Source organism: Canis lupus, chromosome 17, assembly GCF_011100685.1.
Source record: "Canis lupus familiaris isolate Mischka breed German Shepherd chromosome 17, alternate assembly UU_Cfam_GSD_1.0, whole genome shotgun sequence".
Lineage (NCBI taxonomy): Eukaryota > Metazoa > Chordata > Mammalia > Carnivora > Canidae > Canis > Canis lupus.
In genome coordinates this window covers 15,203,319-15,273,550 of record NC_049238.1, presented here as the reverse complement: position 1 = coordinate 15,273,550, position 70,232 = coordinate 15,203,319, and the positions used below count along the sequence as shown (strand labels likewise).

General features: G+C 52.8%; 1 protein-coding gene and 1 long non-coding RNA gene across 5 annotated transcripts in view; both read left to right on the top strand.

Annotated features, from left to right (window-relative positions):
* Positions 1 to 7,973, top strand: part of SDC1 (syndecan 1) — a 22,308-nt gene extending 14,335 nt beyond the window's left edge. For all 3 annotated transcript variants that reach the window (XM_038560853.1, XM_038560852.1, XM_038560854.1), the window contains exons 2-5: positions 4,183 to 4,264; positions 5,168 to 5,646; positions 6,290 to 6,425; positions 6,550 to 7,973. In XM_038560853.1, the coding sequence (XP_038416781.1) occupies positions 4,183 to 4,264; positions 5,168 to 5,646; positions 6,290 to 6,425; positions 6,550 to 6,719 (867 nt within the window). In that variant the 3' untranslated portion in view covers positions 6,720 to 7,973. The remainder of the gene's footprint in view (positions 1 to 4,182; positions 4,265 to 5,167; positions 5,647 to 6,289; positions 6,426 to 6,549) is intronic.
* Positions 7,974 to 19,142: 11,169 nt separating this feature from the next.
* On the top strand, positions 19,143 to 38,507 carry LOC119869770. Of its 2 annotated transcripts, none has more exons than XR_005371829.1 (3): positions 19,143 to 19,208; positions 36,442 to 36,522; positions 38,372 to 38,507. It is a non-coding gene; the product is annotated as an uncharacterized LOC119869770 (long non-coding RNA). The 2 variants fall into 2 exon arrangements; XR_005371830.1 differs by lacking the exon at positions 19,143 to 19,208 and adding an exon at positions 36,036 to 36,181.
* The last annotated feature ends 31,725 nt before the right edge of the window (positions 38,508 to 70,232 follow it).

The following is a 70,232-nucleotide window of genomic DNA, read 5'->3' as shown; positions in this document are numbered from 1 at the left end:
AGCCCCAGGGTCTCTAGAGGGTGACCCTCTGTGCCCCAGTCTCCCTTTGGGAAGCCCAAGGTGGGGCTCCTGGCTGTGTGCCCTGGGAGCTTGCCAGGACTGGGACCAGACCAAGTCTTTTCTCTCCAAAGCCCCTGGATGGTGATCCTTTTGATGTTAAGGACCCAGTTTAACACCCTCCCGTAACCTCCTTATGCGATACTGTACTTTGAGCAGCGTGTGGTTGAAAGAGCAGCACCATCCAGTGAACTCAGTAATGCTTCCCGGAGGACTCGTGCTTCATCCATCACATAGGTCAGGCAGCAGGGGACACATGGTTAGTGATTCAGGGTGTGGGGTGGAGACCACAGGTCTTTGGATGTGTTGGCTGCCGTTGATGGGGTGGCGGGAGTCCAGGGAGCAGGTGGACAGGCGGCCTCTTCCGTTCGTCCAGAGTTAGAAGCCCCGGGTCCACCGTCTGCACTTAAACCCCTCCGAGATGTCCACTCGTGGACAAAGGGTGGGACCTGTGACCCAGCCATGGAGCCCTTGTCCTCTAGGTGTCTCGGAGGGATGCTTCCACACGGCTCCAGGCTCCTGGGGTGGCCAGGGCAAGGGGGCTGCTCAGATGGATGTTGCCAAGGACAGCGGCCCTCTCTCTGGCCAGGGAGGGCTGGGCTTGAGGCTCCGCCTTCTTGAAGCTCCTCTGCCCACAGACTCCTGATCCGTTCCTGGGAATGGCTGGTGGCAGCTCGATGTAGACTTCCAGCCCCTGGTGGCTCAGAAACGATGTAGGCTGGCACCCTGATCCCCTTGGCTGCTGGGGCAGGGCTCAGGGATTCTTACCTGTGATACTGTCATCCCGTAGCCCCTCTCATCCCTTGCGGCTGGGCTGACCAGACTGGCCTCTTGGGATCTGTGCTATGGAAGCGAGCACAGACAGGCCTCTTAAAGTAGATGGGTCAGCCACGGGGTCTTCTGGGGCCAGAGAGGGGGAGAGCCGGGCAGGTGAGGAGAGCACGTGCAGCCACAGCTCGGTGGCCTTGGGCAAGTCCCTCATCTTGTCTGTTTTCAGTTCCTCATCTGTGGGAGCTGCTAATCTCGGGCCTGCCTGCCCCAAAGGGTAAAGGTGGAAAGGTCTAGAAAGTGTTTCCAGGGCCCGAGAAAGCCTCAGTTTCTCATACGCTCTTTCCTGCTCCCCTGGAGCCCTGACCCGGGTCCCCTCTCCAGCCCTTCCACGCAGTTCGGGTGTGGCCACAGACCAGGGTGGCAGAGATGGAGATGGGCCAAGTTCCTCTCATACTCCGGGTCCCCCAGCCTCCCTGTGTCTGCCCCATGACCCCTGCCCTCCACTGGAGCCAGACCTGGCCAGTGGGCTTTTAAGGGTCTGTGCTGTGGGTGGGGAGGGAGCAGATTGACCCTTAATTACTTTGAGCAAACAGAACGTGCTTAGATCTTACTACAAGGGTTTCGGTTTGTTCAATGAGAAGTAGATCTTTCTAGGACTCGCACAGGCTAAGGAGCCCCATTAAAGGTGTGAGCTGGCCTGCCTTTACCTTCCCAGGCTGCTTGAGGTGGGTTCCAAGCTGGGCCAACCTGTCCCTAAGCAGCCCCAGGGGCTGTGGCCACATGGTGTTGCAGGGACCCCCGGCGGAGGCAGCGCTGCAGGAGGTCTTGGGCAGCTGGCCACAGGCCCTTAGCATAGCTGCCTAAGTGAAACTGGAAGTCTCACCCAAAATGCCAGAGTCAGCGGGCACCGAGTGATCCAAGTTCAGACCGAGCAGTTTCTGCTGATTCCTCCCCAGGGAGCTGAGGTCCTCAACCAGGGTTCAAGCTGGAGGGGAGCAGGAGGTCACTGCAGCCCTTCCCCTGGTAGAGACCCAGCCCCGAGAGGGGAGGGGCTGCCCTGAGGCCAGGGAGCTGGTTTCAGCAGAGAAAGCGTTTGCTCAAGAGCTTGTTGTGTAAACAAGATCGCACAGGGATAAGCTGAGCCCAGTTGACGGAACAAATTGTTTTTAGGGACTGGGCAGATCCACAGTCTTACCTGGTGGCGAAAGAGGCCCCGTTCTTGGGAAACTGCTAACCTGTTGGGGCTTCTCCGTGTAGGTGAGAGGCTGGGCCTCCCTGGCGTCTGCCTCCAAGGTTGACAGGGTCCCGCTGCACTGGGTTCTCCGCAGGCCTCCTCCCCTCACCTGTGGGGTACGGCCTGGACCCCAGACTCCGGCTTCTGCTGGGGGATTTGGCTCTCGTTGCTCCGCGGCTGAGGCTGCTCTGGCTTGATCATGCTCCTCGTTAAGCATCCTCTCTGGGACGCCGTCAGTGCACTGGGAGAGCTGCTCTGCTCATCCTCTGGGGCCTCCTTGGGAGTCGTGATGGCAGGTGGAAGCACTGGAGGGGTGGGGGTCCCCTGAACGCTTGCTCCCCCTGCCCCCAGGCAAGCTGCCTGGTGGGAATCCGTCTGCTGGGGCCTGGCATGCATGTTGGGGTGGGGTACCCACTCTCTGCCTGGTGAGCAGTATTCTTTGCTACTGAAGGGTACGGGCTTAGGGGAGGTGAGCGCAGCTTCGAAGACAGGTGTGGAGACGGGACAGGGGGACAGGTGTCGGCAGCACCACCTGGGGCCAGCGCATGCAGGATGTGGCCTGAGGTGCAGGTGGAGGGCCCAGACTACGGGAGTTTGTTCAGATGGGCCACGAGAGCTCAGACAGGCCTTTCTGGGGCCAGAACCGTTTTCTTGGGGGTGAGGGGAGAGGTATTTGGGTTTTGTACTTTCAGAGGAAGCTCAGTGGTATTTCTAGCCTGGTGGTTTCTACACGTGTGTGAAGCCTCCCTCTGACCTGAGCCCCTGGCCGCCAAGCCTGCACCTGGTCCAGTGCTGCCCCAGGCAGCCTCAGGAGGCCAAAGGTCCTGCTTGTGCCTCCCTGCTCTGCTCCATTCAAGAGTGAAGCTCTGTGGCCTGTGGCCAGGACCCGGCGAGGCCTCTCGGCCGGAGGAGGCCTGCTGCCTGGGCCAGAGCCCGCCTCTGACAAGTCTATGCAGAGCCTCCTGTCACCTGGCCCCGTCCTGCCGCTCTTCCGAAACCCTACCACCTCCATCCCATCTCTTCCCAGCAGGCACCAGAATCCTCTTATCCATGCTGAGCGGCTCTCGCTCCCCAGGTTAGAGCAGTGGCTGCGGTAGGTCGGGGGCCTTCTGCAGGCCAAGGCTCTGTTAGGTTCTTCATGTGCGTGACCTCATTGAATTTCTGCAACTTTCCTGGAATGTAGGTATTACTACCGCCCCCATTTTACAGATGGAGAGACTGTAAAATGAGGCTATAAGAGATTTACCTCAGGCTAGTGTGGCTGAGGTTAGGGGGTCTCTAAACCCGTGTGCTCTGAATTGTGCTGCTCTGCCTCTTTATTCAGTTTTTGTTCTGGCTGAGACAGCTGTTTGCACACAGGTCCCTACCAGGCCAGCAGCCCATTTATCGGTGCCTCCTGAGTGCAGGACCCCTTCTAGATCAGTGTCATCTGTCCCCAGCCTAAAGGGCATCCTGTCCTTCCTTCCCCAAGGGGGTCTGGACCCAGTCCTTCCCATGGATGAGAAAACAGGCCAGGTGCAGGAAGACACAGTGTGGCCAGGCCTGGGGCTGTCTTCTGCGGGCAGCCCTGCCTCTCAGCACAGCTCCTCCTGTGACCATCCCTGACCTCTCTCCCGGGAGGCTCTCGATGTCCATACCCTGATGCCCAGCATGCTTGGACAGTGCCGCTCTGGAGTCAGGTTACTGGGGGGTTATTTCTGGAGCTCTAAAAAACCCCAGTATTGGACCCTGATGGCCCCAAGACCTGATTTCAGTGTCGGGTGAGCTCACAGGTCCCACTGGGGCTGTGGCCTCTGTTCCCAGTAATGGCATCTTCTGCTGTTCTTCTAGGAGGTCTGGGGCTCCCTTACCAGACTGCGCTTCTTGGGACAAGAACCCTGCCCCTTCTCATGTGTTTTTGCACCCCCAGCACAGAGCTGTGTCGTCGTATCATTCAGGGGTTTGTGGGGGATTGGAGGGCTGCCCTGAGCTGAGGGTCCTAGAGCCAAACACACAGGTGTCTTTCCTGTGCTGTGTCTGTGTGGAGGGGGGCAGCTCACCCAGCTGTCTAGGACAGGGACCCCAGAGTAGCAGGGCCTCAGCCAAGCCTCCACTCATACCCTTTTCTGATCCTTTTCTAGCAAATTGTGGCCACAAATGTGCCCCCCGAAGACCAAGATGGCTCTGGGGATGACTCTGACAACTTTTCTGGCTCCGGTGCAGGTGAGTGGATGTGACGGCAGGCAGGCAGCCCCCTGGCTGGGCCTGGAGGGTGATGCTAGGGAAGAGAGTGGGGTCCACGCTGCAAGGAGAAGGCATGTATAGGCTGGAGGAGTGAATGCTGGGGTTCCAGGAGGCCCTGGGGGCCTTGTTGGGGAGACTTGGGCTCTTATTCTCCTAACTCCCTGGGCAATCTTTGAAAAGGTGGACTTCTCTGGGCTTCTATTTCTTCATCTGTAAAATGGGAGTGTATCTTGACTTCGTAAGACTTTTGGAAGATATTAAAGTAACACAGAGCCTAGTGGGGTGTAGATCTTCTGTGATGCTCCCTCATCTCGCCCTCTTCTTTCCCTGGGGGAGTGAAGTCCTTGAGCCAGGGGTGATCAGGGAGGCCTCCCAGGGATGGGGCTCTTCAGCAGGATTTTGGAAGAGGGCTGAGGCCATCCGTGGGCAAAGTGGCCAAGGTAGGGGCCTGGGAGCTGGAAGGTGGGGCACAGGCCTCTGTTCTTGGGGGGCTGGGCCTTTCTGGGGAGAGGGCAGGTGGATAGGGAGGAGGCCAGAGAGGTGTGTGTACCATGGACTGGGCATTCAGGCTCCCCACCCAGGGAGTGGGCTCCAGCAGCCACAGGAAAGGTTCCTTCCCTGATGGCCTAGATGTGTCCTGGCACCAGGGACCATGCTGTCCCCAGGCACATGCTGGAGAAAGAGCAGCTTTCCTCCTCTAATTTCCAAAGCTGACTTTAGCCTCACCTGGTTCTACCCTGGGGAACCAGCTGCTCACGAGAGGGTTTGTTCTGCTGGTGGGAGTGCGGGCCCGTGTCCCTGCCATCCTGCCCGGGTGAGCTCTGCTGCCCCAGATGTTCTGGGCCTTCCCCGCTCCAACGAGCTCTGCTTCTGGGCCTCCAGGTGCTCTGCAGGACATCACCTTGTCACAGCAGACCCCGTCCACCTGGAAGGACATGGCACTTCTGACGGCCATGCCCACGGCTCAGGAGCCCACCGGCGCGGATGACATCGACAGCTCCACGTCCATCCTGCTGACCAGAGAGGGCCCCGAGGGGGGAGAGGCCGTGCTCGTGGCAGAGGCGGAGCCCGGCTTCACTGACCGGGAGAAGGAGACCGCCCACCCCCCCAGCGAGACCACGCCGCACCCCACCACTCACAGGGCTTCGACCGCCAGAGCCACCACGGCCCAGGGCCCTGCCACCCTCCATCCCCACAGGGACGCGCAGCCTGACCACCATCAGATCTCGGTTCTTGCAGAACCCAGCCAGCTCGACCCTCACACCCCGAGAGTGGAGGACGGAGGTCCCTCTGCCACCGAGAGGGCCGCCGAGGACGGAGTCTCCACTCAGCTCCCGGCGGGAGAGGGCTCCGGGGAGCAGGTGAGTGCCCGCTGGGGTCCCCCGTGTCTCCTGGGCCGGGGGTGGCTGCTGCTACCTGGTGGAGCACAGTGCAGGGGGCTGAGGGGCGCTGGCTGGCTCATCTGGCACACCCAACACCCTGTGTCCCATAAGCATGTCCTGTTCCCCACCGTGAGGAAGGATCACAAGGTCCCACCTTCCCCTGCGTCTAGGGCCAAGCCCCGGGGCGGGGGGTGGGGTGGGGGGGACAGGCTAGACCTGAGACCAGAGCAGAGCAGTCCTCCCCAAACTGAAGCGAGCGACTGTAAAGGCTCTACTGGGTCTTTCTGTCTTTTTTTTTTTTTTTTTTTTTGTCTTTCTGTCTTCTAATCGTGGTGATTTTACACTTAACATGAACACGAGCCTATTTATTTTCATATAAATACCTGTTGCTTTGTATCACTTGGTGTGACGTCACTGCCACAGTCCAGCCAGGGTCTGGGGTGATACGATGAGAGGTGCCTGACTTTGGGGTCCGGGAAGTCTGGGCTCGGTGTGTCTGAGCCGGTGGCTGCAGTGACCAGGGAGGCCCGAGCTGCTTCTGGGTTCGGAAATAAAACTGGATGTGGATGCCGCCGCCGGCAGTGGCCCACCCCGGCCTGAGACTGTCCCTTGCCTCCCGTAGGACTTCACCTTTGACGTATCTGGGGAAAACACGGCCGGGACAGCTGTGGAGCCTGACCAGCGGAATCAACCCCCAGTGGACCGTGGGGCCACGGGGGCCTCACAGGGCCTCCTGGACAGGAAGGAAGTGCTGGGAGGTGAGTTTCTCTCAGGTGGGGGGGGTGGTCTGACCGCGGCCACCTGGAGGGCTGCCTGGTGTTGGGGGGCTGGCTGTTTACTGGGAGGAGCACCGAGCGGAGCTGGCCTCCCTGCCTCCCACAGGGGTCATCGCTGGAGGCCTCGTGGGGCTCATCTTCGCCGTGTGCCTGGTGGGCTTCATGCTGTACCGGATGAAGAAGAAGGACGAGGGCAGCTACTCCTTGGAGGAGCCCAAACAAGCCAACGGCGGAGCCTACCAGAAGCCCAGCAAGCAGGAGGAGTTCTACGCCTGACGGGGACCGGGCTCCTCCTCCCCCTGCCACTCGCTAGGCCCCCACTTGCCTCTTCCATGAAGAACTGCAGGCCCTGCCACCATGCCGCCTCCCCAGCTCCCTGCCCACGGACTTCCGGGGCGCGCTGGGGGCTCTCGACTCTGCTTCTCTGACTTCTGCCTGGAGACTTGGGCGCAGGGGCTTTCTCGCGCGTGACCTTTCCACCACAGCCAGCACCTGGCATCTCCTCATTCTGACTCAGTTTCTCCTACCTGGAGCAGCCCCTCCCCTGACCCAACTCTGGAGAGAAAGGGGACCCCGCCGCTTCACCCCTGGATGGGCCTGCTGGCTGAGGGCTGGCACATCTGTAGCACTTGCTGGTGGAGACCAAGGGTCTGGGGGCATTTCTACCCCCCGACCCCCGTCCCCCTCCCCCCCGAGTGGCGGGGAGAGGAGTGCAGAGCTCCACCAGATTCACATTGTTTTGTGGGGAGGTCTCATTTAGATATCAACTTGTTTTTGCACATGTTTCCTCTAGTTTCTTTGTTCATAGCCCAGTAGACTTTGTTACTTCTGCGGTAAGTTAAGTAAGTTGATTCGATTACTCCCATCTTGCTTCCCTAATCTACGGCGAGGAGACAAGCATCCAGGGTTAAGACTTTTTTTTTTTTTTTTTTTTTTTTTTAAACTAGGAGAACCAAATCTGGAAGCCAACATATAGGCCTATGTTGTGTGTTGTCTCTGATTTTGTCACTCACGTGTGCAACAGGGTATGGAATGTGTGTCTGTGGCCCCGGCGGTGGGCTGGCTGGTCCTGGCTGCCGTGGGCAGTTGCCTCTGGAGCGGTCAGGCCTATGCCCATGGACTCGGGGCCGCTGTCATATGGGGGAGCTGCGTGAGAATGGAATCCTGGCACCTCTGGCTGGGGACCGAGGAGAGAGAGGACCGTCGGGTGGGCGAAGTGGCAGTGGGCCCAGAGAACCTCCTACGGACCCAGCCCTCCCTTTGGTCCCCCAGAGAAAAAGTCTCTGGGGGACATTTTTCCTCCAGAAGGTGACGAGAGGGGTCTGGGCACACCTGGCACGGAGCTGATCCACAGAGGACCAGGTTCACCTTTGATTAGCTCCTGTGGCCCTGCCCTGGGCTGGAATCAGGAATGTTCCAAAGAGTGATAGTCTTTTGCTTTTGGCAAAACTCTACTTAATCCAATGGGTTTTTCCCTGTACAGTAGATTTTCCAAATGTAATAAACTTTAATATAAAGTAGTCATGTGAACTCTGCTGCCTTTGCTTCTTCTCTCTGTGCTGGTCGTGTGGACGTGACCAGCCTGCTCTCTAAACACAAACGATATTGGGAAACTTGGCTAAAAACTCTGTGCCTTTATCTTTCCCGTGGGGAGGGATTCTGGGGCCAGAGTCCCTCTGGTTTGTTTGCTCTTTGTTTTTTGTCTTTGCTGAAATTCTTCTGGAGGTCAGTAGGTCCAACCAAGGTTATATAAGGCCTGATAGAGATTTCCGTGTTGCCAAGCTTGAAGCACCGTCTCCGAAATGGCTTGAGAAGCTGTGATGGCTCCGGCCCAGCTTCACCGGAGGCCGCCAGCCCCACGAGGCCCGGAGCCAAGGCCTGCCTCTCAGACACCTCGGACGGACCTCCTCTCACACCTTTGCGAGGACCCGAGGCCCCCAGCCCGGTCCTCCTGGGACCTCTTGTACTTGCCTATTTAATTTGACAACGTTCCAGCTGCTCTGTTGGCTGCTCCAAGAGTGGGGCCGTCTGTGACTCAGAGAGATGCACCGCCAAGCAAAGGGAACCTGTGCTCTGTGTTCAATACTAGGACTTTCTGCCCAGAGTGTGTGACTGGACACGACTTGGAGGTGGGGTGGGGGTGGGGGGGTGGGGAGGGGGTCCGTGACTGCTCATCTCTGCTCATCCCTGGGGTGGCGCCGAGCCTGTGGCTGGGCCCATTCGTGTAACTGTAATAAACAGTACTTGTCATTTGGGCTGTGGTGGTGGTGGAGTCTCTTCTTCGCCTGGCCGTGCCCTTCCTTGTCCTCTTGGAGGGAGCCTGGCCCTGGGGTGGTGCTCCCGCTCTGCCCTCTGTCTGGCCTTTGTCATCTCTCCTCCTCTCAGGGCTCCCTCTTACCGTCTCCTCCCCAGCCTGTCCTTGCTCCCCTTCTAGGTCATTTCCTACCTTGACACAAGGGCTCCCTATAGACGCAGAGTTAGCTGACCGCTCTCTGCACTCCTTGTCCTGCAATTCTGGAAAGCTCACCAGTGAACGGTCTCAAATGCTCAAAGCCTAAAATGTCTACACGTTAAGGAAAAACTAGAGTGAAAATCTTGGAGGTTGAGAAAGTGCAATGTGCTGTGGGAGCCCCAGGGTTCTAAGGGCGTCTGGCTGCTCTCCCCTTGCTCAGAGTCCCAACCAGGCTGGGGGTGGCCACCAAGTCCCTCAGCTGCCCCTCCCCGGCGGGTCTCCCTGCCTGAGGCTCTTGGCATCAGACCCTCTGGGGCTGGGTTGGACCCCAGGTGTGTCCTGGGAGCACAGGTGGGAGGGACCATTCCTTCTAGGGCCCTGCACTCATGGGTGGTGGAGGTGGGGGCAGGGAGAGCATGCTCCGGGCTGCTTTGCAGGGTGAACTGTGCTTTCCCCAACACACTGCCTGACGCCTTCGGAGGCTGAGACAGTCCTTAGTTTGTTCATTTATATGACACTGAAAAGCCCAAATGCCTATTCTCTGCGAGGGCACGGTTGTGGGCAACTTCATACTTTGCACCTCCACTGAGCCCACTGCGGGCCAGATGCTGCTCGGCACCACACCTGGATGGTTTAGTCCACTACCAACCTCTCAACCCGTCTCGGAGCCCGAGCTGCTGTGAACTAGGCCCACTTGGCAGACACAAACGGGCACAGGGGAAAAGTGGCTTGCCCGTAGTCCCAGGCCAATGAGCAGTGGAGCTGGGGCTTGGAAGCAGGTAGTCTGGATGCCAAGCCCACCGTGGGCCATGCACACATTGAAGGTGGCTCTAGGACCAAGGAGGGTTGATGTCCCTTCCCCCTGGGACCTGCCAGGTTCCAAGACCCAGTGTCCTGGGCCACTGACTCTCTTGCTCTGCTAACTGCCTTTGCTATTCTAAGCCCCCAGCGGGGTCACCCCACCAGAGGGCATGACCCGTGCAGGAGAGTGCCATAAAATGGGCTTTACTGAGTGAGCCTAACGGGGGAAAAGCTAACGTGAAGGGCTAACACATTGTCTTCAAGTTCCTCGGGCACCCCAGCCTCAAGGAATTAATTTCTCCGTCCCTCTCTTCTCAGGCCTCAGCTAGATGCCCTACTCCCCGCGGCCTTGACCTGCTTACCCCCTCTTTCCTGCTTCCCCAAGCTTCTCCCTCCCCACCCCTGGGAATGGAGCAATTGGGTCCTGTTTCCCCTTCTCCCCATCTTGCCATCGTGCCCATGGTGCGCCTGGCGATGCGTCCATGCTTTGTATGGGGATGGGGGGCTCCTGGAATTTGCCGCCAAGAGTTCTTTCGAGTTATTTTCTAAACCATTCTCTTAGATTGATGGGTGTTGCCTTTTTTTTTTTTTTTAAGATTTTATTGATTTGTTCATGAGAGATTCACAGAGAGAGGCAGAGACATAGGAAGAAGGAGAAGCGGGCTCCCTGCGGGGAGCCTGATGTGGGACTCAATCCCAGAACCCTGGGATCATGACCCGAGCTGAAGGCAGACGCTCAACCACTGAGCCACCCAGGTGCCCCAATGCTGTTGTCTTCTTAATTTAAGCCACTTTCTGCTTTACGTGGCACTTTCTGCCTTGTTTGCTTCTCAGGCTTTTTCTGGATCATGGGATTACCCTGTGCTTTCACACCCAGAACAAAGATGTGCGGTGTGGCTCCCAGGGATGTTGCGGTCCAGCGTGGGTGTGGGCTGCCTGGGGGAAGGGGGTACACAATCCAGCCTGGCGTCGGGGTCAGGGGAGGTGCCCAGAGGTGGCACTTAGACCCGGTCTTTGAGGACAGAGGCCTCTCAAAGGGGGTGGGAGAGGCATTCCAGGCAGAAGGCACAGCTTCGGCAAGAGTAGGGACTCCAGAGACTTCATGCTGCTGCCCAGTGAAAGCAGGTGTGGGAAGAGGTGATGCTGGGATGTGGCGAGAATTCACCTGCAATGTCTCTGAGGGTCTCTGAGGAGCAGATCAGGGAATGGGGGGATGTGGGCCCCAGGCCCAGGACACTAGAGATGGGGAGGAGGGGCTGGCTTTGAGAACTCCTTCAGAGGTAGAACTGGCCCAACCTGTGAGGCCTGTCCGCACTTCACTGGGCCGCTCCTCGCCCTCCCCCAGGTGCACTTCCCAAGTGGAGCCGAGGCTGTCCTCTGAGCTGCTGGGTCACAGGGTGGGGGCAGGGTAACGGGAAGCAGAAGGGACAGGAGTCCCAGTGCTGGGCCTCAAGGGGGGATTCATGCCCCCTTCCACGTTAGGCATTATCGGTAGGAGGACCCCAAGCAGCATCTGGGGGAAAAGGCTTCTTTTAAATGGGTCTGCAGGGCACTCCCATGCAGAGAGGAGTGTGGGGCCGTGCTCCCACCTCCAAGGCACCCTGTCATCCTCCCTCCCCCAGTCCTCCCCCATCCCCCGTCTGTCCAGCCTGGAGAGCAAGGCAGAGGAATAAGGTGGGCGGGCTGCTTGGAAGAGGTGGAGGAGAGAGCCCTGAGCCAGGGGACCCTCGAGGGCCATGGGATCCTGCTATTTCTGCCCGGCTGTGGCACAGCCCTCACCTGGCTTTCTCCCTTCCTCCCACTCCCCAACATCATTGCACCCTGTCACCCAGTGCCATCTTTGAGCCTTGCCAGCTCTACACCCATTCGCACAGTGGGGGTATGAGCGTGAATGCACCTCCAAATCAGGTGCTTGGCAGTGCTATCCCACACCTGCTCCACTTAGAGGCTGGAGAGACCCCGTGTCATCTGTGCCCCTGAATTTCTGGGTCCCTCCTTGGCACCTCTCATCCTATCACCCAGTCTTTGCTTCCACAGTGGCTTCCTGCCACCCTGGGTGCCTCTTGAGGGCAGACGCTTTATTATGCATGAGGCCTGGGCTCACTGCCCTTTGGGGTGCTATTGTAGACACCTGGTGCTTCAGGCTTGCTCTGAAAGTCAAGTTGTCTTTAGAAGGTGATTAACAGGGATGCCCGGGTGGCCCAGTGGTTGGGCATCTGCCTTCAACTCAAGGCATGATTCTGGGGTCCTGGGATCAAGTCCCACCTTGAGCTCCCTGCATGGAGCCTGCTTCTCCCTCTGCCTATGTCTCTGCCTCTCTCTCTCTGTGTCTCTCATGAAGAAATAAATAAAATCTTAAAAAAGAAAAAAAAAAAAAACAGACACAAAAGAGCCCCTACTGCATGATTCCATTTGTATAAAGCTCAGGAACAGGCGAAGCTAATTGATGTCAATAGAAGTCAGTGGTGCCTCTGCTGGGGATGTGGGATTGGCAAGGCAGGGACATGAAGGAACCTTCTCTGGAAGTTTCTCTGGCTTCATGTAGGTGGTGATCACAAGGGTGTATGCATATGTAAAGAAATCATCAAGCTATATATCTCAGATGAGTATACTCTGCATATTCTGGGTAAGAAAGTTAAAACAGCAGGGGGTGGGGGGGTGGGGGGTGGGGAGGGTGCTCTTTTAAAAGGGCTTCTGAGATTCTAATTAGAATCTGTAAACCCCACTGTAGCTTTTTCAGCAAAAATGAGGGAGGCCCACATGGCCTAGGTTTTCTTCAGGATCCCAGAGGATTCTAATTTATGGGCAGAGAGGCCCAGGGCAGAAGCCTTTCCCGGCCGTGAGCTGAACAGAACAAGCAGGCTGCTATTGGGTGGGTGGGTGTGGGGGGGCGACGGGCTGGTGGGGTGGCGGCTCCCCAGCCCCCTAGGAGGGTGGGCACCGTGCAGAGGGCCGCCCCGGGACTGGCCTCCTGGAGCTGCAGTCAGGCCTCGCTCCTCCTCCGGTTCCTGGAGCCGCCGACCCAGCGGCCTTCCCAGCACTTGGGGCTGCGAGCTAAGCTGCTCCTCCACTCCAGGAAAATATTTGTTCAGGGACTTGGCACCCGCCGAAGAGGAAATAGAAGCCACCGTGGAGCGAGCGGGCTGCGGCGTGGGCCCCTCCAGACTGCGTCAGCGGGCCCTGGGGCCCGGGGACCCCACCCCGCACACAGGCCTGCCCAGGGAGGACGGAGCCATGGGCCTGGGTGCCAGCTGGTGTCCTCTGGCTTTGGGAGGCGTCTGTCGGGCCCAGCAGCCACCGTGTATGAAACGTCCCGTGTGCCAGGCGCGGTGCTGGGCCCCGGACGCTGCGGGTGACCCGGGCCTGGCCTTCCCTCCCGGGGCGCTGGGCGCACGCGGGCCTCACGGCCTTAGGGGCACCGGCTCGACGGGGAGGCCGGGTGCCGGGGAGCAGCCAGGCAGGGCCAGGTGCCGGCTGAAGAGGAGGAGGGCGAAATCCAGAGGCAATCGGAGGGGCCGAGGGAGGGATCGGGGAGGGTGGCACAGCAGGGCCCAAGGCCCAGATGCGAGAGAGCAAGGGGCTCTGGGGGTGGAAGGCGGGGACCTTGGCCTGCGGGACCCGGAGCCCGAGGGGAAGCAGCCGCCGGCGCCAGAGGACCTCCCAGCGCGAGCCAGGAGCGGACTTTATCCCCAGGGCAGCGAAAGTTTTTGTTTGTTTTGCAACGTTTAAACACGTTGATTTTGATTCTTTTTGATATAGAGAAGTACGAAGGAGAAAACGAAATTGGCCTCAAATCCCACCACCCAGATATTTCCCGATGACATTTCAAAAATTAAAACCCTCGGCGCGGGAAACCCAAGCAGGACAGCAAAGCACACAATGAAGAGGGAAAGCCTCCTTCTCCCCACCTGTCTCGGTCGCCAAAGGCAATTTCACTTAATAGGTTTCTGGTGCGTGCTTCCAGAAACTTTTCCACGCGTGTACTTGTGAGGATAAGCCTGTGCTTTCAGGAGTGGCGACCAAAGGCACGTCTCGGAGAGCCTCCATCCACAGCCCCTTTCCCCGACCCGGTGTCGTCTCCGGCCCACCCCGTCCTTCTTACGGTCTGTGGGGCATCTCGTTGTTCGGATGGAGCATTACTGACTTGACCCCCCCCCTCGGGGTGGGCATCTTCTTTCCAGGCTTTTGCTCTGCAAACACTGCTGGGAGCAGCCTATCGTACAGTAGTAGGTGATGCAGACTCCGTGAACCCTACACGCCACGGGCCCCTTCCTAGCAGTGGGTTCGGGATGGAAGAAGGGGGTGTCCCTCCCCATGACCCTCCAAACGTTTCGCCACTTTGCCACACCTGTCACCACACCCAGACTGCATGTGAGAGACACAAGGAACCCCCCTCTACCCCCCAGGAGTCTTGGATGCTCGCAGGTCACCATATGTTACCAGCAACCAGTTGCATTTTCCTTTTCCATGGATGTGGGGGAGGCAGATGGTATCACATGGTTGTTTTGATTTTCATTTATTTAATTGTAAATGAAGTTAGGAGTCTTTTTTTTTTTCTTTAAAGATTTTATTTATTCATGAGAAACACAGAGAGGAGAGAGAGAGGCAGAGACACAGGCAGAGGGAGAGACAGGCTCCATGCAGGGAACCCAACACGGGACTCGATCCCAGGTCTCCAGGATCACACCCCGGGCTGAAGTCGGCGCTAAACCACCGAGCCACCGGGGCTGCCCCAGTTAGGAGTCTTTGTATAGATTTTTTTTTTCCCATAGGGCAACTGCTTCATATTTTTTGGCTTTTTTTTTTAGTTTTTAGAAATTGTATTTATTCATGAGAGACACACAGAGAGGCAGAGACATAGGCAGAGGGAGAAGCAGGCTCCCTTGAGGAACCTCATGCGGGGCTCCATCCCAGGACCCCAGGATTACCACCTGAGCCGAACTGAGCTGAAGGCAGCCGCTCAACCACTGAGCCACCCAGACGCCCCCTGGCCTGTTTTTCTAATGGGCCTTTTGTCTTTTCCTAATGGATCGGTGTGGGTTCTGTGTGCACCTAGTGATTCTGAGGGAGCAGCCTGTCAGGTTCTGGTTTCCAAACTATCCCATCCGGCTGCAGGGTGAGGGGAGTGGGGGACTGGTCAGCTGGTGCAGGGGTCACTGTGAGAGCTACATGGCTTGGAACAAGCAAGCGGTGGCCTTGGGGAAGGGAGGTATGAAAACACTCAGAAAGGAAGACCAACAGGATGAGCCGCAGTGGATTGATTTTTTGCCCAACAGTCCAGGGCACTTTGGGGTCAGTGAAAAAAAAATTGCCAACTGTTCTTCACAAAAATTGTGACATAGGATCCAGACTGATAAGCCACAGAATTAGGCCTGAGCCCCCTTGGGCCACCTGCCTGCTAATTTGTGTGCCCCCTTACCTGACAGTGTGGGGCATAGGAGGGGTGGGGTGACAAGGAGGCGTCAAGGATGGTTCCCATGTTCCCAGTTCAAATATTATGGTCCCATAAACCATGGAAACATCTCAGAAATTCCAGTATTTTAGCACATAGTTACCAATTGACCCACATCAGTCAGCAATAGGTTAAAGCAATCCAGAGTCCCCTAAAAGGGAAATTGGGGTGCACTGTGCTTCTGAACGCATGCTAGAAGGTATGGGAGGAGGCATGGGGCTGATGACAGAAGCTGAGGAAGAACGGGAGTGGGGACGTCCCCGCGTGAGCCCAGGCTTCTGGGTGCCACTCCCTCCTCTGTACAGAGCAGAGGGCCTGGCATGCAGGAGACACTTGGGAAATTCCTACTAAATCACATTCATTAACATTCAAATGTATATTGAGGTCCAAACGAGCAGAAAAATAGAAGAGGAAATGTCATTTTCTTTCTGTTCTTTTAAAAAATTAAGATCTAGGGGCACCTCGGTGGCTCAGTGGTTAAATGTCTGCCTTTGGCTCAGGTCATGATCCACACATCGGGCTCCCCATGGGGAGCCAGCTTCTCCCTCTGCCCATGTCTCTGCCTCTCTCTCTGTGTCTCTCATGAATAAATAAAATCTTTAAAAAAATTAAGATCTATTTGACACCCCTTTTGCAAATGCAAACAGCCTGTGACCACTGTCACAAGCACACAGTAGAACTGTCCAGCACCCTGAAAACTCCCTGGTGCCCCTCTGTAGTTGAAACCCTACTCTGCACCCAGCCCCTGGTAACCACTGATATGTTCTCTGCCCTGGTGGTTTTGCCTTTTCCAGATGTCCCATAAACGGAATCATATAGCTTCAGCCTTTTGAGTCTGGCTTCTTTCATTTAGGAGACTCCCTTTGAGCTCTGTCCAAGCTGTTGAAGGATCAGAAGCTGGTTGCTTTTTATTGCTGAGTAGTATTCCACGGTACGGACACTGTGATTTTGCTCATAACCACTCCAAACTAGAATAACCCAAATGCTCTTCAACCGTAAGGATTTCCTTACTTCTAGATTCAGAAATCAGTACTGCCTCTGTCCAGGTTCAAATCCTGATTTCACATCCAGAAAGCGGGGTCCCTGTTGCCTGAAGGAGAGCCGTCACCTGGGAGAACCATCAGAGGTCCACAGGCCCCTAGGGAGCAGAGAGACTGGGGCCAGAAGGCAAGACAGGACAAGTGCTCTGGAGCTTTCGGGCTGACCGACCCACCTCCTTTGAGGCAGGCCACCCTCAGCCCATGTAGCATCTCTGCTGAATTAAAAAAGACTCCCCATTTGGGGCCTGGCTCCATTAGCGGATTACACCTTTGTCCAGTAAGAGAAAGGACCTTTTCCTACAGGACTGTGAATCTCGAACCTCGAAATCAGGGTATCAGCCCCCTGCTTGCTCCTTGACCCAGGCAAAGCCTGCACAACTGCACAGGGCAGCCCAGGTTGGGGCCTCTCACCCTTAAAAGCTGCAAAATGCTGAACTCTCCAGGCCTGGGAGGCAAGCAAGCACGAGGTTCTGTGTGAGCCTCAGGGGAAGCCTGCTTGGTGTTCCTGGGCTGCCTTGGAGCCCCCCGGGCGGTCGGGGCCCCAGAGACCTTGGCAGGGGAGCATCTTCAGTCCTGAATCATTAGAGCCCTTCCCAGTCCCTGACCAGCCAAGACACACATGGGCTGGCACACCTGCTCCAGCAGCCCTAGGTGTAAGGGCTTCCAAGGATGGGGGGGGTCCTAGTGCTCCTGTCAACCCCCAAGGTGAAGGTGACATGGGGGGAGCAGGGCATGTGGTTGCCCCTTCAGAGCTCACGGAGAAGGCGAAATAGCATGGTGGTTGAGACAAATGCTGGAACCAGATGCCTGGGCTCAGAATCCTGGTGGTTGCATCTACCAGTGGCGTGATCTCCCTCACAGGGCGTCCTGAGGGCTCAATAAGGCATCAGGTGGACGGCATTTGTTCTGTTGCTGCCTTGTGGGAAGTAACAGGCGCTGTGGTTAAACCAGTGACGGCATCACGGGCTGGCAAGGCGTCAGGAGCTCCAGCATGGACATGACCAGCTCATGTTCTCTCCCTCCGGACCCAGTCTCCCCATCTCCTAGGACGTAGCCATAGGTGAGATCACCTCTCATACCTTCCAGAATTCTGAGGGGGCCGGGTGACCTGACCTGGCGATACCCAGGCCCAGGGGCTTTGATGATGCAGACCCGGGCCCTCACCGTCCTGGGAGGTGGTCCCTGCAACCTGAGGGTCAGGGAAGAAAGTCTACACCAGGCCCCAGGGGTCCCTAATGCAGAAGCAGCCAAGCCCCCTAGTGGGTCCAGCCTGGCTCCTCCGAAGCCACAGTGGAACCTGAGGCACGTGGGTTTGTTCAAGTTCAGCTCCTGGCTGGCTGTCCATAGTTCACAGAAGGAGGAAGAATTTTACAGATGGCTGTTCTCTATACCACGGGTTCTCAAGGCTATATGAAATATTTATATATTGTTCTCTTTTTAAAATTAGGATGTTTTACCAGATCAGATGTGCAACCACTGGAGCCTATTAGAGAGGACTTGTCTCCCGGTGTGAGAGGCACACAGTTGTCAGGCCTGAGTGCAGACACACAGCAGGGCTTCACTGTGTGCGGCAAAGCCTCATAATCGTTCTTTCCCAAGGTGGGCTTAGCTGTCCGTGGGATGTGCCCTTCAGTTGCTGCTCAGTGCAGGTTGGCAGCCCCCTCCCCAGCTGGGCTCCCACCCACAGGGCCAGGAGACTCATGCCTTACATTCTCATGACATCCCAGGACCGGGTGGTGGAGCAGGGGTTATCATCGTTCCCATTCTACAGGGGAGCACATGGCTCTGGAGAAAAGAGAGATGTGCACAAGGTCCCAGGGCTGGAGCTCCAGGCACCCCATGCTCCCCTGCCCCCCATCCCAACCCAGTTATGTGGCCCAGGGTAAGGGCAGAAGGGGATAGTGGGGGAGGTGAGGAGCTGGCCTCTCTGCACACTCTCGGTCCATGCCCAATGGTTAGCTCCTCTCGGCCCTGTCTTTCCAGCCCTCTTCCTCACCTGCACCCACAGACCCAGCAGGTTTCTCCCAGGAGCCAGAGGCTGCCCTCACCCCGCAGATGGCAGGCCCAGAGCCCGGACCTGGTGCTCAGCCAGGGTCTGCGGTAACTGGCTACGGGGCAGTGGAGAAGCCTACACCACCTCCGACCTCCGTTTTCCTCATTTGAAGACCAGGAGCACAAGTGCCTACCTTCAGGTAAAGAGATTTTTTAAAATTCCATCTCTTGATTCATGCCGGCAGCAGGATATGGGATAATTATTAATAATAGCTACTATCTACTATGTGCCTAGAATGTGCCAGGCCCCTCTCCCACCTGCCCTCTAATTTTAGGGACACAGGGTAGCATAGTGGTGGGAGCAGGAGCTTTGGGGTTATACCCCGCTTTACTTGCTCTGTGACTATGAACTGCTCAGAACTTGTTTTGTCATCTGTGAAATGGGGCTAATAGGTCTGACCTCGTAGGGCTATAGGGGGGATACATAGTGTGAGTAAAATACATTTTGCTATGGACACTTTGCAAGCACTCCATAAATGGTGGACATTACTCTTATATTCACAAAGCCCCTGAAAGGCAGGTGTAACCCCCTCCATTTTACAGATGAGCAAATCGAGGCCCTACACCATTACTTTGTACAGCTACCAAGTGGCCGAGCTGATTTGTAAACCCAGGTCTTTTGCTCTCGGAAGCCCATAGCCCTCCCCAGACCACTGCTGCTTCCTGTCTCACCCGTTCCAGTCACAAAGGACCATCTGGGTAGGACCTGGGTGGGGAGCTCTTCCAGGCTGGGGCTGCCCTAGCCACCCCTGAGGCTATTCCCAGGCATGGGAAAAGGTGGCCTCTCTGAAATGCCTGGGTGCTGGTGCCAAAGTCAATAACGATAGCCTGCCCTGCAGGAAACCATGGTCACCAGGATACAAACAAGTAGGAGGGGCAGCAGGTCACTTCAGCCCCAGCCAGCTCTGTGCCCCTCTGTGCCAGGGGGCAGGCTGGGGCTGGCACCTGGTGAATCTCAGACCTAGAAGGTAAGAGGATGCCCCTTCCCCAAATATGGATCATGTCCCCTGTCCCTTTCCTGCAGTTCTCCTAGAAAGCTGGCCAAGAAGGTGGCACCAGGCTATGCTGGGAAAGGTCCAAGGGTGTGCCTTGGGTCCCTGAGGAGCTCCTCTCACAGAACCCTGGGTCCCAAGCTTGCTACCACGCTAACAAGTTGAGGGTCTCATTCCCTCAACTCAATCTTGAGGCCTCTTCTGGGTCAGGGACTGAGACCCAGAGACCCCAGAACATAGCACTGGCCCTTGCAGAGCCCTCAGTTTTGTGTTAGGACAGATGTGCATTCCTAAGTAATATAGATGTCCGAGGGTAGTGCTCTAGGGTTGCAGAGGAAGGCTACTATTCGGGCTTCGGGAGTTAGAGAAGACAGCCTACAGGAGGAAACATCTGAATTGGGTCTTACCAAAGGAGTTGGCCGGGCTCAACAGGTGAGGGGTGTTCGACAAGTGCTGGGTGCACTCAGGAACCCACAGGTGCCATCCCATGTGCAGTGTCTGTGTGTGTATGGGAAAGCAGTGAGAGATGAGGCCAGAAGGACCACTGGGGCCAGGAGAGGAGGACTTTGCATCCTAGGTCAAGGTAAAAGGGTACAGGTGGTGGTGTGCTGAGGTCAACGACTCCTGGCTTGTGAGTGCTGATTGGGCACGAGTTCAGTGACCTCACACTGTTAGCTTGAAATTGGCTGTGGTGGGAATATTGACACCATGGGAACCGGTAAGCGCTACAAATCAGAGCCAGTTGTTAAACACCACACACACACACACACACACACACACACACACACACACAAAGGGGAGATTTTGGTGGATTTAAAAGTAAGGGCATGGGATAATTAGCTTTGTTCCATGGAAGGATGCTCTGGCTGTTGCCGTGAGGAGGCTGGGTGGAAGGGGATGGGCTTGGGGCCTGGAGCTGGGCGTCGGGTGACCTCCCTGCAAGGGCGAGGGGCTGCCCACAAAGGCCTAGGTGGTGGCAGAGGGCAGGCCCGCTGTGTCGGCACAGCCTGGGGTGAGGGGTGTGGAGCTCCTTCAGCCTCTGCCGGAGCCTGAGAATCTGCAATAAAACCCTTAATGGGAAACACCTGGGTTCCGCTGGCTGTGCTGATAGCTGGGGATGGGAGGGCGAGGGATGAGGGTGAGTGTGGAGGACCTGGCTCCCCATCCCTTCCTCTCCCTTCCCTTCCTCCTACACCAGCTCTTGTAAGTCTTCCTCGGGGCTCCCTGGGCCTGTGCTGGTGAGGACAGCGGGTGGTAAGGGGTGCTCAGGATGGGTCACCGGGCACGGGCCCCTAGTGATCACTTGAGCCCAAGCGCTGGTTGTGTGGGTGCCTATCCCCTATGGGGGCTCCTAGCAAAGGTCACAGGTGTTGAAGCCACAACCAGGCTAGGTCCTGGGTCTCCCCTGTCTTCCCCACAGAGTCTTGGGGGTGGGTGGGGGTGGGGGTTGACTGGAGAGAGTGCAGGGGGGAGGAGGCCGATGCCCTCCCCATTTGTGCCCCCAACCACCTCCCTGAGATGCATGAAGGAGAGAGTACCTGAGACCCAAAACAGGAGACCGGGCTCATCCCAAAGCCCTCTGGAGCTTGGCATTGCCCGGCCTGGCCTTCAGATCAGAACTGACCCCTGAGCTTTAGTATCTGGAGACGTGGGCTGGGCTCTGGGCCCTGCACCCACCCTTCTCTTGAGGGAGGCACCAACAGGGCAGGACGCCCTGGGTGGGAAGGCACATCCAAGCACGCAGCATTTCCCCCGCCTTCTCAGGACAGCCCGGTGCTGGCCGGCAAGCAGCGGCGGGGCTCGCAGGCCCTGAGCCGGCTGGCTGAGCGCCCCGTGTCCTGGCTGGAGGAGCCGGGGTCCTGGCAGGTGCGCTGGAATTGGGGAGAAAGTTCTGGCTCCGAGAGGATGCCGCTTTGTGAACTGCGTTCCCACCTGTGGCGTAACCCCCAGTCCTTCTCCCTGCCCGAATTCCCACCCAGGGATGGGTGACCCCCAGCCCAGGGCCTCCAGGCATCAGGGGCACACGGACATCTCCGCGCATGTTGGGAACAGTCCGTCCCCTCTGGATGGATCCAGCTCTGCGGGCAGAGGCCTTGGTGCCTGGCCTCGGCCTTGATTGCAATTAGAGAGGGAGAGCCATCCTTGAAGCAGACGCAGCCCTTGCGCAGTGACTGGCGTGCAGGCGGGCCCTGTGGGCCTGGAGAGCCCCCCCCTCCACCCCCGCCACTGGGGCTGTGCACCCACCCACAGGCCGCCCAGCCCTTCCTAATGAATGGCCCAGAAGGATGGGAGGGACCTGCAGGGCAGGGAGGAGGGCCTTCTGTCGCAGAAATCCTCCCAAACTTCAAGGGCTGTGGGGTAGCGCCCCCTCGAAGCCCCGCTCCCACCATCCCCCCCCAACAGCTCTGCGCGGGCTGCCTCCAGGAGGCCAAGCCCCATGCTCCTTCTGGGCACCATGTGGGGAGGGAGGGAGGCCGCAGCATCTGGAGATGAAAGGCCTAGGCCAGCTGCGGCCCCAGCCACCCCTCGGGGGGGCTCCCCTCTGGGGCCATGGGGTCCCATCCAGCCCCTACCCCACCTCCAGACGCACAGGGTCACCATGTAGCCATAACAGCTCCCGGTAGTGGGGGCTGTGAGAGGCGTGGAAAGCCCACCCTGGGGCTCTTCAGGACAGGGAGCCCTTTTGGTGTGTCGTCTGGGGAAGAGGGGGAACGGAGCTGCGGCCTGCAGGCCCGGGAGGCGCTCCAGACCTGGGGCGCATTCCTTCCCTGGTGGGCTCCAAGGCTCTGCATGGGTGAGACCAGGTGGGGAAGCTGGGTCGCGTGCAGGTGACAGACGAGCTGAGCTCGGGCTGGGACCCGGAGCCACTGCTGCAAGGCTTCTCCGCAGCCAGCGGGCCAGGCAGCGCGGGCGGGGTTGGGGGGGCCCTCTGGCCCCTCGGATCCCTTAGGGCACGGCCGCCCCTCTACGCTTCTCCACCTATATGAATTTCTGGAGATCACAAAACAGGATTCTTAGGGTTCTTGGGACCATAGCCTTGAAACTGAGGTTCAGAGAAGGGGAGTGACTGGCTAATCAGAGGGGGAACCGAGACTTGCTGGGTCCCCTTGCTCCCAGCTCTTTGGGCTGTTCAGGTGGTCGTCGGGGACCCCATCTGCTTGGACTGCACACCCCTGGGAACCTGTGTTCCCACCGGAGGAGAATGTCTCTCTGGAGAAGCAGAAGCAGAAGGGCCTTCCCCCCATGACTGTAGCTGTCACATGAGGCCACTCTTTTCCTTTGTCCCCAGTTATTGACTCACGGAATAGCAGTTAGTTCCTCGAAGAGAAAGGAGCCATGGCCACTGATGGGCGGGAAGTTGTTGAGAGTCCCCTGGGCAGGTCGTTTGCTAAGACCAGGCCCCGAGTTCAAGCAGCCTGAAAGAAGCCAGGCTCCTACCTGCGAAGTTGGGGTCGGGGCTGGTCCCCACAGGCAGGAATTCCTGAGGAGGGGGAGGTTGGGGGGTCAGGTGGGGAGGGGGCAGAGGGGCTGCAGCTGGGGCTTCGGCCCATCACTGAGTTCCCATGGAGTACCTACGGGATGCCCAGCCCCAGCTCCCCAGGGAACAGGCCATCAGAGGACCGCATGGTCCTGCTGGGGAGTCACCGGGCAGACTCAAGCACTTGGCACCATGAGTTGACTCTAGGCCCTTCAGGAGTAAGGGAAGGAGGGAGAGCCTGCTCAGGGCTGTGGGTGTTGGGGCGGGGGGGCTCTCGGTCTGGCCTAGAAGGACAGGGGGGTTTCTGATTGGGAGAGGTCTAAAGATAAGAAAAAATAAGGAGCTAAGAAACCAAGTCTGGCAACGGAAGTAATTTGGTGGGGGGCTCCAGCATTTTTGGGTGTTGCTGAGGCAGGTGCTCATTCTCCAGGAGCCTTTTCCTTGTAGCGGGTGCTGCAGTGGCCAAAGCAGGCCACCCTGCCGTGGGCATGATGATGGTGCAGGGGACTCTGACTCCCACCCAGCACTCCCTCCTTGGTTGGGGAAGACTTTCTGTGAGGGTTCAAGAAGAAGGGGTTAGCTTGGTGGGTGCCCCCAGGCAGGGAGCTCAGATGGCAGGATGTGTCCCCCACCAATCCAGTGCCACCTCCTGGTGTGTGTGGGGGTAGCTTCTCTGTCGCCTTCTGGATGCTCCCTTTGGCCTGTCCAGGAAAGCCTTCCCTCTTACCTGCTGCCTCTCCCCTCAATGCCACCTGTACCATGGCGGGGGTGGGGGGGCACCTGGAGGAAGGATCAGGAGTTGGGGCCACACACCAATGGAGCCAGTCTCCGAGGGAACAAGAGTCCCAGGATGGACCCTGTGGCTTCTCCGCCCTTTCCCTCCTCCTCATCCCACACACTTTTCTGGCCTCTGCTTCCCCTAGTTACTTTCTCAGCAGCAGCACTCACAGGGGTGGGCTTCCAGGAGGAGGTGTCACTGAGCTGGATCCTGGAGTGCTAGGAGGATCCTTCTGTAACTCTAGAATCTTCCAGCACTTTCTAGGAGACTTCCAGGGGAGGGCTGAGGCTGTGAATGGAAGCAGCTCTGCCGTTCATCACCCACCCTTCCTGTGACCCACAGATTCTCCTCGAGCACAAGGAGAGTGGGGTGTGGGTTTGAGTAGTGGGGACAGGGCAGGGCTAGACTGAGGATTTCTCAGTCTGTGGGACAGAATTTTGTCTGTCGTTTCCTCCTGGTGGGATCTGCAGGTCCGGCCTGCGGCTGGGGGACACAGCAGGAGGATGTAGAACCCAGAGGGACGGAGAGACAGGGATGGGCTCAGGGAGAGAAGGGGGTGAGGCCGTCCCTCCTCATTGCCTCTGCCATCCTGAATGCAGGAGCATCCCCAGCTCTCACCCCAGTGTCTCAGGCTCTTTGCCAGACGCCCAATCTTTTCAGCTTTTTGCCGGAGCTCCTGGGGATTTTACTTTGGTGCTGTCCACCGCAAAGGGGTCTTGTCCCTGCGCTGTCGTGGGGCTGTGCAGAGAGCTGGCGCTTTCCCTAGGTGCACTGACCGGAGGGATGGCCGGACGCCACCTACTCGTGACAGTTACAATACCCGGCCCCTCCCCGACCCTGCCACCGAGACTGATGACTTCCTGAAAAGGGGTTAAACGGGCGATTTGTGACATGGAACATTTGATGTGACCCGAGAACTTCCTGTTCAAATGACCCGGGGCTCCTCACCTCTGAAAGTGTCCCGTGCAGTCAGAAGGAGCCCGGGGGTCACAGTTTCCTAAGCGGAGCTGTCTGCAGGCGGTGCCTCCTCTGGGCAGCGTCCAGGCTTGCCTGCTCCGTGGGCTCATCTGACTTTCTGCCACAGAGGCTCTTGGTGACCTTGAGGCTCAGGAAATCGACAGGGAAATCCCAACAGGAAGCAGATCTTCCCACCAGAAGTGTGTCTCCGACACCCCTCGCCCTCCCAGGGCACTTAGGAAAACGGATCCCAAACTGAGCCTTGGGAGCGGGTGCCAGACCCGCTCAAGGCTCCCAGGCGTCCAACTGCCCAGGGCTCCTACTCGGGGCTCCTTGGAGGCCTCGGCAGGCTTGCAAGAAGGCCTGATCAAGTCCACGCTCTGTAGGGCCCCCCGTGTCACCCTCCCTTACATGAGCTGGACCAGGAGGGACGTTTACCCTCGTCACACCAAGGAGTCTTTGAGAGGCCTTGATCAGGGGGGCTGACGCTCGTCATCAAGGCTCCCGTTCCACACCGTCTCGTGTGAGCTGGCATGTCCCTGCCTCGTGTTAAGACCAAGTCTCTAGCAATCGGTTTCCATGGAGACTTGCCTCCCTCCAATTCTGCAACTCGCTGGCTATGCTGCTATGTGATGTGGAACCCCCAGACGGAATCTGAGCCCAGGGGCTGTGGTCTGTGGGGGCACACCTTGGTGTTCTGGGAAATTTTGTGGTGGGAAACCTGCTTCCTGCATGAAGCCTGAGCCGAAAATGGTTTGGCAGAAACAAAGATGCACGAACTTGTTTGTATCACCTCATTCCTTTCCTGACCCCCGCGACTGAGCTGCAGTTTAATTACTTCATGCCCACTAAGGTGGAGGCTCAGCAACTGAGTACCTCATGGATCTTCTGGAACGCTCAAGTCCTCTCCAGTCTCTAGTATATCAGAGAAGACTGATCCAGAAAGCAGTGCTCAGCCAACTAACACCCTATGCTCTGCACAGGCCAGCGTGGGAGCAATTGCTGGGTCCAGGCGTGATGACCCAGCCAGGAAGGCTCTCTGGGAAAAAAAGGGCCTTCCTGAGTGTTCCAAAGTTTCGGTATCACCTGGTGAGTCAGAGCAAGGGGCTATTCTATGGGCCCCGTCTCAGCTACCTAAGGCTGAGGTCCACATAGCTGTTCCTGGAGCTACATGGCCATCTGAACTTGACCAACCAGTTGGTCAGATCTGGGTTGCCTAAAGCATTAGCTGTCTGCCCGCTGGGCTGCCTGTGGAGCAATGTGTCTGAATCAGGCCTCGACTAGACACTAATGAATACCAGACCTGTGGACTGGGGCTGAGGTGGTGGGGGTGGGGGGCTTGAAGGCAGGCCAGCCTCACAGGAGAAGATGTGGTAATTCATCGTGGGCAAATGGAGAGAAGCATTGTGCAAACTGCCGCCCTCTCAAAGGCAGTGAATCTGAGATAAGACTCTAACTGTCCAGGGTTCTGTGGGGGAGAGAGAGCAGAGAAAACTGAGTGCCCATCCCAGGAGAAGGTCAGACGTGACTGTGGCCAGAATGATGAAGAGGCAAAGCCAGAGTATGCTTGATTTCCTGGGAGAAGGAAAACTGAACAGTGATTCAGCTGAGAAATATTTAATCAAGTGTTTGTGGAGGGACAACGTCATCAGAAGGCAGTGCAGTTATGAAGGAGATGGAGCCTTGGAGAGGTCTGAAGGAGGTACCCCTCCCTTTGGCCCCTACATGTGCCAACACCGGGACCCACTCTGGAGGAAAGCCTGGAGGTGACCTCCTGCCTCCTACAAGCCACGAGGATGGGTGCTTAAAAGGAAGATTTACACCAAATATATCACAAATTGAGGGGCCTCGTCGTGTTCAGCATCCCTGGCCGATCTCTTATTGATATCACTGGCTGGTGGCTCCAGCTTTAACCCCTCCCATGGCCCCTTGGGAATGCAGTCCTTCTGGGCCTCTCTTGAGGGCCCCAGCATGCCCCATCGCTCCTCCCTGCTAAGTTCATGGATCTGAGAGCCTTCTCCTAGCATCGAAAGGGCCAGCAACCATTTATGCATTGACTCCCAGGCTATTCGCAACATGGTGGCTCATCTGGGACAACAGAGTGGGTTGTAGCTGAAAGTTGGGTGGAAAATCAGGACTGCAGGCGGCCTGAGTACACCTGTGCATCCAGCCACACAGATGTCCTGCAGGCACAACAGTTCAAACTCATCGTTTCCATTCCAAATGCCTGCCTCTCCCCTGGGTCCTCTCCTTCTGGGTACCTCCTGGGTATCCTGAGCATCTCCATCTTCCCCTCACAGTCCCATTGCTTCATCTTCCTTCATCAAAATGGCAATGGTCTCCTACTGGTATCTCTCCAGTCTCTCTCTTTTTGAGTCAATCAGCCAGGTTGCACTCAAGTTCAGATAAACAGAAGAATTTGCACACATGTGAGCAAGGAGGTAGGAAAACATTGAGAACTAGTGAGGTCAGCCAGGCCTAGTGCCCAGTGGCTTTTCCTCAGGGGTGCAGCCAGCTTGTAGACAGACACCCTGCAGGGAGTTAATGCCTGGAACCTTGGTCTCCTTTCTTTTCCCCCACCTCCTGCTGGGGCTCCCTGTTGGCTGAATCTGCCTAGCAGGAGGAAGGTGGAGGAGCTGGCTGATACTGTCCACAAAGGTGGATCTTCCCAGCCCAAGGCAGCAGGTGTGTGTGGGGGGATCTAGAGGGCAAATGGAACATATTCACAACTACGCAGATCCATTCTTCACATGGCCACCAGCAGGATGTCTCCAAAACCCATATCTGAATTAAATTCCCACCTAAAATCTTGAGAATAACCAAAACAATTGTATGAGTTAATAAGAGCCACCCCTTCACCCCCTACCCCATCTGGCTTCCTTCATAGGACTTTCAAGATCAGTGCCATGTGTTCCATTTTACAGCCGAAGCAACTGAAGCTCAGAGAAGCAAACACCTGGGTCTCACAGCCAGGGCCTGGTGACACTGGAACCTGAGCCTGTGGGTGACTCTGCTGAGGCAGTACCTCCTCTTGGGGCCCTCGAGTCACCCCAGGGGAGGCTCCAGCTCCCTCTGATCTTGGCCCAACCTCACTCCTCACTCCCGAGACTCCTGGGCTCTAGCCAATCTGCGTAACTAGCTCCCTGAAGCCTCCGATTGCTCTCACCTCTGTGAGCCTTTACGGTAGAGGTTGGCAAACTGTGGCCCATGGCCAAATCACTCCACTCATGTCTGTTTTTGTATAGCTTGTAAGGTGAAAACACTTTTAACCTCTTAAACGATCGAAAAATTTAAAAGAATAATATTTTGTGACATGTGAAAATTGTGCGATGTTTCAATGTCCATAAATAAAGTTTTATTGGCACACAGCCATGCCCATTTGTTCACACACCGTCTGTGGCTGCGTTAGAACTGAGTTGTTGTGACAGAAAAAGCATGGCCTGCAAAGCCTCAAATATTTACCAGCTGACCCTTTACAAGTCAAGTTTGCCGGCTCCTGCTTTGGGGTGTTGCTTTCTGTCTTTATTGTGTTTGTGTGTGTTTATATTTTACCTGTAACACATAAATATGTGCTCATTATGGGAGATTCAGACCAGACAGGGGTATGGGGGTCCCCATCTCCTCCCTGGGGTTGTTGATACTATTTCTTCTGTCCGGGTTGCCCATGCTGCTTCTCAGACAGACTCCCATTCACACTCCAGGCCCAGCTCTGCCACCATCTCATTTAGGAAGCTGTCCCTGGTCATCCCTTTCTCTTCTAGGCTACATCAGAGGTGGCATACCATGGCAGCTAAGAGCGCAGTGCCCTAAGGTTAAAATCCTTAGGTGGTCCTGCTACTCACCTCCTTGGGCCACTTACTCAATTTCTCTGCTTCTCCCTCATCAGCTGCAGTGGGGGTCATACCCTGCTGTGAAGCTCATGGGTTAAAAACAAGTAACTCCATGGGACCTGCTTAGAACAGGGCCTGGTATACAGAAGGTGCTGCTTAGAAGCCAGAGCAGCTGGGACAGGCCTCCTTCATGGAAATTCTGACCCGTTCTGTACCATGTGTGCATGTGCCTGTCTCCCCCACGGAGTCACATGCTCCTGAGGGCAGTGAGCATATTCTATTCTCTTCACTGAAAAGTTTTCAGGAAGCCTCGGGTCACAGGGTCCCTGGATTGTGAGGAGAGGCCAGGCAGCCCACCCAGGCCCAGGCCTTCCTTAGTGCCCCCACCCCTGGGCGGCTACAGCTGTAGGAAGTGGGGGGAGGCAGTTCTCTGAGGAGGACCCGAAAGGCTGGCTGACCCCTCAGGTGAGCTAAGACACCTCATTGGCCCAACAGGGACTGGCCTTCCTGGAATATTGAGGAAGGGGAGAGGGAGTGGGGGGAGGATCAGCCCTGTCCGTGGCACCCCTCACCCCTCTCCGAGCTTCAGAGAAATTCTCATTCACTTCCCCACCCCGCCTCCCACCCACACAGCTCAACCCTCCCTGGACTTTTGAAACAGTGAAGCCAGACCAGAAATGGGCACAGACTTCATGCAGGACAAAGGACTCACATGATCTATGCAGGCAACAAATAGGCCCAGCCTCAGGTGAGGCTGGGTGTGAGGGTGTGGGCACGGCAGTGCATCTGGAGGCAGATTTGGCTCAGTCTGAATGTAGGTTCACTACCACCACTGCCCCAGGAGCCAGGGTGCTCGTGGGGAAGGGGCCCTGGGGGTGGTGTGTGGGTGGGTGCACCATGTCTGGAACATGCATGCGCCTGTGCTGCCTGGTGTAGCAAGGACAGGGGAGGAGGTGCGGAGGAGCTGACTGTGCGGCTCCATCCGCCCAGGGCCCTGAACAGGGGTGGGAGGGGCTGGGGGCCCTCAGGGTGAGCTCCTGCCTCCTCTAGTCCCATCTGGGTACGCTGGTCTGTGGCTGGAGTAGAGGGGACAGGCTCAGGTGATAGGATTTGGGAAACATCTTCAGCAAATGCTGATCCCACCGAGCCCTGGGGCCAGAGTCTGCTCCCGGGACATGCAGGAGCCTCCAGAAGAAGCCCCACAAGCTGGGGACCAGGGGTGCAGAATGTGGTGTGATCGCTTGCAGCCAGGCTGTCCCTTGCCCTCCCCAGGGCCGTTTCCCAGCTTCATGGAGGCTGCCTGGCCCTGCCCCCCTGGGTCGCCCCTGAGCCTGGCAGGCGGGTGCGGCAGCCGTTGTGCAAGGGGTGAGCTCACCCGCGGGCCCGTCCCGGCCTGCGCTGGCCTGCCCGTTGCAGTTAATCATTGTTCAAAGGCCCTGGCAGGCGAGCGGGCTGCGGAGGAAGACGTGATGGGCAGGGCTGCCCCTGCCAGGTCTCAGGCTCCTCCTTCAGGCCTGGGCTGGAGCTGGTCCCCAGGACCCCACAGTAAGCATCCACAGGTGGGCCTGAGACCACCGCTCCTACTTCTCCAGGAGGAACCCAGCAAATATGTCTAATCGCAGCAAACGTCCTTTCATTGATCTCTTTTAGTCAGAGGGCCTCGGAATGGTGTCGTGGCAAAACTAGAAGGGCAGGTACCAACTCCAAATGCCTTGGTTCGAACCACAGTGATGCCACTTACTGGCTGGGTGACTTTGGCCAAGCATCATCATCTCTCTGGGCCTGTTGCCTGGGCTCTGAAAAGGTGGTGGTGTTGCAAATAACGATGCTTTCCTCAAAGGACTGGGAGGATTAGGATCCATATAAAGTGCTCAGTATGCCGGTAACGCAGAAAGCGCAGGACCCTAAATCAATACTAAAGCACTCATCACCGGGCACGGCTAATCCCCAAGAGGAAGCCAAGAGGCCACCAGGCGCTGGGCCGGGCTGGTCGTGCACGTCGTGTAATCACGCCTCCCGCAGTCCTGTGAGTTGGGTACAACCGTCCTCATTTCTCAGACGAGGACATCCAGGCTTAGGGGAGTAAAGCGACTGCCCAGGGTCACACGGTGTAGGTGACAAAACCGGGATGCAAGCCCAGGGCCGTCTGTGCCCAGATCCCGAGTTCTCTCCACTACCCGCACTGCCAGGTTTGCAGATCAAAGATGCGTATCTGAACTTGCAAGGCAATTAACTTCTGCCCACACTCACTGACATCCTCTGCCCTTGGGGGCGGGGGTGCGGACGGGGCGAGGGGGTTCTGGACTGAGTTCTGTTGTGGGAAAGACGGGCAGCAACACCACCCGGCCTCAGCCCCGTCCCGGTGCTCAGAGAACCCCAGACGGATGAGTAAGATGCCCCATAGAATCCCAGTGACACTGTGGGCTGGGATCTGGGGGTTCTCAGAAGCCCCGACAGGCAGGGCTGGGGTGGTAGCTGGTAGGCAAAGGGCCTAGAAGCAGCATACCAGTTTGGGGGGTGTTTTGTTTTGTTACGTTATGTGTTTATTTGTCATGGTTTGGGGAAGGGGCGCTGCTGTGGGGATGATGGGAGGCCTAGAACTCCTTCTCCTTCCTGCCAGAAGCTTTCCCGTGGCGCAACTCCTGGCCATCATGGACTTGTGCCAGAAAGTCCTGCCAAACAGAAGAACACATGCCTCCAGGGGGATCTTGGCCTCCTGCAGGGACTCTTCTGTTTCAGAGATGCCCCTTGAAGGAGCTTGCCTTTGGCCAGCGGGAGCATTTGGGGGGCCCCATGGGAGCCAGCACATGTGGGATTAGCAGCTAGAAAAACTTTCATGTCAGACATGTACTTTGAGACCTTGGGAGGGAAAGGGCCACGAGGCCAACCAATGCAGCCCAGGGACCTCTGGCAGTGCCTGTGTGTGCACGTGTATGTGTGTGTGCACATGTGTTGGGGACCGGCTGGGGCAGCAATGGTTCTCCTCAGAAATGGTGACATTAGTGGAGTTCATCTTGTGACAGTTCTGGAAAGTTCTCTCTGGATGCTCCCACCTCCCTCGCTGTGCCCACCCCATTCCCCACTCACACGCTCAGTGCTCTCCACCCTCCCCACCTCTCTCCAGACAAATAGGCTTTCGGAATATGCTCTGAGAAGCGCACTTTCCCTGAGCCATTGAGGACTGAAAAGAAGGTTTCTGAGAGGCCCTCCCAGCCACTCACACTGCTCACTGACTGTTCCCCTGCCCCGAAATGCGTGGCCACCACTTACAACCAGGGAGCTTAGCCAGGGGCAGGAAGAGTGGCGCTCAGCTGCCGGGCTCCCTGGCTTTCTAGGACACTGAGGCAGCCTGTTCCTGCCTGGCTGCTGCTGGAGGCAGATGAAAGGACGCTGAAAACCAGTCTTGGCCACCATGACGAATTCCAGCCCCAGAGGCCACTCTCAGGCCACAGAGCTCTCCTGATGTTTACTGCCCTGCCTTGGAGGCCTGAGCACAAAGAGACAATTCCTGGCCACGGATGAATCCACAGATGTGGGTGTTGGGAGACACGTGTGAGACCCTGGTGGACGGGAAAATGTGTGATACGTGGTTCTGGTGCCAGGAAGGTACAGGGCTATTAGAAAGATATGAGAAAGACGGAAGGAAGTGGAAAGGTCCAGCCTCTGCCATCTATCCTCCCCACACACCACCAGCATTATCCTCCTAATCCCAGCCACCTTGGCCATTCCCCGATTCTCAGGTTCTTCGGTAAACATGGGTGTCCCTGGGGATTAGGTGGGGGGCTCTGAGTTTTCAGGTGACTGGATATGATAATGGAAGCAAAATTTCAGACCAGAGTCTGCCACAAGGACATATTTTTAATAGCAAGTAGGCACACAAACAGTCACTTGTCCACTGAGCTCTGGGCCTTCCCCCATTCTTTGTCCATAGATAGGCCAGCAAGCGTGCCCAGGAAACGTTCAGTGCCCCAAAGATAAGACTATGTTCTGTTGGCAGCACCAGCCCGCCTCCCAGTTGGATCAGGAGACAGATGCTTCTATTGGCGTTGAGGGGTGGTTGGGGCCCAGAGAGAGACTCGGAACCGAATGGGAACAGACCCAGAGCCCTCATCCGTGGGTGGTGTTCCAGTAAAGACATAGGTGCCTGTAGCATCTTTCCAGCTGAACACATTTCTTGAATATCACTTGTTTCACTACTGACAAATTATCTAGAACACCTTGCAGGCCAGCTAATGAATTTTGGAGAGCAGATTTAGACAACTGTTTGAGGCTCTTGCTGGCCACTCCCAGAGTGTGAATTCCTTTACGTGTTAACTAATCATCCCTAGAGCATAAATTACAGTGAACTCCTGCCCAAATATACCATCCCTCCTGTTCATGGATTTGTGCTTCAGCATAAATTATAGACAGTGTCAGTAGCCCAGGTCCCCCAGCCTCAGCACCACTGACATTTTGGCCTGAATAATGCTTTGTTGTGGTGGCTGTGCTGTGCACTGTAGCACTTAGCAGCATCCTTGGCCTCTACCCATGAGATGCAGTAGCATGCACCCCTACCCTACGTTGTTACAACTCAGATTGTCTCTAGATGCTGCCAACTGTTCCTTTGGGGCAAAATCCTTCCTGATGATTAAACTAGAGTGACTTTATTTATTTAGAAAGATTTTTGTTTATTTATTCATGAGAGACACACACAGAGAGAGGCAGAGACTTGGACAAAGGGAGAAGTAGGCTTCCAGCAGGGAGCCCGATGCGGGACTCCAGCCCTGGACCCTGAGTGGAAGGCAGGCACTCAACCACTGAGCCACCCAGGTGCCCCTAGAGGGACCATATTTATTGTCTAGTCTGGGACACTTTCTTTTTAGAATTTTTTTAAAAGTTTTTTTTTTATTTATTTGAGAGAGAGGGAGAGCAAGTGCAGGAGAGCCAGCATGAGTTGGGGGGAACAGCAGAGGGAGAGGGAGAAGCCGACTCCCCACTGAGCAAGGAGCCCACTGCAGGGCTTGAACCGAGGACCCACAGATAATGACCTGAGCCAACACAGACACTTAACCAACTGAGCCACTCAGGTGCCTCTCTTTTTAACCTTTTTATAGCAGAAAATTTCAAACAAATACTGGAATAGAGAGAGGGGTGTAATGAACCACACCAAACCTCCACAACTGTTAACTCAGCCAACCTTGAGTCATCTCTACTCCCGCCTACTCCCCGTGCCCATCCCACCCCTCGGATTATTTGGAAGCAAATCTCAGAGACAACATTCATCTATAAATATTGAAGTATCTAACTCTAAAGGATAAGAACTCTTTTTAAAAAAACAAAACCACAATTCTCCCAGCAGATCTTTAAAAATCAACAATTATTCCATATTATCATAAAATATCCAGTAAACAAAACCAGGACACTTTTGAGAGTATAACAGGGAGTTAATGGGGATAGCAGGCATAAATCGGGACTGTCCCGGAAACCCGGGACCGAGCCAGGCACCCTGGAACATTGGGTTTCCCTAAATAGAGCATTTCTAGTGCGCATGTCTGAGAAGTCACTCTCCAGCTCAAAAACCACCAAAGGCTCCCCAGGGCCGAAGCACAAAGTGCTGACTCAGACCCCTGAGACCCTGTGATAGGGTCCCACTCACTCTGTCTTATCCTCCCCTCATTCTTTGGCGACGGCTGCTGAGGTTATACGTGTGACCGACTCCCCCCAGAAGGGCAGCCCCGGCTCTCCGCTGCCCAAAGGCCTTGCTGCCACCCGGGACAGGGGCTGGGCCTGCGGGGAGGCACTGGGAGTGACCGGGGTGTGGTTCCTTTGCTCGCTTAAGGTCCAGCTGTCCCTTCCAGGCACCTGAATTTGAATGTTGGCAAGAGTAGAATGTGTGATGTTTTCCATAAAAAAGTTCTGGGCTAGAGGTGCCTGAATTGCTTTTTTGTCTCCTTTTCCTCTTCTCTCTTTAAAAACACATATTTAGCGCCTGCTCTGCCCTCCTGTCCCTGCTCAGCCGTGCCCAGTGAAGAGCTCGGAGCTGTGGCCCGGCCGGGAGGGCAGAGGGGGCTGCTGAGAGGGGTGCTGCTGTCCCCTCAGTGCAGATGGACAGACAGATGTGCAGAGTTCGGCTTGTTTGGCCACAGTCAGCCCTGCTGCTTTCTGGGAGGGGCTTCTCTGAGCCTGGGGCTCCCAGTGAAGGAATCTTGTCCTCTCGCACTAGACGGGGTGTGATCTCCTCTCTGGCAACCCGAGCTTCCCCAGCCAGGCTTGTGGGGTGCGACCCCATCTCCATGTGACTCTACAAATCTCCTGAAGGTTGAATTTGGGGGCTGCTGGCAGAGAGCAGCTCCGAAGAATGACAGCAAGCCATGCTGCTGGAGATGAAACTAATAAATAACCAGAAACCTCTTCCAGATCCTGCAAGGACTGCATCCCCCAACTCTGGCTCACCCCACATGCCCAGGACAGGCTGGACGCTGGTCCCATCACTAAGGTGCCTTCAAGATCACCCTGGCCTTGGTGCTTCCAAAACCCCACTCCTTGGCTTCTCCCCGGCTAGATGAGTCTCTGTCTACCCAGCTGGGAGGCCCTTTTGTCCAGATGCCCCCAGCCAGTCCACCTTAGTGCCCAGTGCCTGGCCCAGGCCTTGTGGTGACCTGGACCTGTGGCCGAGGTCACGTTTGCCTTGTCCTCCTAGTGGGCACCCTTCTGAGTCCTTTCCTACAAACACATCTTTGTGCATTTATTCCCTAAAAAAAGACTTATTGAGGACCCACTATGTGCCCAGCCCAAGAGTAGATTTGGGACACGTGTAAGCAATATACACCAAACCGCCACCCCGTGGACTCACACTGAGGTGGGCAGCACACCCAGGCCACCGAAATGAGTTTTCATATCGGGGTTGGGACCCCTCGTCTTCTTGGAAGCCCTGGGATTCTCATGAACACGATTTCTGTCTTTCCAGGTTTATAGACCAAGGGCCCTAAAGATAAATGCTGGCCCTAGTTGGGCCACAAAAAGTTGTGTTAACCCCTTACCCTGGGCAGTGGGTGTCTCCACACCTACATTTACACAAGAGATAGATCTGCCACATGGCTTTTCTCTGAGGAAAGGAGGCCCAGTTCAAGTTGACTTGTTCTTTCTGTTAGAGGGGACTCTGTGTGTGTGTGTGTGTGTGTGTGTGTGTGTGTGTGCACACGTGCATGCGTGCATGTGTGTTTGGCAGTGAGGATTTAGGCTTCTAGGGGCAGTCTGGTGAATTCTATGAGGGTTTTACATGGCTTCTGAAAGGGTTCTATGAAGCTTCTACATGGATTCCATTAAGCTCTCATAAGGACTTTACGTTCATCCACAAGAAGTGGACATGGATTCTATGAAGACTAAGAGATTTTAATGTGTCAAGCGCTGACGCCTTGAAGGAGGTGGTGGGTGAGCAGCAGGGCTTTGCACTCAGCTGTGCCCCACTTGCCACAAATGGGCTTTCACCTCCCCTTTCCCTATAAACTGTAGCGTTTTTCTTTTCCGCTGGTTTCCTTCTTTTGCTCTTTACACAGCCAATTTAACGAGACGAATTTAAAAACGAATAAAAGGAAAACCCCAGAGCAAACAGCACATGGTGAGCTTAGCCAAGGACATCCTCTAGACATCAAAGGCTCTGAGGCCATTGAAGATGCTGTGAAGCAAACACACAGTGCCCCCCGCCACCCCGCCGCCTGCCCCTCCTGAGGCCAGTCCGGGTGCTGAAGGCCAGTGGCTTCTGAACGGCAGACAGAGTGGAATTGCCTGTAGCCCCCAGCCAGCTCCCGTCCCCAGCATTAGATTTCTGACCCTCGAAGCTCTCGGTGATGAGGCCAGGTGGAGCGGTGCTCTTGCTGGCCCCACCCCAGCAGGGCCACAGTCACCAGCTGCTGCATGCTGGCACCTGGTCAGCTCCTTGCACGTCCCCACAAGCTCCATTCTCTGCCCCTGGGTGGTGGGGACAGCTGCAGACAAGCCTGGGGCCAGGTCCGGCCTGGGGTGGGGCCGGGCAGGAGGGGCAGTGGGGAGGACCTGGGCCTGGGGCTGGGCCCTGCTCTGGATCGCCGCTGGTCCCTCTCGGGCCCCCTCCAAGACCCACTCCTCCGCATGTGGCTCGGTTCCAGTGGGTTTGAGCACTGCTTTTCATTTCATCTGACTTGCTTCCAGGGCCAGCGCTGAAGCAGAGTTTTCTGCGACAATGGAAATATTTTGAGTCTGGACCATCCAGCACATAACCCCGGACCGAAGGTAGGGGCTGAGCGCTTGCAATGTGGCTCTTGTGCCTAAGGAATGGAATTTTGTTTTGCTTAATTTTAATTAATGTAAATGCAAATTTTCAAATGTGACTAGTAGCAACTGAATGGACAGTGCAATTCTTTTTTTTTTCTCTAAAGATTTATTTATATATTTGAAAGAAAGAGAGCACACACGCATGTGCGAGTGGGGGAGGGGCAGAAGGTGAGAATCCTCAAGGAGACTCTCTGCCAATCACAGAGCCCAAAGCCAGGCTCGATCCCCCGACCCATGAGATCATGACCCGAGCCAAAACCAAGAGTCCCACACGCAGCGGACTGAGCCACCCAGCAGCCCCCAGATGGACAGTGGCACTTGTGGGCAGGGCCTAGTTGGGTCCATCGCCTTCTTACACTGTCTTCCGTGGGCCTGTGATAGCCCCTCAGCCAGGCCAAAGCTGACCCCTGTTCTGCCCTCCTGGGCCGCTCTGGGCTACTGTTGGGCCTGAGGACCAGCTTCCCCCTCCCTGCCACCAGGAGTCGAATCACATTTCAAAGCAAGTCCACACCAGCCTTTGGGGACATTTCCTACCCTCCATAGAAAGCCAGCAGGAATCTGGCATCTCCGCCCCACAGTGATGCCACAGTGACCCCATGGAAGCCCTACAACACGCCCTGTCAGAGCCTGTAATATCTCTGTAGGAACTTTGTAGGGACCGTACTCGGCAGGGAGCATTTTCATGTACCCCACTGCAGGTGTTCCCTCCTCCGGGGATGAGCTGACTTGTGTTTCTCTGTGTGTCTCAGGCCTTCTGGGTTCTGGGGGTCACGCAAGGCCAAGTTCAATGTCACTTCCCCAGTGGAATGCTAGGTTTAACTCTCTCACTCTTTCCATCTTCACTTGCTCTCTGCATATCCCTTTCTTAAAACTTCTGTCAGTGTCCCCAGGCGGATGGATCTCTGCTCTGCCACCCCATGGGCACAAACCAGGCCCTTCCACCACTCCACACCGTTGCAGGGCTTCCGGGCAGCACAGAGTCACCCTGTCCCGCTGTGTGAGGTGTGCTGGAGAATGAGCTACGCCTCCTGGGTACTGTGGCTTTCTCTCCCAGCAGGCCCAGGAGCATCTGACTCGCCTGCTGGCCCCTTTGTCACCTGCTCCTTCGCCTTCTTCTGCTCCTGCCTCCCAAAGTGGCCGGACACTTGAGATACCACCCCAGGGTGGGATACCCCACACGGGTCCTCTCTCTTTCCAGTCTGTATCATGTTTTGTCACCTGGGCCATAAGGTGTCCAGGCTGCTGATGTCCAGGCTGACATAAAGTTTTTTCTTTCAGGAAAATAAAATGAAACAAAATTCTTTCCACTTGTTGTCTATAACCCTTATGTCCATACAGCTTCAAAAACTGGCCCAGGGGACCAGATGAGGTCCTGTCCCTCCATGGCATTATGTTTTCCCTACCCCTTAGCCAAACACTGCTTGCCCCAGAGGCTTCCCTTCTTCAGCACTATCACCTCCCCCAAATAAATAAAAGAAAATCTTTGGGCAAAACAACTCACCTTAAAGGATGCCCAGAGGACTGCCAAAGAAACTCACTGTCTCCCCAGAGAGTCTGTTCAGGGGGCCCTTCCCTTTCCATCCTGCATGTGTGGGATCCCCTTCCTTCCAAGCCTAAGTACAGTTCAGGGAACATGGCCAGAGCAGGATCTGTTGAAAGTGATGTGCTCAGTGCCACAGATTGTACCACACTTTTCCACGTATAAAGCTTCTATGTCTTCTGCTCACACGATTCTCCACAGCAAGGATGAGTGGGGGTTATTTATTACAATCACCCAGAAGGCTTTGCTACCCCCCTGCCCCTGCAGGATGGGGGTACACACATCCCTCCCTCGGGTGTGATTGGCAGTAAAGGAAGGCCAGGACCACCTTTCTACCCCTCGCTGTATCAAGGCCAAGAGGACCCTTGTTCAACGATGTGGCTACCTTGGGACCCTGGCCAGGCTGCTCCCAGGTAAAAGGAGACTCGTGGCTGCTTTGAGGGGCTTCTGGGTTCTAGTTCTCTCCTTTCAGGCCCCTGGAGGCTGTCCACATATGGAGCAGAAAGGGGACTCCTTTTCCTCCATGTGACGTCCTGGTTGACACAGCACCATAGTGGTACCCACATAGCAAGTTCTAGATGGAGGGTGACCACAAGCGAGGCCTTCCCCAGAATCCTGAGGTTGGAGCCCAAGAGAGGCCTCCAGGCTGCTGGGCAGGTGTGGAGACAGGAATCTGCTCCTGGCTGTGTGCTAGCTGCCCTGGCTGTGGTGGCTGTGCTGCAGGCCTGTGCAGTTCAGAATTGCTTAGCCTGATTTGGGGTCAGACGGTTCTGTGCACCAGAATTTACTGAGATAGTATTAATTTTTTTCAATTGAAGTATAATTGATGCACACTGATACATTCGTTTCAGGTGTACAACTTAGTGATCTGACGACTCTATGGATTATGCTGTGCTCACCAGTAGTGAGCTCCCGTCTGTCACCATACAGCGCTACCGTAATACCACTGGCTGTATTCCCTCAAGCCCTTCAAAGGCATTCCTCGTTTCTGCTAGCGTTTTTGAGCTCTAGCATTTCTTTTGGTAGAATTTCGTAGAGTTTCCACATCTCATACGTTGCCCATGCATGGTATCATGCATGGTATCTACTTTATTCATTAGAATCATTAGCATCTTAATTGTGGTTATTTTAAATTGCTGGTCTGATAACTCCAACATTCTAGCCATGTCTGTTCTGATGCTTGCTCTGTTTCCTCAAACTGTGTTTTTGTTTTTTTGCCTTTTAGTATGCCTTGTAATTTTTTTCTTGCTAGCTGTACATATGTATTTGGCAAAAGAAATTGCTGTAACTAGGTCTCTAGTGATGTGGTTGTGAGGTATGGAGTGAGGACAACATTCTATGGTCCTGTGATTGAGTCTTGGTCTCTCTGTGAGCCTATGCCTCTGGGTTGTGAACCTCACAAGTGTTTCTCTATTTTTCCTCCCCCCTTAGGTGGGACAAGATGGCTAGCCTGGGCTGAGTTGGGTATTTCCCTTCTGCGAGGTCAGCGAGGCTCTGAAGAAACCCCACCAGGTTAAGCTCGACTTAACTGATTTCCCCCAGGGCAGAGTTTGTTAAGAAGGGGCACTTGGGTGGCTCAGTCGGTAGGTGCCTGCCTTTGGTTCAGGTCATGATCCCAGGGTCTTGGCATCCAGCCCTGCATCAGGTTCCCGGGGTCTGTTTTTTCCTCTCCCTCTGCCCCTCCTCCCCACTTGTGTTCACTTTCTTTCTCAAATAAATAAAATCTAAAAAAACAAAAAACAATAAAACCTTTCAAAATGGTTCCTTTCCCATCTCCCTGCTGGAAGCAAGCTCGAGGGGAATTTTCCCTGTTTTTCACTGTGGGAACCTAGGAGCCCTTGGAGAGAAAACTCACAAAAGTGCCCCCTCCCCAGGACCAGGGCCCGTACGGCTTCTCCCTCAGCCTTGTCCTCACTGAGCCTGCAGCAAGCTGTCTGGTTTCCCTGCCCAGCACTAGCTCCCCGGGGGCTGGGGGGTGGTTCTGCCTCTGTGGCTGCAGTGCCTTCACCTGTCACTCTCTCTGCTTCTGGGGGCAGTGGTTTGGTCGGTGACCCACCTCTCTGAAGAATCTGAGAAGAGGTGTTGAGTTTTCAGTTTGTCCAGCTTGCTTGCTTGCTTTTTCTTTTTTTAAAAAATATTTATTTAAAAAGATTTTATTTATTCATTCATGAGACGCACACACAGAGAGGCAGAGACATAGGCAGAGGGAGAAGCGGGTCCATCCCAGGACCCCAAGGTCACGCCCTGAGCTGAAGGCAGATGCTCAACCGCCAAGCCACCCAGGGGCCCTCACAAGCTTTTATATATGTATACTTCCCCTCTGGGAAAATTGTCTCTAGGTTTCATCAGATACTCTGAGTCCTTTGTCATTGAGCCAGGTGGTCAGTAGAAGGAAGGCTTGACTTGCTAGCCATGGCTTCGAGTTCTCACCTGATTCCAAATTACTGTGTGACCCAGACAAGCCGCTTTATTGTAAGCCCCTCTCTAAAACAGGACAATAGCCCTTGTCTTGGGCAGTGAGTTAAACACATGTTCACAGTCATGTTCACACATTTTTTGACATGCTTCCCATCCAAAGGCTGAATCTTATTGTCCTCACTTCAATATAGGGAGGCTTTGATGACGTATGTGCCTCCAGTGAAAAGAGGCAGAAATGATACGGTGTGGCCCCAGATTCTAAGTCAGAAAAGGGGTTATGGTGTCTGCCCAGCTTTCTCTTGCCCACAACACGCACCCCAGGAGCCCGGAGTGCACGTAGAAGATCTGGCTACCCAGCAGCTGCCACTGGAGAGAGGTGTGTGTGAAGAGCCCCAGCTGTTCCTGCCCCCAGCTGTTGGCTCTTCTCAGGCCAGACCCAGGCATGTAAGTGGCCTCAGATGATGAGTAAACGCAGCCTTCGAGCTGATGCCAAGTGGAGCAGAGACAGGCTGGCCCTGCTCACATTCATAAGCAAAGTCAATGTGTTTTGGGGTGATTAGTTAGGCAGCATTAGATGATATCTCAACACCCTGCTTATCTTGGAGAGACGAGTAAGCATCACCTAGCACAATACCTTCCACACGGTAGGCACTGAGTGAAGCTAAATCCATGTGATCTGGACACTGGGCGGGTGTGAGCAACTCTTGGTCTTGTGGCAGGATGATCTGGTCATCCTGCTGGGAGTTCTGTTTAGCATAGCCACTCTGGGTTTTCTGGGAGGTGCCAAGTGTCAGTCACCCCAGCCCAGCCAATCGGCTGATTTCTTGGAGGGAGGTGTGTGTCCCCAGGCCAGAAAAAGACCCTTGCAGGGGAAGTCAGGAGGAGGGTGTTCTCTGTCCTGTTGGCCTTACTCACCACAGGCTTCCCAGGAAAGGATGGGGAGAGTGAGGAGGGCCTGGGAACTGTGGGCTGAGGCTGAGGCTGAGGCTGAACTGGGTGATGGTGGTCCCCACAGGATCCACAGCCTGCCTTTCTGCCCTTTGGGGTCTGTACCTTCGCCCTGAGCCTGGGGCCTCCCTTCCATGCCTCCTAAACTAGCTCTGCATTCTGTTAGCCTTGCTCCCCTGCAGATCTATTTGCTGCTCCTAATCTCTACAACCAGGAAGGCTCTGTAATTTATTTCCTTTATAACCCGAGAACTTCGTACACAAGCTGGCAAGAGTGTGGTGTCCACTAAATGTGTGTTGAAGGCCTCTGAGCATCTGACCACACAGCTGGGGACCAAGGCCTGGGCTGGCTATGAGATGAGATGGCCCCACTGAAGCTCCCTGTGCTGGTGGTAGAAGGACCAGAGTGGGAGCCCCCAACCCCTCAATCCTCCACTTTCCCAGTGGGGAGAGGAGACCCCAAGCTGTAGCACACTGACCTCAGGCCAGTTTTGTGGTCCCTGCCTGCCTTGAGCCTTCCTTTCCATGATCAAATCACTTGGCAGTGATCTGCCCGGTGCTCCCACCAGCTCCCCCCTTGCTGCCGGGACCTGTGTTGCCTGCTGGGCCGGTCTTCTGGATCCCCTGCCCAGTCACAGCTGTCTTCCTGCCGGTCTCATCCCACAAGCCGCAGTCTGCTGTCAGTTCTGACTGCTGTTGTCCCAGGAAGGGGTCTTCCTGGACCCAGAGCTCAGAATGCGTGTGAAGAGGCCACTGAGGAACAGGCTGAGTCCTCTGGGGCACCGAGACCTTCGGGGAAGCAACCCAGTTGCCCCTTCCCCACCACCAGCCTGCATTTCCTACTGGATGCAGGGCAGGAAGGCCTGCCCGTCAAGGCCCTGGGGTCCAGAGGCCCTGGCTGCTCCGTGTGCCTCCCTGCCCTGTGCTTGGCTCTTGGCCCGAGCAGATGCGATTTAGCTTGCTGCCAGAGAAATATCTATAAACATTAACTATCAACATAGAAGCAGCCTGTCTGACCCAAGATCGGGCTGTTGGAGGAGCAGGCGGCAGCTGGGTCAGACTCCATGTGGAGGCTACAGCTCTCCCACGTGTGCATCTCTCTTTCTCCATCCCTCCAACCCTCATCACAAGTCTTGGCCTGAGATCATGGAGCTACCGGGATGGAAGAGCAAACAGCCCTGCGCTGTGTGACCCGGCCATGCCTCAGTGTCCACTTCCAGGCCGGAAGGGCCCTGAAGCCACATGCTCCTGAGCCAGGGATGGCATCTCTGTGAGGTTGGCGTGTGGGCCATCACTGGAGCAGCAAGAGTGCAAGTTGATTGTCTAAAACCAACAGGAAGCAAGGGGGTAAGGAGGAGGACATTCCACTGGCCGTGAGGCTGACAGCCCTCCCAGGGCACTTGCTCACACTGGTGTGCCCAGAGATGGTGAGGACTAGGGCCCTGGCTCTCCACGTGGTTTTCTCTTTCTTCCCACAATGCTCACATTCCCCGTGCTGGGGCTCAGCAGACACTTGTACCCTGGGCACACACCAAAGCTGGGTTAGTAATGGGGCATTGACCTCCTGGTGAAGGCAGATAGAGGCCCTGAGTGTAATTTCACACTGATGATGATGGGTGGCCCGTGTGGCAATGCAAGTGGACAGCTTAACCCAGAGAACGAGGGTTGTGGGATCTGAAGCTAGACTCCTGCCCTCGGGGCATATTTAGAGTGAGACCAGATGGAACGGAAGAGCTGACAACACAAGCCAGTGGTTGAGGGGCAAGGGGTCAGTGTCCTGCCACAAGGGACAGGAGCAAAGAGCCTGAGTGGCCACACCAGGGGACAGAAGAGAGAGGCAGGAGCGGGGGCGGGGTATGCTTGCTCCTCTGTGATCTACAAGAGAAGGGTGCTATGAGAAGAAAGGGGTGAGTGGAATGGAGTGAGGGGCCATGCAGATCCCCTTTTCCAGCGAGGCCTCCTCAGGTAGGCACTGAGTGAAGCTAAATCCATGTGATCTGGACACTGGGCGGGTGTGAGCAACTCTTGGTCTTGTGGCAGGATGATCTGGTAGACATTGCTCAGACATAAATGCCTGGGTTTGCTTCGGGGCTCTGTATGTGCCTGATGGACGGATAGGGAGATGTGCAGTAATAATAAGACTGCTAACAGCTGATGTTGGGGCTAGACATGGGTGTTGGTGTCCATGTCTGTGCGCGCGCACACACACCCACACCCACACACACACACCCTGTTGGGATGAGGCATGCTGGAGACAGAGGCTCTGAGCAGGGCAGGCAGTTCTCATTGTGTACTTAGTGTATCTCCCTGGAGCCACAAAGGAAGAAGAGGATCTTTCTGCCACGGAGGGGCTTCAGTCTGTTTGGGAAGGACAACCCCCCACCCCCGCACCCACATGCCAGACACCCAGGGGACAAGCAGGGCATGAGTAAGCACTAGGCAGGGGCTGTGTCACCCTCTTCTGCGGCGTGAGTAATGGGGCTAAGCAATGCCATGGGACACACAGGAGGCCCTCTGGGCTCAGGAATCTCTTTCTCCTTGGGCTGGTGGGAATCACAGCCACCATTTTCCAGACATGAGAGGATCCATAGCATTTTGAGGTCTTTCTTCTTAGAGATTGTGATATTCTCCTGCTGTCTGGAGTGAATCCCATTGAAATGCAACTTTCTTACAAGATAAATGGCAGGCAACTAGGAGATCTGGAGAGTTTCAGTGGGGTCTGCCAGAGAATACCAAAGAGCTGCAGGGGTGGGGGAAGCCAAGTATCCAGGCCTGTGTAGTTACCACAACGTCCTCCTGCCCGGCGCTGCTGGGTAGGGTTGTGGTACTGACCAATGAGCTGGCCTGTCATCCCAGAGATTGATTGTTGAAACTCTTGGTTTGAAGTGTTCCCCATGCCTTCAAAGAGCTGAGGCAGCAAATGCAAGTGATGAGGCATGTGTTGTTGTAGTTGACACTCTGTGTGTGTGTGTGTGTGTGTGTGTGTGTGTGTGTGTATGTGTGTGTGTGTGTGTGTGTGGTGGGAGGTCCAGGGGGATCAGATCTTACTCAGCATGGCCAGGGAGGGTGGTGAAAGGACGAGTGACACATCTGGAGTTCCCTGTGCTTTGGAGCATGTGGGCCAGGCTCATGCCCTTCTATGGACAGCAGAGGTTCCTGGGCTTGGCTCAGAGCAGACAGGGAGGGGGAGGGGAGGAGGGAAGGATGGGTCCAGCCCAACACTCATAAAACCTCTTTGTCTGAGTGTTTATGGGCTCAGGTCCCTGCGGTAAGCCTTTAAAGTCACATAGGAGACTCCTGTGTGTTCATTAGATCCTTGCTGTCTATAATATGCTGCCCCAGCAATACCTTCCTCCCAGGCCGCTTGGTCCCATCCCAGGTCACAGCCACTGGGAAAAGGAGAAGCAGGGGACTGGAGCATCCAGGGGCCTGTCCCAGGGTTGAGGGGAAACGAAGGGCAGTGGTGCAGCACCTGGGCTGGAGGCAGCTTCTGGGCACGGATTTTCCAGTCTCCCGAGCAGCTTCCCCATTCCCTCATTATCTTTTGCCCAACTAAAGCGGCGGAGGGCAGGCAGCCTTGGTGACATCCAGCTCTTCCTCATTCCAAGGGAAAGTGGTTTTGCCAGACAAAACAAAGGTTGCTCAGTTAAATTTGAATTTCAGTTAAACAATGAGTCATTTTTTTTAGTATAAGTATGTCCCAAATACTGCGTGGGTTATGCTTATACTAAAAAAGTTATTAATTGTTTATCTGGAACTCGAATTTAACTCAGTGTCCTCTGATTTTATTTGTTGATTCTGGCAGCGTGAACTTGATAGGAACCATGTTTTTTTGTCACAAGTCGTGGAAAGTACCCATTCTGAGTTCCAGGCACGAGGCTGAGACTTTGCATACGGTATTCAAATGTCACCACTGACCCACAACCCAAACTTGGATGATTTACTTACCACCTTTAACAGGTTCTCCATTTCTTTTGCAGGTCACTTGTGCTACTTTTTACTTAATTCTTTTCTTTAGATCAATTTCCTTTTAAAATTTTTATTTATTAATTTTAATTTTAATTAATTACTTTTTAAAATATTTTATTTATTTATTCATGAGAGATGCAGAGAGAGAGGCAGACACATAGGTGGAGGGAGAAGCAGGCTCCCTGTGAGGAGCTCGATGCAAGACTTGATTTCAGGACCCTGGGATCATGACCTGAGCCAAAGGCAGATGCTCAACTGTTGAGCCACCCAGGTGCCCTCTTTATTTATTTTAAAGATTTTGCTTATTTATTTGACAGAGAGAGAGAGAGAGAGAGAGAGAGATCTGCCTTCCTCTGTAAGGCTTTGTGAGGTAATGCATTTTCCTCATTTGTTTCATTCACTTTTAATTTGAGTTAATTATTGCCACAAAAGCACCTGAACTTAAACAAGTACTAGACACTTTCTTCTTATGTAATCAGAAGACCTGGAGGAAAAAAAATGAAAAATGAAAAAAGGATATATTTATCACCCTGTAATTCATTATTATTTAAAAGTCTATCCACATACAAGGTAAAATAACCTATTATACCACCCAATACCTTCTGTAAAATAAGCATTCTACAACTTGAGGGAACTTGGTAGAATTATTATCTTTATTTTTTAGAGGAGAAAATAGCTAGAGTCACAAAGCTAAAGAGCCGAATAACCATTTACTAAAGAAAGAAACCCTGAATTTGTATGGTGCTGTTGACACTAGTATTTCAGGTGAGGAAGAACCCGGCAGATTCTAGCCCTCAGTCTTCATTCCCTCCAAGGGGCTCTCCCTCTGATCGCCTCTGACACCTCCACACTGGCCTGAGAAGAGTGATCCTATATTCCCTTTGATGCTCCTTCCCTCAGACTCCTGACTCAGCCAAGATGGGCTGGGACTCTTCCCAACACCATGATGAATCCTGAATGAGACAAACATGGGAACAAAGAATCCGAGTGTCACACACACAATTAAGCTCCTCCAGCACATTTCTGATTCATAGAAGCCGACTCACAGCATTCTTGTTTCCCAGGCTCCCAGACCATCCCTCCTCACACCCCGTCTCATATGGAGGCTACAGTAGAAATCATTGGCTAGGCCTCTCAATTCCCTGCATACAGAGTGCCTTCCCATAAAGGGTATCTACCCCACACCCTAGTGCTCAAGGGCTGGTCTCCTTCATCCCTGGACCCTTTTGCTGCCCAACCTAGGGATTTGGCTCTCATCAAGCTTCTCCATACTCACCTCTCACTTTTTCTTCAAGGAATGGTCAGTGACCTGGTCCCCATTATCAATGCCATGGTGTAATGATCCTTTAATCATTTTTTTTAAGGTTTTATTTATTTATTTGAGAGAAGAGAGTGAGCAAGAGCAAGAGAGAGAGAGAGAGAAAGATAAGGGGGAGGGGCAGAGGGAGATGGAGAAGCAGGCTCCCTGCTCTGATTGAGCATGGGGTTTGATCCCAGGACTCTGGGATCATGACCTGAGCTAAAGGCAGACACTTAACTGACTGAGCCACTCAGGCACGCTGAATCCTTTAACCTTTTAATGATTGTGGCATCCACTTACCAGGTTGGACCCTTGGAACCACACACAGTAGGCCTTGGGCACAGAGACAGGTAGAAGCGTAGGCCTGGCCTGAGAGAGACAAGCTGTGAAGCAAATGGAACACAGTGCAGGGTGGTGGAGGGGAGGTCGGGTGTGGGTGCTGTAGTTAAGTCTTCTTGGAGCTTCACTGAGAGGGAGGCCAAGTTAAATAAAGCCATGAGCTGAGTCCCCACTCAGCAAATGAAAGAGAGACACCTCAGCTCCACTGTCTTCCCCACCCTCCATTCCAGAACCTTCCAGGCAGTTCCAGGCACTTGAGGAGACAGAAGACCTGCATTTGGCCCCGGGCTTCCCTCTCCAAATTCCACTCCCTCCCACAAAAACATTCCTATGTGTATCCTATGGGAACATCCACATGGAAAGACTTTGTTCCCACGTGATAGTGACCAATTTGAAAATATATGTGAGAAAATGTCCTCTTCACGACACAATGAAAACTCACAACATATTTAGGACTAATCCTAAGGAAAAACAAGAGACGTATGTGAAGAAAGCCATAAAACTTAATCTAACGGACATAAAAGAAGACTCAAATGAAAGGGAGCATATGATATGCCTGGAAATCTCCATATTTTGAAAATATCCACTGTAGAAATTATCTATAAATTCAGTACTATCCCAAAAGCCATCTCTCTGGGATTTCTAGTTAAAATTGACAGGTTTATTATTATTCACATGGAAGAAAAGATGCAAAAAATATTTTGAAAAGGAAGAACAAAAAAAAAAAAAAGAAAAGAAAAGGAAGAACAGTGAAGGGAAATATATCCTGCCAGATATCAAAGCATATTGTGAAGTTATAGAATTAAAAACAACATAACAATAAAAAGACAAATAGACCAGGGAATAGAACAGTGAGTGCAGGAACAGACCCATAAATATATAGGAACTTAGTATATGATCAAGTTGACCTTCAAAATGAGTGAAAGAATATACAATTAAAAATGTTGAGAGAAATGAATTCAAAGAAATGAAAATCAAGTTTGTGCTCTACTCCACACCATTCATAATAAAAAAACTCTAGAGTGCTTAAGAATAATACATTTTTAAAAAACCACAAAAGAACAGAAAAAAAAATATAGGAGATTATTTTTATGGTTCTGTGGTCAGGAAAGCTTGTGGAATGACTAAGATCTTTTTGTAGATAGAGGCAAATTATTCTAAAATTTATATGGAAATGTAAAGGAACTAGAAAAGCTAAAGCAATTTTGCAAAAGAAACATGAAGTGTTAGTCTACCCAATTTTCCAGGTGTTATACAGCTACAGTAATGAAAGCTATGGGTCGTTGATGTGAAGAGCACAGATTGGTGGGAGAGAGCAGAGAACCCTGAAAAGATGCACACAAATGTGCCCTACTCAGTTCTGATAAAGGAGCAGAAGCAACCCAGTGGAGGAAGGACAACCTTTGAAACACAGGGTGCCGAACAATCAGACAATCTAAATGCAAAAAAAAGTGAACCTCGATCTAGACCCCAGAGCCTGTATAAAAATTAACTCAAAATGGATCATAAACTTAAATGTGAAACATAAAACTATAAAACGTTTAGAAAAACAAACGAACATAGGAGAAGAATCTTTGGAATTTGGGGCTAAGCAGAGTTCTTAGCCTTGACACCAAAAGCACTCTCCATAAAAGGAAATATCGATAAATTGGACTTTATCAAAATTTAAAACTTTTGCTTAGTGAAAGGCCCAAGAAAGAGGATAAAAAGATAAGATGAAGGGGCACCCGGGTGGTTCAGTCAATTAAGTGTCTGTCTTTGGCTCAGGTCATTATTTTGGGGTCCTGGGGTCAAGCTCTGTGTGGGGCTCCCTACTCAGCAGGGATCCTGCTTCTTCCTCTCCCTCTGCCCCTCCTCTGCCTCGTGCTCTCTCTCTCAAATAAATAAATAAAATCTTTTAAAAAAAGATAAGCTGAAGACTGGGGGGGAGGGGATATTTGCAATACATGTATCTCACAAAAGACTGTCATCTAGAATACATAAAGACCTTTCAAAACTGAACACTAAAAAACCAACCCATTAAATTAGAAAGTGGGCAAAAGACACGAACAGATATTTTACTAAAAAGAGTATTCGTGTGGTGAATGAGCATATGAAAAAATCTTCAACATTCTGAGCCATAGGGAAATGCCAATTAAAACCACGGGAGTTAGCATCACACACCTATCAAAACAGCTAAAGGAAACATAGTGACAAGCTCAACTTCTGACTGGGATGAGAATTTGGATCACCTGGACTTCGCAGGTGGGGATGGAACATGGTCTAGCCACTGGGAAACAGTCTGGTAGCTTCTTTAAAAACTACACATGTAACTGTCATTTGACCCAACAATTGCATATTTGAACAGTCTGTACACAAACGTTCCTAACAATTTTATTTGGAATAGCCCCAAACTGGAAATGCTGCAGATGTTCTTCAACAGATGAAGGGTAAGCAAAGTGGGTGCATCCACACCATGGGATACTTCTCAGCAATAAGAAGGAGCAAACTATTTTTTTAAAGATTTTATTTATTTATTCATGGGAGACACACAGAGAGAGGCAAAGACATAGGCAGAGGGAGAAGCAGGCTCTCTGCGGGGAGCCCGATATGGGACTCGATCCTGGGACCCCAGGATGACGACCTGAGCCAAAGGCAGACAGTCAACCACTGAGCCACCCAGGTGCCCCAAGAAGCAAACTACTGATACACAAAACAACTTGAATGATTCCCCCGGAGATTATGGTGAGTGAAGAAAGCCAAAACTGAAGGGGAATTGGAATACTATGTGATTCCATTCACAGAACATTCTTGAAATGACAAAATTGTGGACATGGAGAACAGATTAGTGGTTGCCAGAGTTAAGGATAGAGTGGCAGTAGTGTGGGGAGTAGGAGAATGAGAGGTACATGTGACTATAAAGGGGGAGCATGGGGGCTCTTTGTGCAGAGGGACTTGATCTGTGTCTCTCCACTTTACCAATGTCAATGTCCAGGTTGTGGTTACTGCACTAGTTTTGCAAGCTGCTACCACTGGGGGAGAGGGGGTAAGGGATGCCCGAGACCTCCTGTATTATTTCTTTCACCACATGTGAATCTACAATTATCTTAAGATAAAAAGTTGAGGGGCATCTGGTTGGCTCATAAAGCATCTGCCTTTGGCTCAGGTCATGATCTGGAGGTCCTGGGAATCCTTGCTCAGCAGGGAGCCTGCTTCTCCCTCTCGCTCTGCTCCTCCCCACTGCTCTCTGTCTCTCTCTCAAATAAATAAAATCTTTAAAAAAAAGATAAAAAGTTGAATTAAAACAACTGCAAAAGAGGAGCATCTCCTTGGCTCTGTTGGTGGAATGTGTGACTTCTGATCTCAGAGTTGTGAGTTCGAGCCCCATGTTGGGTGTAGGGACTACTTAAGAAACAAAGAAACAAAGAAAATCTTTAAAAACAACAACCGCTATAAAAGAATTAGAAACTTTCTATTTTGCTTGCCTGATAGAACAAAAAGTTAAAATTAGAAAAGTTTTTCTGATTCTTTCATAGCAGTTGTTGTTTTTAAAGATTTTCTTTGTTTTTTAAGTAGTCCCTACACCCAACATGGGCCTCGAACTCACAACTCTGAGATCAGAAGTCACACATTCCACCAACGGAGCCAGGGAGATGCTCCTCTTTTGTAGTTGTTTTAATTCAACTTTTTTTTATCTTTATTATATTACTTTTATGGATTTGTGACAGGGAAAGCTTGTGAAACAAGACAGTCCACACAGAAGCCATTGAGGAACGGATATCAGTAAATTCAACCATTTCAAAACACACCATCACCAAAACTGACAGCAGGCAACCAACTAAGGGAAATGCAACCGTTACAATATACACACAATGAGTATTCAAAAATACAAGTATGTTGTAAATCAAGATGAAGAAGTAAACAATGCACAGGGAAACAGTGCGAAGGATATGAAAGGACGATTCACAGAAGGAGAAATCCAAATGGTCAAGAAATGTAGGAAAAGGTGTAATACCTCAATAATGAAGGGAACATAAATTAAAACAATGAGAAGCCACTTTTTGTTCTATCAGGCAAGCAAAATAGAAAGTTTGATTGATGTAGGGCTGATGAAGATGTGGACTATTCTCATAATCGGTTGGTGGGAGTGTAAATTAGTAGAATCATTTTTGGAGGGCAATTGAAAGAACCCATTAAATTTTAAAGTGACCTTACCTTATGATCCAGTAAATCTACTTTCTGGCACATTCTTATTGAAACAGTTCTGTGTACCCAAGGCAGCAGGTAAAGGGCCTTCCTGTAGCTTCCCTTCTCATGGTGAAGAACGGGAAATGACCTCACTGTCCATCACTGGGGGACTGGTTACACAAGCCCTGGGGCCTCAGTCCTGTGGAATACTGTGCATATAGCACATTGGAAGTAGTAAAAGCAAGCTGCCGAATAATACGTAGGGAGTGATAGATGCCATTCGTGTGTTTACACACTCACAATTCCTGGAGGTAATTTTCATTTTGAATTCATGACCACAAACCTCAAATGATCATGCAACACAGCATGGTAATCCTAAAATATTTTCCTAGTAAGTTTATTTTCTCTTTCTAAAATGATTATTTTGTGTCTTTTCCCTCCTCACAGCTCCCAATCCCCACCTTTATATCCAGTTGACGACCTTGCTTAACATTTCAGCCAAAAAAAATAAATCAAAATAGAATTACCATATGATCCAGAAATCCCACTTCTGGGTATATGTCCAAAAGAACTGAGAGTAGGATCTTGAAGGGCTATTTGCATACCCGTTATTCACAGTAGCCAAATGTGGAAAGAGCCCAAACGTCCACCAACAGATGAATGTATAAACGAAAGATGGTATAAACATACCATTAAATATTAGTCTTAAAAAGGAAGGAAGTTCTGACACATGCTACAATGGGGATGGATGAACTCTGAAAATATTCTGTTAAGTGTAATAAACCAGACACAAAAGGACAAATAGCATATGATTTCACTTACGTGAGGTACTTAGAAGAAGCAAATTCATAGAAAGTAGAACAGAGCTCACAGGGTCCGGGGAGAGGGAAGCATGGGAAGTTCCTGTTTCATGGGGAGAATTTCTGTTTGGAATGATTAAAAGGTTCTGGGGGCACCTGGGTGGCTCAGTGGTTGAGTGTCTTCCTTTTGCTCAGGTCATGATCCCGAGGTCCTGGGATCGAGTCCCGTACCGGCTACCCCACAGGGAGCCTGCTTCTGCCTCTGCCTGTGTCTCTGCCTCTCTCTGTGTGTCTCTCATGAATAAATAAACAAAATCTTAAAAAAAAATGTCCTGGAAATGGATGCTGGTGATGGATGCACAATATCATGCATGTACTTAATCCCACTGAATTGTAAAACTAAAAAAAGTTTAAAATGGTATATGTTACATTTTGTATATATTTTATCCCCTCACACCCACAAAAAGATTGAGAGGATTTATTATTAGTCTTTCTTCCTGACAGCAGGCCCACCAGATGACGAGGGCAGGTTAAAGAAAATCTATCTTGTTTTCAAAGATATACCCTCCTCCAGCCAGCATCAGCACAGGTGAAAAATAAGACCTCTGGGCCCAGGAATCAGTAGCTGTGTTGGATGATTGGCGTGTGGGTCCTCAGCGAGCACCAGCCACCAGCCCCTGCACCCCGGATTCTGCATGCTTTGTGCTCTAACGAGTCCTGCCTATTTCCAGGACTGCAAGTTTTCGGAGCCACAGAGGATCCAGCCTCCCATGCCCGTTCGCACACCCACAACCAAGATTAGTCTCTGTAGGGGCACGGATGACAAAGCTTTTGCCAGCAAATAGGAAGTGGCAAAAAAAAAAAAAAAAAAAAAAAAGAGGGTCTGAGGGGAACTTGTTTATAAATTGATGGCTTGTTCCAGCCCAGTTTCTGGACTCCACATGTCCAGATTTTAAGCCTACTCCATGCAGCTGAGGTTTGCATCAGGATCTGCCAAGCAGACCCTGCAAACGAAGCCATGAAAATGAAATGGCCTTTGGCTCTTCAGATTTTATACATCCTTCCAGACTCCCGCAGCCCACATCTTCTGCCCGCCACCATGTGCTTTAGGAAATGCATGAGCAATAAATCAAATTAATCTCATGAAGGTCCCCTTGCTTAATGGAGCACATGTACTCCATCAAAGTGCCTACGAGGCGATGGACTTTTAAGTGAGCCTCATTTTCCCACTGATTGTCATTCTGAAATCAGGAATATGTTCTTCCGGAGAAAAATAATTGGCCATTTAGACACGATTTTCTCCGGCTTTATTGAGGTATAATTAACAAATGAAATTGTATATATTTAAAGTGATGATTTGATATAAATATACATTGTGAAATGATTCCCACAGTCAAGTTAATTAACACATTCATAACCTCATGGTTACGTTTGTGTGTGTGTGTGTTTGTTAAGACCTATTCTTAAGTATCTACTACAGTATTTATTATTATTATTATTTTTTAAGATTTTATTTATTTATTCATGAGAGACACAGAGAAAGAGCGAGAGAGGCAGACACAGGCAGAGGGAGAAGCAGGCTCCATGCAGGGAGCCCGACTCGATCCTGGGACTCCGGGATCATGCCCTGGGCCGAAGGCAGGCACTAAACCTGCTGAGCCACTCAGGGATCCCTACAGTATTTATTATTAACTATATTACCCAAGCTACACATTAGGTCCCTAGAATTTATTCATCTCATAATTGAAAGTTTATAGCCTTTGACCAACATGTCCCCATTTCCCCCACACCCCAACCCTGACCACCACTACTCTACACTGAGTCTGTGAGGTTTATAGGTTTTTGTTTTTTGTTTTAGATTCCACATATAAAGTGGACAGTATTTGTCTTTCTGTGTCTGACTTATGTCATTTAGCATAATGTCCTCCAGGTTTATCCATGTTGTTGCAAATAACAGGGTTTCCTATTTTTTAATGGTTGTGTGATATTTAATGATATACAATCACATTTTCTTTATCTACACCTCTGTGAGCAGACACTGAGGTTGTTTCCATAGCTTCACTCTTGTGAATATTGCTTCAGTGAATGGTTCCTCTTTTTAGTAGCTGAATAATATTCCATTATACATATAATAAAAATAAAAATATATTTACTGCAATGTATGCAGAATGCTGGGAGTGCAGATATCTCTTTGAGATACTGAGTTCATTTCCTTTGGATATAGACCAGAAGTGGAATTGCTGGATCATATGGTAGTTCTATTTTTAATTTTTTGAGGAACTTCCATACCGTTTTCCATAATAGCTATACCAATTTACATTTTAGGGTTCCTTTTTCCCACATCCTTGTCAACATCCATTTTTTTTTTGCTTTTTTTTTTCTTTTTTAAACAATAGCCAACCCAGCAGGTGTGAAATGAGATCTCCTTGTAGTTCCAATTTGCATTTCCCTGATGAAGAGTGATTTGGGGCACCTTTTCATATACCTGTTGGCCATTTGGATGTCTTCTTTGGAAAAAAATGTATTCAGTCCTCTGCCCATTTTTAAATCAGATTATTGCCTTTCTTTGTCTGTTGATTTCTAATACATTTGTTTGTCAGTTTCTCTGAGTACTTTATTATGAAAATAGCAGTTCAAAAAGATTTGACCTCTCTAAAACTTGCTCAACGATTTATACATCTATCACAGATTTATCGAATACCTGCAATACAACAGTCACTAAGAGTATCATGGTATAGTCCTTGCCCTCAAGGAGCTTATAGTCTTGTGGGAGAGTTAGAAATTGGAGAAATAATTATATATATATATATATATATATATATATATATATATATATAAACACATTATATATCTATCTATATACAGACACATATACATATATGCACATATAATAAAGAAAAAGGTCAGAAATCAGAGCACTTAATAAGAGGGTTATAATCCAGAGAAAACTGAACTGAAGAAGTGAGAACTGAGGTCTATTACACTATTAATTAATTAACTCATTCTTTTTCTCTATAGATATTTATTGAATATTGACTGCGTACCAAGCACCATTCTAGACTATGAAGATGCAGTGATGAGCCAGCCAGCCAAAGTCCCTGTCCTCATGAAGCTTCCCTTTAGTCACAGTTCACGAATGAAGTTGGGGTCATGAGAAGGGCAGTCAGAGCGTGAGCAGGGACCAAGGGCCCGGGCAGAAAGGAGCATGGTACTCTCAAGGAACAGCCATGTGCTGTTTGGCTGCAGCCCAGAAAGGGAGAGGCAGCTATAAAGGAGACTGGACTGGTAGACAGGGGCCCAGACCAGAGCCTTGGGACTAAGGACGCCAGTAATGCAATTGCTAGAACACATCTGCATTAACTGTTCCATTCCCAAGCACAACCCATTGGTTTTATACCCATTGATGATGGTGGCTTGCTGGACTTGGTAATACGCTGATTGCCTCAGATGTTATTTGACGAGCTGGATTTTGCTTTCTCACGTGCATATATAGCAGATGGCAGGATGTGGGACACCCACATTCCCCAGAACTTGTGTGTGTGTGTGTGTGTGTGTGTGTGTGTGTGAGGGGTTCCTTTGAGATCTTTTACTTGCTTTTATAATGCCAGTTATTAACCTGTGACCATGAGAGTGTTACACAACCACTCTGGGCCCCAGATTCTTTGCTATTCTATGGAAGATAATAATACCTCTGTTGCGGCATTGCTGTGACGATGGGCTCATTGGATGACACGTGAAAATGTGAAAATACATGTGGAACTGCCCAGCCCAGTACCAGGAACTCAGAACTCGGTAGATGTGCATCACAAAAGCTATTTCCTCTCATTTACCTCTATTCAGTTTGGAGTTGTGTTAAGTGAATTTCTGTTAAGCAAGTGGTGTCTGTTCTCAGGTTACAGTTAACTGCTATTTTCCGGGGCAAGAGGTTATTAGCAAGGCTTCCTCTTGCAATGGTTCAGGACCAGCCAGGGGAGATGGTGGACAGGGTACTTTTGAGCTCTAAGGGTGAGACTTCATCCTGTAACAAAGAAGCAACAATGATCAAACCCAGGCCTTTGTCTTCCCTCCTTCGTGGGGACCAAAGTCATGTGCGGGTATGTATGTTAGAGTGTGCCACGTGACCATGTCAGAGCTTTAAAGCCGGTGCCTCTGAACGCTGGTCTCAAAACAAAATAATTGCATACAGACATTCCTTTTGATCACATTCTAATACCGATTTACAACTCTGCTTCCTTGTAACCCCAAAGAAAGCCCTAATCATGGAGCACATACCAAAAATTAGAATTTTGGCTGTGTAGGAGTGGGTGTCTGTAAGGGTGTATTTGTGTAGGGGCAGTGAGCAGAGATTTACTAATGTTTAGTTCTCCTTCCCCAAATTAAGCTCTCCATGTGGCTAGTGGGATATTTTCATCTGAATGGTTCTGTTGAGCACTGGAGGCAGAAGACAATTTTTTTGTGGTTTGCTGGAGGCCAGGCAGTTTTTCCATTCTGTTCTTTTATTATGATCATGATTACTTCATTACCTACCCCTGATGGGGTTTCTTTGGGTCCCAGTCTGTTTTTAATAAGAAGCAGACTAAAAACAAAGTTTCGGTTGTGTTTGAAATCTTCAGCTCTTTTTCTGAAATAATAGGTTAAAGAATTTTATTTGTCTTCTGAGGTTCTGAGGTTGCCTTAGAAATGCTCTGACCCAAGTCCTTTGGGGAACAGAGTGATGGCACTTAGAATACCAGCATCAAATGCAGATTCTTGGACTCTGTCCTTGTCCACTGAATCTGAAGCTTCAAGGTGAAGCCCAGGAGACTGCACATTTACAAACATTCCAGGTGATTCTAGTGCACATTAACGTTTGAGAACAGAATAAAGGAAGAAAAACCCATCAGCAATATTTCTTTTTTTTAAGCAATATTTCTTTTTAATTGTGATATAATCCAAATGCCATAAAACTCACCATTTTAAAGTGTACAATTCAGTGGTTTTTAGTATATTCATAGGTTGTGCAACCATCCCTATTCAATTTCAGAGCATTTCTGACCATCCCACTCCCCCAAAGAAACCTATATCTGTTAGCAGCTAGTCCCAATTTCCCCCTCTTTCAGCCTCTGGCAACCACTAATTTCTTTTCTGTTTCTATGGATTTGCCTATCCCGGATATTTCTTTGCTTTTTTTTTTTTATCCTGGATATTTCATATAAACGATATAACTTATGGCTTTTGTGTCTGGCTTTTTTCACTGAGGGTAATGTTTTCAAGGTTTATTCACATTGTAGCATGTTAGAATTCATTCCTTTCTGTGGCTGAGTAATAGTCCCTTACATGGACATATCACATTTTCTTTATTCTGTCATCAGTTGATCATTATTCAATATTTGCTGAGTACCATTTATGTGCAAGATGGTCTTCTGGGCTACCCAGAGGATGGAAATGGATTCTCTCCAATACTGCAGGGAATAAAAAAGAGGAGCGGATAGCATCTGGCACAAAGCAGCATGAATGAATGAATGAACGAATGAACCAGAGACCATACATATCGGAAAAGAAAGTTACTTGGAGAGGCAGCATGGTGCCCAGGAGGTGGTAGGTGACGCTAACACGTTCAGGACCCACAGTGGCAGTCACTCAGCTTTACTGGAGGTTGGGTCCCAAAGTCCCAGAGATGAATCAGATGTGATCCACCCCATGAAGTTCTCATACTATCAAGAAGGCAGGACATGGACCCAAATTATAGTATAATACAGGGTAGCCATGGAGGTTGGGATATGGGATGTGGGAAAGGCCTCTTCCGGCTCAGGGGCTGGAAAAAAAATGAAGGGAGAGGCCGCATTAGAAGTGAGCTTGGCAGCTTGGGTAGGACTTAAATGGGTGATTAACAGGGAGAGCAAGTTACCTAAAAAGTCAGGGACAGAGATGTCTGACATGGGCTCAGGGACAGAGTTCCAGGACACCTGTTTTACTTAGGTCGGTTGTCACGAGTCCAGGCCGCACATCAGAGTTGCCTGGAGGCTTAAAAAGCCCCCAAGAGTCACTCCCCTCGAGATTCTGTTGTAATGAAATTGCTTGAGGGTGAGCCCAGGCAGTAGTCTTTATTCAAAGCTCCCCAATTGATAATGAGCAGCTAGAGTCAGGAACCACTGACTTGGAGGATCCACTGGACATTAGCATTAGGAGCATTAGGTTGGGAGGGGACTGCAGACAGGTTGGTCAATTCACTTATTGTCCAAACCGGGACACTTCTTTTGCATGACCATCCCAGACAAACGTGGACTGTATGGTCACCTTAAGCACGGAAGACCATGAGTGTGGGCTGTGGGATTGGCATCTCTCCTCATTACAAGTGGGAGCCATTGAAGGTTCTGGAGCAGAATACTGACACCTGATGACGGGTGTTTTTAAGATTCAGGAAACAACAGGCTTGGACAGATTGGAAGAGAGAGGCTAGAGGCAGAAAGGCAGAGGAATGTGGGGAGGATTGACCTGGGACAGTGGGAAGGCAGATGAGGTGCTGGAATGAGAAGTGCTCCCCAAGACCACTCCAAATACATCTGCTGTTTAAATTAAAATGGTGCACTGGCCGAGCAGTCTTGGCTTCAAGACAAGTCTATTCCTGAGTCACTGCCTCCTCCTTCTGCACAAAGGTAAGAAGTGGGGGGCCAGTCAGGCTCCCCCAGTGTCCTAGGCAGCCTCTGGTAGAGAGGTCCTCTGAGGACTGTTTGCACAGGTGTGTGTGGCTGTGAACGTGAGAGTTTGGGCCAGCCTCTATGTCTGGGGGCTCCTCTTCTCAGAGGCTGGCACCCCAGCAGGTGGCACCAAGTCAGCCCTTTGCCTTGCATGTCCCCTGGTCCCTGGTGGACCAAGGTCTGGAGTGGGGGAAGGAAGACATAGACCCTCCTGCCCCCCACCCCCATCACCGCTGGGCTGCGCTCCCTAGCAGAATACATTGGAGCAGAGAGGGGTGCCCTAATACCAAACACGTGGTCCACAGCTGGCAAAGGGTGTTGGGAAGGGGAGAGGAAGTGGAGAGCCGAGTGCTCAGATCCCAAGCACTCCACCTCTTCATTTCCCTCTTTTCCAGCCTGGGGAAATATGTTTAATTATCTCAAATAATCTCAGAACATCAACACAGAAACACATTCCAAACTGCTCATCCCTCACACTTGCACTCGTGGTGGCCAAGGAAGGTACTGGGTGCAGGGACTGTCCCAACCCAGCTCTGATCACGTTCTGGAGTTGACAACAAGATGCTTCCCTGGCCAAGACAGCAGGGGACAAAGTGTGGCTGCCTCTGGCCTGGAAACAAAATTCTTCCTGCCCTTGGACCTGAGGGGTGACCACAGCTGCACCCGGAGCCCAGGAAGTAGTGCTGGCAGGTCTGGGTTACATGGCCTGGGGGCTGGGGCCAGAGAGCAGCTCCCAGCAGGAGAGGAATTCCCGACAAGTCAGTGCAAGGAAGCTGCTCTGTGATACAATCCTCAGTGCTGGAGACTGGAGCTTCAGTCTCTCAAGAGGAAAGTGGATGATGGTCTCGATGTCCTGATCTGGAGAATGGGCATATTGCAGATTTGCTGGTTCCAGGGAGTTTACCCAGCCAGAACTTTCCCTTCTTTCTAATGAAAGTTGCTTTCAGCTCCTTTTTTGTCTAGACAACCGAGTAAGTGTGGACTTCTCTGTTTGGGGAACTGTCCCATGACTGACCATTCCTGGTTGTCCACAGGTTAGCCTTGTGGGCCTTCATGTCCCTGGGGAAAGGATGGGGCAGGTTCCTGGGGGGCCTAACAAAACCAGGCCCCTCTAAGTGCTCACATGGAGGAGCAGGGAGTCCATTTGTTTGGGGCCAGGGAACACCTGGGAAGACAGGGATGGACACAGACCCCTTCCATGTTGAAGCTGGCATTCCTCTGTGGATGTGCACCTGCAGGAGAGGCTCACTGCTCGCAGCGGAGGGCTCCAGGAAGAAAGCTCAGGGGGTGGGGAGGAGGTCAGAGTTGGTGACCTGGCTTATTCTCAGGGCATCTGTGTGCCTGGGCCCAGAGTGTGGCTGAGAGTCGAATCCCCCCTGGACTCCGCTGTCTCTGCCATGGTCACGCTGTGCTTGAGAACACGGCTAAGTTCAGAGATGTGAGCTTCAAGAGCTACAGTACCCTTGAAGCCTGACGCTGGGCACGTCCGAGGGCCAGGTGAAGGGCCCATCACCGCAGACCACAAGACCATCCTCCATAGAGACACCACGGTGCCGTTCCAGAAGCAGCGGGAATCAAGACCCCCTTTATTTTCCAGTTTGTCTCTGATTGCCATTTGCAGTCAGAATTACTCCTGGGACCGAGCATGCCTCCGGTTTCCGTGGGGGAGAGGGTGTGGAATAGTGGGTGTGGGATGAGGTTTCCTGTTAATATGGGTATATGGAGCTCAAGTGATTATTGAATAAATAAAAGTGACTGAATTTATGCCCCAAACTAGTGAAGTGTGTTTGCTTAGGAAAAAGTCCAGAAAGTTATACAACAAAAAGTCATTAGTCATTGCCCCTAGCTGGTAAGATATCAGGTGATACTATTCCTTTTTCTTCTCATTTATCTGTATTTTCCATTTTTTTCCCTACAGTAAAAACTCATGTAATTCCTTGAGTTATTAAAACATTTTTATAGTAGTTCAAAAATAATTATTATCTAGCGGTCCCAAGAAAAGGCTACATTATGTCTGCTCTCATCTATCTGTTCCAGGGGGTGGAGAAGCATGCATTATGTTTTGGAAAGATTTGTCTTTTTTTTTAAAGATTTTATTTATTTGCTTGAGAGACTGTGTGTGTGCATTGAGGGGGTGGTGGAGAGGAGCAGAAGGAGGGGGAGAAGCAGACTCTACTGAGCAGGGAGCCCGATAATGCCAGGCTGGATCCCAGGGCCCTGGGATCATCACCTGAGCTGAAGGCAGACACTTAACTGATTGAGCCACCCAAGTGCCCCTGGAAAGATTTTTCTTTCTTTTTAAAAAATATTTATTTAAATTCAATCAATTAACATATAGTGTATTATTGGTTTCAGAGGCAGAGGTCAGTGATTCATTGGTCTTATATAACACCCAGTACTAATCCCATCCCATGCCCCCCTTAATGCTCATCACCCAGTTATCCCACCCCCCCACCTCCCCTCCAGCGACCCTCAGTTTGTTTCCTTTAAAAGTCTCTTATGGTTTGTCTCCCTCTCTGATTTCGTCTTGTTTTATTTTTCCCTCCCTTCCCCTATGCTTCTCTGTGTTTCTTAAATTCCACATATGAATGAGATCATATTTGACCCTAAAGATACAGGGGGGAGGAGCAAGATGGCGGAAGAGTAGGGTCTCCAAATCACCTGACCCTAAAGATACCAATGTAGTGATCCAAAGGGGCTCCTGTTCCCTAATGTTTATAGCATCAATGTCCACAATAGCTAAACTGTAGAACAGCCCAGATGTCCATTGAAAGATGAATAGATAAAGAAGATGTGGTATGTATATATATATATATATATAATGGAAATATTTTTCTTAATCACAAATGGTTAAAATAGAGAAGTTAAGTGCCTACTTGTGTGTGTTCAATTGCCTGGAGAAAATCAATTAGCAGAATCAACAGAGCAGAGCTTGACCCACGATGAGGGAGACCGAGCCACACGGGGCTAGTTAAATGGGTGGAAGACATGCAGGTGAGGCCAGGTATGGAGCATGGTTTCTGAGTCTCTGAGGCCTGCTATGGAGCAGAGGGAGCCAGGGCCCCTGCGGTGCAGAAGTTTCGAGGAATGACATGTCAGGCAGGCCATATACAGAAGCCCTTTCCAGTATGTCTGTGAATGGGATCTTAGGAAATGCTGAAATGAAATGACTTCAAACTTCAACTGACAAAGATGTTTTGTCTGTATCTGATTAAGTCATCTTAAACAGGACAGGAGAGTCAGTGAGGATGGGCAGCAAGGAAAGAAAAGGTAGGACAGCTAATCCAGCCAAGAGGCTCCAAAGACAGAAGACAATTAGGGCATGCCTAACACCCACAGTCATGGCCACTTTGGGAGGGCTGGGTTCTCGCTGAGTGGACATGTGGAGACAGTGCAGGTCCAGGTGGCATAGGTATGCAAGAGACACGGGGAGGTCCAGCTCAGAACAAAGGGACCTTGGGGAAGGGAGGGGTGAAGCTCAAACACTAGCCCACATAACGCATTTGTGCAAATTAGGGAAAGGTGCCCCAACTGGATGGATGCCACTCTGCGCTAAGGGACATGGGTAAATGGAATGTGGGCTGGATTTTATCCCTCCACTGGCCCCTTTAGACAGCTGCCCTTGTTCAGTAGACAGCCTGTGCATTTGGAGGACCTATGGAGGTCCTAAGCCACCATAGCACAGTGATGGATGGCTGTCTGTCCACAAATGACTTCAGCCAGCACTGGGGATACAGGAGCAGAATGTGGTACCCAAGTGAGGAGACCAGCCCCATGTATGGCGCGGTACAGAGCCCAGTTCTAAGGCCAATAGTGAGCGGGAGTTGGAGTCAGGGAAACTGAGACAGCGTTCTGTTTGTATGGATGGTGGCAACAATGCAGGTAAATGGCTGGAGGATATGACTTTGGGGCTACCCATGCCTTCAGGGCATATCTCCCTGGACATGAGACGCCCCGGGAGTGTCCTGCCTGCTGAAGTCCTGCCTGATTTAGAGGGAGGGGATCACAGCAAGGGCAAGCAGAGTGGACTTGTGGGAGCATCAGTGAGCCCCACCGGGGCCAGGACTGGCAGATGCTGACCAGATACCAGACCTACTAATCATTTTTGCTATTCTTTATGGCTGGACAAAGAATCAAACTTGAGCATGTGTTCGAATCATCCGGAAAGCTTGCTGGGCCCGCCTCCAAGTATTATCTGATTTAGTAGGTCTGGGGTGGAGCTGAAGGATTTGCATTTTGTATTTCCAACAAGTTCCCACATGTTGCTGACCACACTCTGAAGGGCACTGCTCCGTGGGCATTTCTGGGAGGTGGCCGACACTCGGCTCCTGTCCCCTTCTCCTGGTCAGCCCTGGGGCCTTGGAGGGTCCCTTTACACTATCCCTCCCCGCCTTTGTGAGGTGCACTCCATCTCCTCTGCCTGGTAGGATTTTATTCCTGTTCCCTCCTTCTATTCTCGACTTTCTCTGAAACAACTGATGTCCCTGAGGGAGAAGAATTGGCCACTCCCCACTTTGGGGAGTGGTAGGAGCTGGGGTGATCCTATGACCTCCTGCTCCTGCCGCCTCTGTGCCCAAGGGGCAGCCATGGACCCCAGGGAGTCCGTGATTCTTTCCTTCCTCTGACATCCTGACGGAGCCCTAAATCAGCTCTGTTTGATTGAAGAGTCAGCCTTCTAACTGGAACATGTTCCTGCCACCGTCAGGGTACCAGGGTCCCCCACTATAAAGGGAAGCTGCCCCAGATACTCCCTAAGACCCCTCCCAGTTCTAGCATTTCTTGACTCTGAGGAGAAGATGGATCAGAGGAAACAGAGGGTTTGCTGGCTAGGGGTGGGGTGAAGGTGATGTCAGCTGTGGTGAGCTGGGCCTGGGAAGGCAGGGTGAGTCACTGGGCATGACAAGGAAGGGACGGGGAGCCAGGGAAGGCTTTAACGAGGAGTCATGTGGTCAAACCGCTGGTGAGAAGGCTGGGGCTGGGCTTTGGGGCCTGTCAGGCTGCTGGATGGTGCCATGTAGCCTCTGGCCCAGGGGGCTGCGCCTATGGGCCACCCATGGCTCTGGCTGGATCCCTAAGGTGGTGATGGCTGCTAGGGCCCTGACCCGGGGCTGCGGTGACTCATGGGAGGAGGGCTCGTGTAGCCAGGCCCTGTTGGCAAGTCTCAGCTGCAGGGAGCTGGCTGACCTGCTTTGCTCAAAGCTCCAATCCTGGGGTCACTTCACACACATGCTTCCTGCCCCTCTGCCAGTCTCTGAGTGCCTCAGAGGTAGGGTCCAGGAGCACCCCCTCCCTTTTGTAGTGTCCTGCACAGCTTAGCTTAGCATAAGGCAGGGCACCCACAGGAAGGGAACTCTCCAATTGGGTCCAAAGGCTACTTGGAGAGAGGGTTGGAAGTTGAGGGTCTGCGGGGCCTGTTCCTTCCCGTCCCTCTTCCCCTTGTCTCTTCTCTGTCCTTTGTGGCTTTTGCTGAGACTCCCGGTGCTTTGCTGTGCTGGTCCCCAGGTGGACAGGGGCAGACGTCCAGGTGAAAGCACCTTAGCCTCTCAGGCTCACAGACCGGGGGAGACGCAACCAAACCCCAGCAGCTGCTTGTCGCCCAAGAGGCACCTGGTTCATGGCTCGCAAACCTCGCTTATGGCTCTAGCTGTGCCACAAGCTGGTGCTCCTGATGATCCTTTTCTTTTCTGGCCTTGGCTTCCTCATCCGTAAATTCGGAGCAATTACTCCTGAGCGGCCTGACACAGGGTAGGGGCTATGCCAGTGGTCCTATTGTCGCTGCAAATCACTATGGCTGGAGACCAAAGGTGCTTGCGTCTCTGCCTTCCTGGGGGTTGGGCCCAGAGCTCTGGGGAGATGTTTGGTGGGTGCACAGGCATCTTTGGGCCTTGAGAGAATAGAAGGTACTGGGAGGGAACCTGAGGTATGGGGGGACTCTGAGTGGGTCATAGTTGGGGGAGGCCAGGGGTTCCTGGTCAGGTGGGGGCTAGCTTGAGAGGTTATCTGAGGGCACAGGAAATATCTGGAATCTATGGGAATGGGAACTCGGGTCAGAGGTCACCTCAAATTAAAATTTAAAAAGCCCTCTGTATGAAGGAATCAAAGGAGGTAAAGACATTTGCTCTTCCGGAGTCTCCGGCACCCAGATGTTTGCAGTTAAAATTCTTGTGGGGGCAGACGATGGGCAATGAGAGCGGCCCTTGAGGCCCCATGGGGTGGGGTGGCGTGGCCTGGGGGCTGAGTGTGATTCTCAAGCACCCTCCAGGACGTTCACCCCAGGCTTTACTGAGCAAGCTGGCGCTGGGGGAGGAATGGGGAGCTCTGAGCTCCAGGGCCTTCCTCTGTCCCCCACCCCCACTCTCAGCTGGCTTCTCCCAGAATGAAACAGGATCCGGATCCTGCTCTGGTCTGAGCCAGGGCAGCTTGTTAGCTGAAGGCCCAGCTCCTTCAGATTTATGGTCTGGAGCCCCTCACTGGAGGGCCAAGGCCTTTTGATCTGAGCCCAGGGTGAGGGGCAGGGGATTCCTGGGTTTTAATTGGCATCAGCCCGCTGATGCTGACCAGGACTCCCAGCCCCAGCCGCCAGGGCGGATGCTGATTGGCTGTGCAGGGGTCTGGGAGGAGGACAGGGGTTTGGGCCGGCTCTGGGGGCCTCAAGTCCCAAAAGATGGGGAGTGAGAATTAACAGCTCTGGGGGATCCTCTTCCTGCAGCACCCTCAGCCTTGACCCATCCCTGACCCCGACCTCTTCGCTTCCCCCTTTGACCTCCTCTAGACCCACTGTCATGTCCTTCCTGGGGGGTGGGGTGGGGGTGTGGGTGTGTGTGTGGGGGTCGCCCTGTGCCTAGCCTCCGAGAGGCTACAAGGCCAGTCTAGCAGGCCGGCGAGATACACCCAACTGGAGCTAACACACAAGATAATAGACTGTGCTTTGAAGTCATGGACTCAGGCAGCCCAGGGTGTCCATTTGCATGAGGGTTTTATTATGTTTTGTTCTTTTGTTTTCTGGCTGAAGGAGGAGGAGGAGGGAGGTATACGTATGGGATACTTGGAGACAGACTTTAGGGAGAGGAGGGGGAGGAAGAAGAGTGGGAAGGGGAGCCAGGTATTCCAAAACCTAGCTAAAAATCTGGGTCTTTTCACATCTGTGCCCCAGTAAATTCTCTTTGGGCTTAAGTTAGATGGAACTGGGCTTCTCTCTTGAACAAGGTGAGTAGCAAACAAACGCATGAATGACAATGTTGCTGAACATGGACGCCTTTCCTCAAGCATCAGGAAGGCGTCCACTCCTGGCCCACACTGGGGCTTCATGGGACGGGCAGGAGCCAGGACAAAGCTCCCACACTCAAGAGTTGACCTTAATGTCGAGGAGCCACCCTTCCAAAGTGAAAGTGGCCGGAAGATGCTGTCACTGGAGTGGAGAAGGCAGAGAAGGAGAGACCAGTGTGCAGATGGCAGCAGCGTGAGGCCGGAGCGTGGCCAGGCCTCCAGGACAGCAGGCCCACCTTGCCCTGCTGGCCTGGAGAAGCCTCAGGGGCAGGCTGAGGAGAGAGATGCTGTCGCGACCCAGTGACCCAAGTGACGCACCCTGGGCTGCCTGGCTTTGGGGAGACAATAGTATCTCACTCGTAAAAGGTTGACGAGGTTCTCTCAGGCAGAGCAAGGAGTGAGGGTGTCAGATAAGGGATGGGGGTTGTGACTGAGGCAGGAAAGCAGGGCACAGATTCACCAAAGCCAGAGTCCATTTCTCTGTAGGGCCTATTTAAGACCAATTGTTCTAGGATGCCCTGGTATTGTGTTTCTTCACATCCTCCCTCATCTTCCCCGGTCACTCAGTTTCTTATTTCTGCGAAGTCCTAGACACTTCCTAAGGATTCTCTAAGTGGAGAAATTGTGCCTCACATACCTGGCCAGGCCGGATGAAGATGCATCCCGGACCACATGTTACACGCTCAAAAACCTCCTCCCCACCAGTTTTATTTGATTTATTTATTTATTTTTTTTTTTAAAGATTTTATTTATTTATTCATGAGAGACAGAGAGAGAGAGAGAGAGAGAGAGGGAGAGGGAGAGGGAGAGGGAGAGGGAGAGGGAGAGACACAGGCAGAGGGAGAAGCAGGCTCCCTGCAGGGAGCCCGATGCAGGACTTGATCTCAGGACCCCGGGATCATGACCTGAGCCAAAGGCAGATGCACAACCACTGAGCCACCCAGGTGCCCCCCCAGCTGTATTGAGGCATAGCTTACATAGAGTGAAATTCACCCATTTTGAGCATACATTTTAGTAAGTTCCACCAAATGGGGATAGCCATATCCCTATCACCGAACAAGATACTGAGTATCTTTAGCCATGCCCGTAACGACGTCCCCTCATGCCCCTCGTGTCCGGTCAGTCCCCACCTTCTCTTTCCCACCTGAGGCTTCCACTAAACAGCTTTTTGGAGCTGCGCCTTTGCCTCTGCTGAGTTCACATACACAGAACTGCACGGGGCCTTCTGTGTTAGTCTCCTTCCTAAGCTTCTGGCTATTGCCCTGGCGATGCCCCTGGGCTGTTGGGGTGCGTTACCATCTTGTCCCTTTTTGTTACTGAGAGTCAGGGTGCGCTCCCAGCTGAGGCACATCTACGTCTCCCGCCTTGGGAGATGAAGCCTGAAGCGGCAGGAAGGCACACCTGTCCCACTGAGAGGCCCTCTTCACTCTCTGTCACCCTACCTGAGCAGGGAGGGTGGGAGGGAGGCCTGACCCTGCTCCCATGGAGCCCCCGGGAAGAGGGGGTCCAGGAACCTGAGGGCCAGGGAGTTGAAGGGCCTAGAAGCCTGCTATCCATGCTTGTCCAGTCCTCATTGAAGCCACGCACTGGGGGGCTGTGGCCCCACTTGACAGCTCAAGCAAGCTCACCCCTAAAGACAGACAACTTGGGGTCACAGCGCTACTGGCGGCCAGTTAGGATTGAGGCCTCCTCAGTCAATGGGCCTCCAAAGCCTCCGCTTCCCCACACTGTCTTCCTGAGGAGGTGGGACTATGCTGGGAGTCTGGGGGGTCAGAGGCTGTGAGAGCAGCAGGGCCCAAGGGTGGGGGGTGCAGGTAGAGTCTTCTGAGGCTGGTAAGGACCCTTCTCAGAGTCCCCGGTGGCTGGTGGCAGGTGGCTGGCTGCCTCCAGGGCCTGCGGGGGAGGGTGAGAAGCTTCCCTGGCTCCTGAAGGCTGGGGGTGTGCTCCCCATTGCCCTGGGGCATCCGAGGTGAGCTCTGAAGCAGGCCGGTGGCAGCTTTGGAGGGATTGAGCTCACAGACTAAGAAGGGAAGGTCCCTGTTGCCCCAGGACTGGGGAGTCGGACCCCTTCCCACTGTGCCACCAGGTTCCTGCCTTTTCCAAGGAGCGTCAGGAGCAAGGCCATGTCAGGTGGGCCTGAGGGCCTCCCCGAGGCATCCCCCTGGGACAAGCGCTCCTGGTGGCTTCTTGCAGCCTGGGAGCACCTCCCGAAGTTCTCTGCTCAGCTATGATTCTCCCCATGCTGCTCCAGAGGGGCCGCTGTGCGGCTGGAAGTTCAGAAACCTGAGCAGTCTCGGCCCTGCCTCTACCTGACTGGGACTGCTCCCTACCCCTTCCTGGGTCTCAGTTTCCCCATCTGTAAAGGAAAGCAGTTTGAGAGACAGAGGACACGAGTCCTGCTGCGTCTGATTCTAGATCTTCGTGCAGCCATCAGTGAGTCAGTGAGTCAGAGAGGCCAAGAGCAAGAGGCCCCCCCAGGGAGGTGCAAGGTGCTGTCCCTCTGGGCTCCGGACACTCTGGGCTCTCCTGGTGGAGCCTGTCTAGGAAAGGGCTTTTAGGGCCTCTCTGGGAACACCCCCTCTGCTCTCTTGCCCGGGCTCCCTGGGGCTGCAGTGAAGACCCGGCCCCGCCAGAAAGCAGGTGGAGAGAAGTGACAGCAGAGCCAGGCTGTGCCAGAGCGAGAGCCACTGGATCGAAACCAGGTCAGCCTCTCGCAGCTCCTGACTATTATCCCGGCGAAACCGGGAGAGCGCACACCTGGGGCCATTTGCTCAGCGTCTGGGTTTTACGATCAGGGCGCCCTAGCCGAGGAAAAAATGAGTTCATTCCCACTGCCTCCGCCTCTCGCCTCTCGCCTCTCGGAAGGGCTGGCTCCGTGTGGCCCACGCGGGCCCTGGGCCTCCGCAGCCTGGCCCCGGGCACCACATCGGGGAGTGCGGGAGGAGGCCTGCCCTGCCTCCGCCCCTCGGCCGCCGGCACCCCCTGCCCTAGGGTGGGCTGCAGGGGCCTGCGGAGGTAGAGGCGCAGGGGACAGAGCTGACTTGCCCTCGTCCAGGTCCCCCAGCACCGATCTCAGACCTAGGGACACGGAAGGCACGTCTTTCACAGACTGGGCTAGAGCTAGAAATGGCACAGATGATGCCCACCTCTCTTGTTTCTGGAATATTCCTTTGGAAGTCCTCGAACACTTGTGCATCCTAGAAGGCAGCCTTCCTTTCCCCTGCCTCCTCTCCTGCTCTGGGCCCTGGCTCCCTGTTGTTCTACCAAAGGCCCCAGCGTGAAGGACGGTGATGCCACAAGAACAGATGGATTTGGGGGAAGCAGTGCCCGCTTTCTGAAAGCTTTGTGCACGTCTTGGCCCAGCGATGCCCTTCGGTTGTCATTAAGGGCCGTCCCTTGCCCGATCAGGCTGCAGATGTCTCCGGAACACTGGCTATACTTGCCCCGAGACTCCCTCTCAGGGATCAGCTCTGCTGGATGTCTCAGAGACTAGCCTCTGATCCAAAACGTTCTGCAGCGTACAGCAAACCTTCCTCCTGTCCTGCATCACAGCCTCCGTCAGCTGCTCCGTGACAGCTCTTAGCCTCTGGTCCCTTGGCCAGGCGTTGAGAGAGGTTTTCTGGGCCTGAGGACAGAGGCCGTGGGGTGTGGGCAACAGGGTGAGTTGGAAGATGGTAGGGCCAAGGCTGTGGTCCTGGTTCCCAGGGGGTAAGGGGTGGTCAGCTGAAAGGAGGGTGGACAGGGCAGCAGGCACATGGAGCAGCTAGGGTGGTCTCAGAGGAGGACCAGAGCTTGAATCCAGGCAGAACCCGAGGATGCAGAGCCAGAGTCCATGAGCAGCCCAGCTCCCTTCAGTCCTGCTTTCCTGGCTTTGCCTTGGACTTGAAAATAACTACCTCTACCCAATAGCACCACTCTGCACTTCCAGTAGCATTTGTCATGTCTGTGGCCTTCCTGTACCTTTTGCATATACTTCCTATGTCTGGAGAATTTTGCAAGTTATGAGTCCCCTAAGTTAAGGCAGAAGCCAGAACTTTCTCCTCTACCTGGTGAAGGGCAGTTACTATGACCAAACTCTGCTGTTTACATGTTCCTACATGGGACCTATAGGGGTCCTCTGCTGGAAAGTATGGTGGTGAGGGCATCTGGCCCTTCTGGGCAGCAGTGGCAATTTTGGGGCCATGCCTAGAGCAGGGTTATGTGTGGTATGTTGGCACCATTTTGTCTTCTCTGGGCAGCTTCTAG